At 36.8% G+C, this 72,089-nt stretch overlaps 1 non-coding gene across 1 annotated transcript; it reads right to left on the bottom strand.

The window, feature by feature from the left end:
- Nucleotides 1-37,410: 37,410 nt before the first annotated feature.
- On the bottom strand, nt 37,411-37,517 carry LOC141722529 (small nucleolar RNA R71). Its single transcript, XR_012575545.1, has one exon. It is a non-coding gene; the product is annotated as a small nucleolar RNA R71 (small nucleolar RNA).
- Between the last annotated feature and the right edge of the window lie 34,572 nt (nt 37,518-72,089).

The following is a 72,089-nucleotide window of genomic DNA, read 5'->3' on the forward strand; positions in this document are numbered from 1 at the left end:
ATAATTCCTAAAAAACATTATTTTTTAGGCTTTTAAAAATTATATTTTGGTCTATAAAAATCAATTAATATTATTATTAATTGATTTAAATCTAATTATTTCTTATTTTATTCATAATAATTAAACCGTTCGTCCGTTTAATACGAAACGAACGCGTACAGACTCAGAAAAATATTGCGCTTCCAATAAAAATACTTTTGAGACCTAATTTCTTTTGTATTGTAATGTCATTTGATTTGTGTATCAGTTTGAGTCGGTATTTGATCGATAAATGTTAATATTGAATTGATTTTCATTCTGAACGCACTGAGACGTATTTTGTAATGATCTAACTTATGTGTTATATTAAATATATGATTACGTGTTATACAAATGCTATGATTATGTGTTACATGATATGTATGTTATTTGTTTACAGTTTAAAATGCCATGCTTAGTTATATACGATCGGGTAGATGTCAAGACGTATAGTTACGTCGATTGAGTTTGGTTTTGTCAATTAAGATAGTCCTTTTGTTTATAGAATCAAGTAGCAAGGAGTGCAGTCAAGTGTTAGACGGAGATAGTAGCCAGCCGTTATAAGCAGAGTTATAGTAAGAAGTTGTCGAGCATACCAGGCAAGTAACCCTAACTTCACTTATCGTTAAAGTGATGTTCATTTCGAACTATATTATGCAAGTATTCTTCCATATTCTAAATTCAGAATAGCTTATCGTTTTACATATTCAAATATAAGAACTGTTTATAAATACTTTGATAGCATATTGAATATCAATATTCCTATATTTATTGACATTCTCGTATTCTAGCAATCATTCTGCTAGAACCAACCTTTTGATTCGATAGATAGTGAATAACTATACTATCCAGATATACTCTATACAGTGAAACTTTGAATTGAGATTAGCAAATAATTAATTGTTCTAGTTATTTCGCCATCAGTTGTTGAGATAACTCCGGACCATGTGACATGGGGAGTTGAATAGATAAGGATGTCATTGATCCGACTCCTTTAATCAAAATTGTTTTGTGAATTGATTCTTGGTTAGCACATGAGACCCAGGCACCGGTCCAGCGTGAGTTATTATACGAAAGTGTAATATCTTGTTAGGCGAATATATGCCTTCTTCATGGATATCCAATAGGTACGGTATGGCTGCGGGATATCGATACCTATATTTACGGTATGGCTGCGGGATACCAGTGTTGTTTCATGACTGATCATCAGGAACAATATAGTGCATAATTGTGTTTTATTAAACTGTCGCTTAAACTTTAAAGTTTATATCAGTTTCTGATTTTGCTCAGATATTGTTATTGTTGTTCACTTACAAACTATATATTACTTGCTGAGCATCTTTTCGCTCATACTTTTTATTATTCTAATCTTTCAGCTAAGCAAGAGCAGGCTTGAGTCCCAAGTTTGATCAGAAGTCGAGTGCTTGTAATTAGTTTGGTGTGTTTTCCAGGTAGACAGTTTGGGACGCTTGAATAGTATAAAGGTTTATAATAAAATTTGAATAAGTTGTAAAACTAATTAGACTTATGGTTTGTAATAACAGTTGGTTTGTATTAGTGCCTGTTCCATACTATAACCTGTGATCGATCCAGTTGCATGCAAGGGGTCATATTTATTATATTATTCTGCTGTGATTATTTTATTATAGTTTATTGGCTAGTGACCCCCAAATCTAGACCCCGGGTTTGGAGGGCGTCACAGTAAAACACGACACATTTAGTTCATGTCAAATAGGTTAGTTTCGTATAACTCGGGTACCTACTAGGTCGGGTTTGTGTTATCATTTTTAACCCGTTTCGGGTTGTGTCAAATTTGGACAAAACTTAAAAAAACCACGTACATCCAATCCGACATGAACCCGACCCACAACCCGAAATTGCCACCCCTAGCTAGAAGCACGACAGGTAAAAGCTTATGTGGTTTGGATGTTGAATGAAAATATTCTTTTAAGTTAAAATAAAACATTCACTGAACGTAAAACCACCTCTTATCTATGAAGTATTGTTTCGTGTATAAACTAATTGTGTTTATAAAGTTTTCTTTCCTGGGAAAGTTTAAGCTCAGAAATATGTGAATTTATTTATTTCAGACCATATTTTGGATTTCTGTTACCAGATTTATAAAATGGTTTGTTTAAAGTTAGATGAGGTTATTAAGAGCCGACATTCTTTAATCAGGGGATCTATTAGCGTGTTTGATTTTCGGTGGTATTTAAGTTTTTCAATTATAAGGGTTGTTCTTAAATATTTTTGCATTTTGTTTTGTACCTAACGACGACATGGGCAAAGAGCACCTCAGTCAATCTAGAACATGATCGTATATTGTTACAAAATTATATGTTCTTAGTTAGTGGATATAACTACAAGTTTAGAGTCCGTGTGGGTGTTCCTGGACTCGGTCCCTTTTTTAGCATATCTTTGTGTTCAATTTCCAAAAGTAGCACACATATTTAATCTTTTCCAAAAATGACATAGAACGTTACAGATTTGCTAAAAAGGGGACAGAGCCGGTGTTCCGGATCTCCAGTCAAGGATTTTAAATTTTTAAGCATGATAAATGAGCCTACACGTTATTGTCCTACATTTTATTTTTCTTGATTGGTTTCTATAGTTTAGACCTCTCATATTTTTCTATTTGACTATCGATTCTGCAATTTATCTTGGAAGAAGAAGCAAAATTATGTTGATATATACTTCATAGGATGGATTTTTCAGAAACACAAAATATAATGGAAAAATCTCAAATTGGTCACTGAAATGTAGTTGTAATATCAAAAGTTTGATTAAACTTAACGGGGTCTCAAGCGTACCACTCTAGTAATCGATGATGACACATCTGTTTGTTTTGACCGGTTGACCAGATGGGAAGGTGACATGGCTAACGTTTCTTGGACATAGTGGATTGTAAAGGGTCTTTCAACATCTAAGGTGGATTGTGTTAGGTCCCAATTTGTTTGTAGAAGGGGGGTTGAATGCAAACAATACCGTTTAATCGAATAAAATACGGAATAAAATTGTGAAACAAAATTCAAGTTAAATAAAACTTTTATTAAAATTGAAAGGTGTTACAACTACGGTATCGGTTACAAGGGATTAATCTCAAATCAATTATTACAAATCTAGAATAAATTCGACATGAACTTTTTCTATTTTTGTAATTAAAAGATCAAATGCTAAATGCGATTTGAGATTAAGTTCTAGGGATTTTAATCCGCTAGATTGATACACAAGAACAAGATAAATATTTCTAGTTGATTGGATTTAACTTTACAATCTAGAAATTTAATCTTGAAGAAAAGCAGATGAAAAATAAAATGTTATGCTTTTGTTTTCTGCTCCTTTTTCTCTTGTGTGTTCTATTTTCTGTTTGATTGGATTCTGTAAGTGTTGATCAATAAAAGTCTTCTGCTGCTTTTATCAAACACCGAACTGAAAAATGTACTGGCATGACAATCTCTTTGGCCAGCAAGACTTTCGGTATGACAATATTTACAACTAGCAAGACAATCAAAATGAACTAGCAAGACTTTCGGTATGACTATTGATTGTCATACCGATTGTCATATTAGTTCAAATAAATTGTCTTGCTGAATTAATAACAGATTTTAATCTAAACAGAAATTCTAATAAGACAATTAAATGTATTGGCATGACTTTCGGTATGACTATCAATTGTCATACCGATTGTCATACTAGTTCAAATGAATTGTCTTGTTTTGAATTTAAGCAGATTTTAAACCAATTAAAATCTTGTAAATCCTCAATATTAATTCTAAATTAATTAATCAATTTAATTCAATTAATCAATAAATTAATATTTGCAGATATAATTTATTTTCTTAATTAAATTATATGACTTAATTAATTAATAGAGAATTAATACTAACCCTGAGCAGCATCCATTCTTCTGACAATCTTCTGAAAATCACTGAGACTTATGAATCAATTCCGCCACTTCAATGCTGACACTCGATGTACTGTCTGGTTCATGAGTGACTAACTTCCGTGACGTTTCTTCATGTCTTGACTTTGATACTCTGATTAAATCCTTGTAATAAATGATACCCTGACGAGATCTCTGTCACTTGATTAAATCCACGATCTTGATTTATATCACTGAGGCATGATCAAATTCTTGAACTTCTTCCAGTGAATCTTCAAGTCTGCAGATGAACAATGTTTCTTTATCCTTTGACAGATGTTACTTTGTGAGATCTCTCTGATGATAGATCCACTATTTACTTATTACATTCTTATTTGAGTTGAGTTAAATCCTCGAATAAACGAATAGGCTATGACATATGCCTTTCAATCTCCCCCTATTTGCTTGTTAGACAATAACAACAAATACCTAGAAGATAACTCAACTAACAAATAAGAAAAAGATATAAACAGTAATGCAAAGTAAATAGCAGAAAAGTTCTGGATTATATTTAACATTTTCCAGATTCCAAATGAAATTTACAAGTGAATACAAGATAGATGTTCCTTTAGCCTGAACATATAACTACATTAGACTATCTTGATTCATAAAGCTCTAATCATATTACATTGAGTTTTGAGCTAATTGACTTCAGTTGTCTTCTCTTCTGACTTCACCTTCTTCTAAATCTTGAAGCAATTCCTTGTCAAAGACACGATCCTTTTCTGAAGTGAAGCTTGCTGGTCTGACTGGTTGAACTCCAACTGACTTCAGCTTATTCTTGATCTGATTGTACCTTTTAATATTCTTTTCACAATAAGCTTGAATCAAATCAGTAGCTTGAGTCTTCAACATGGATGAATATCCAGCAGTTCTTAAATGATGTTCCATCCAGACCAGATGCTTAGCTGAGTAGTCTTTAAGAGATTGTACATCTAGCTGGCAGATTTGAAGACAATCAGACTTAAAGAATCTCACCTGATGAGGATTGTTGACCACTTGAGGACTAGCCCTGCTGGCAAACTCTTTAAGCCTTTCTCGAAGAACTTCATTCAATTCTGAGCTTCTTTTAACCTTGTTGAGAAGAACCCAATTCTCTGACAAAGAACGATTCTCGAACAGATGAAGTGACACCTTGAAAGATCCTTCACTCTGACAATATACAAAAATGCTCATCTCATTTAGGGATCTATCAAAAGCAGCTATGATCCTTGAGACTTCAGTCTTGATAGTATTCATGTACATGTCATTGTTAGGATTTGAGATTTCCAGCTTGTCAAGAAGATGTAGGAACTGCCTATCATTGTTAGTGCTCAGCTGAGGCATATCAAGTACTCTCCTAGCTTCATCCCATTTTTCACCAATCTTCAGTCTGACATCTCTTCTCCTTTCTTGAGCCTTAATGTCATGAAGACGTTGCTTTTGAAGAGTTTCTGTTCTTTGAATGTCTTTCCTCATGTCAATGATCTGAGAGACCTTCTTGAGTTCAGCTTCTTTTCTTTTCATCTCTGACTGCTCCTTCTGAAATTCTTTCTCAAACAGAGGATCCACTTGAGCTTCTTCTTCCCATTCTCCAAAATCACTTTCCTCTTCAGCTTCAAATAAACCATCTTTATCTTCCTGAACCGGTTCAGTGGGAATGTCAAAAATATCAAAGTCATCCTGTTCTCCACTGTAGTAGACATCATCAGCCTTTCCTTTGTCTCCAGCAGAGGTATCTTTTTCCTTCCCTTTGGCACTACTCCCTTTCTTCTCCCCCTTAGTTGAGGGATCCTCTTCTGACCTTCCTTTGGAACCTCCATCACCTCCAGAGCCTGATCCTCCACCAGACGGTCCTTCAAAATAAGCTCTTTGTTCTTCATTAGGGCAATGAGAATTCTTGATCATGAAATATAGGTGCTTCCTCCCTTCATTGAGATGTTCCATGCCCGTCTCTATCTTTAGAAATCTTGAGGAGTCCAGTGAATAATTCATCTCAACGAGGTCTTCAAGAGAAGTCATTCTTGTGTGTAGAGAGCAGAAGTTGGATATGTCATCAGCTGATAAAGTTGGAGTGTCCTGAATGGAATTGAGCTTTGGTATTACAGTGGTCTTGAGATCTGAGATGTCATTCCTGATGATTGCCAGCTGATTGTTGACAGAGGTGGAAGAAGAAGACCGTTCAACCACTTGTGCTTTGAATGCTTGAGCTTCAGCTTGGCTTTTAGCAAGTTTTTCTTTTAGAGCAGCAATTTGAGCTAACATGTTTTGAGTATCCGTGTCTGTGTGTGCTCTCACCTGAATTTCACTCGTGTTTGGTTCACTCACCTCACGTGCTTGTGTTTCTCTCAATATAATTGCTCGTGAGGAGTCTTCCTGTTGCTGTTCTTCTGTACCTGTAGTTAAAATCACCCTAGCCTCTTCAAGAGAGGTCAGTGGTGGTGCAATGGGAATTCGCGAGTCCCGATCCTCAGTCAATACCATCAAATCTTTTGAAATAGATGTCTGAATTTCTTCAGGGATAGATTGACTGAGTTGCCCTCCACTTTATCCAGATAAATCTGCGAGTGGAGAATCCCATAAGGGAGCCAGAGGTGTTGGATCTGGGAGGGGAGAAAATGACTCTATTAAAGATGGCGGAGAGTCAGATTTTCCCTCTGAAGCATGTGACTGCTCTTCTGCCGTAACTATGGCAGGCACTGTAACCGACTCTACGTGCACTCCTCGTTCTGTGTCCTGAGTATGATCTGGGGAAGTGTATGGTTCCATTGTGAGTAATGGAATTGTGCTTGACTCAGTACAAGATGCTATGGCCCTATGGCGAATTTCAATAGATGCATCCTGTTGAGAGAATGCCTCTAGTAACTGTTCATTGGCCATTTCAAAGTCCATGTCCTGTTGGGAGGACAAGGATGGGCTTTCAGATGCCTCAGTATATGTTCTTCTTTTCTTAGGAGGAGGCAGAGCTGAGGGTTCACTCATATTTAACAATGCACTACTTCCTAGTAATCTTCTGGGTAACATTTTAGACAGTGGGGGAGAGGTTGAGATAGAATGTGACTCTGTGTTTGGCTCTATGACCTGGGATTGAAGCTGTGGTTCTACAACTTCATGGTCAGCCCTATCAACCACTGGGGGTCTTTCAACAGAAGTAGGAAGGGAGTGAGAGTGAGGAATTACTACCTGTAATGGAAGAGCATCTGATGTTGGAGGAGCCTGGGTGGCTTGAACCACTGGAGGTTGAGGTTGCTGTTCATGACCGGGAAGATTGAAAATAGGTAAAGGAATATAAGTGGCCATGAAAGCAGATACAAGTACTGGAACTTGCATGAATTTGAAGGTTGTGTCTTGGCGAGTGTAAATCTTTTTGCTAACTGGAGGGGGTTCGGTTACTGCAGAGTTAGCAAAAAGGGCTTTGTGTTCAGGTGTGAGAAGATGATCTGCTATAAGCATGAGAAAACGAGCATAGTAACATGATACCCTACGATTTGTAGAATGATCACGTAAAGCAGAAGTTAGACGTCTCAAGAGAATGGGAAAAAGTAGTTTGCCAAAATTGATCCTTTGATTGAAAACAACCGCAAGACCAATATACTGCAGAGTGGAAGTGATGTTATGAAAATTGGATTTTGTGCAGTTGGCAAACACTTTGGAAAGTGTATCGAAGAAAATATCCCATTCAGACACCAAATTGGATTTAGAAAGTTTGGTTAAATTGATCACCCCCTGATAGTGAATAGCATGGAAAAAGTTTGTGATTTCACTTTCAGAGGGTAAATTACAGAAATTGTCCAATGGAAAATTTAACGCCCGATTAATGACTGATTCATCAACTACATACTGTGTGTTTGCCACGGTGAATGAAAAAGATTTTGAATCACCGACCACAGTAGATGTTGTGCAAATCAGTCTAAGAAGATCGACATTTAAAATCACATTTGATTTTATAGCAGAGCTAACAATCGAATGATCATTTAAAAATCTAATCCAAGGCTTAAATTTTTCAACATCACATTTTTCCGGATTAAAATAACCAACCTGATTATGCGCGACAATTTGGAAATTGAGAGCCATTTAAAATAATAATAAGACACACACTTTCAGAATTTTAAGAATAATATTAAGAAAATTCGAATTAATTAAATTAATTCAATAATTCGAATTAAATTAATTATAATCGAAAAAATTAGACAGGAATGTATCTCGTTAAAATCCTTAACTCACAAACCCAGATTAAACAAGCCACAAGACACAAATCAGAAATTAAAATAAAAATAAAAATGTTCAAAATCAACAAACACAAATTGAATTTGAAGGGGCAAACTGATTAAAAAAAATAGATTTTGAAAATTTTGACAGCACTCCTGTATGTATATATATGTAAGTATATATCACAGGAGTGAAGATTCAGTTTGCTGAGTAAAAACTCGAGCAAGGAAAGAAGCAGTTCGTTTGTTTTAGTTCGAAGAGAGAGAAGAGAGAAAATGAAGAAAACTGTTCGACTTATGAAAAGAAATGAACTGTTGAAATGGTTTTTTAAAAAAACAAACACACGCCTTTATATTACAGCTGGTATGACAATCCGGGATTGTCATACCGATTGTCATACCAGGCAAAAGAAAGAAAATAACCGAAAACAATAAGAATAAAACAAGTGATAATATATAACTGGTATGACAATCTGATAGTCATATCGATTGTCATACCAGTATAAAATAAAATAATATATATATATAATGTTTATAACTGGCAAGACAATTGATAGTCATACCGATTGTCTTGCCAGTATAAACTATACTGAAAAACACTAATATGACAAATATATACTGAAATGACTTTCAGCAAGACAATTTCAATTGTCTTGCCGATTGTCATTTCAGTAGAAATACAGTCAAAATGTACAGACTTCTATATATGTAATGAAATTATATTACAAAATAGTAAAACTGAAATACAGACCTATAATATTTACCGAATTAAAATAATTAAAATATTTCAGAGATAATAATATTTTCAGTCCAAAAATAGATTTCTTTTGAATTTTAACAAATTAAATTCATAGAAAAATATTTTTAGAGAAAATAAAATATTCTGAGACATTAAAATTAACAAGTTGAGTAAATAAATAAGATAAGATAATAGAAATTACATAGAAATAAGCAAGAAATATGATAAAATGATAAAATAAATTTGCAAATGAATTTTTCATTTATGAAAAATTCATTTGTAAATTTATTCAAGAACAGATCCCAGATATTAACTAAATTAATCACTAAAACTATTCAACATGCCCAATTTACCAACTAATCTGGTAAATGTGGATTCGTCAAGTGGTTTAGTGAAAATATCTGCTATTTGTTCTTCTGTTGGAACAAAAAATAGTTCAACAGTACCATTCATGACGTGCTCTCTAATAAAATGATACCTGATGTCAATGTGCTTTGTCCTCGAGTGCTGCACAGGGTTGTTGGTGATGGCTATTGCACTTGTATTGTCACATAAAATAGGAATTTTGTTTAATACAGAGCCATAGTCTCGTAGTTGGTTCCTAATCCACAAGATCTGAGCACAGCAGCTTCCAGCAGCAATATATTCAGCCTCGGCCGTTGAGTTGGAAACTGTTTGTTGTTTCTTGCTGTACCATGAGCCTAGTCTGCTACCTAGGAATTGACAACTCCCTGAGGTGCTTTTCCTATCAAAAACACTTCCTGCATAATCTGAATCTGTATATCCGACAAGGTTAAAACCAGATTCTTTACGGTACCAAATACCTAGATTTGGTGTTCCCTTAAGATATCTTAAGATTCGTTTAACAGCAACGAGATGAATATCTCTAGGATCCGCTTGGAACCTTGCACATAAACATGTAGCATACATAATATCTGGTCTACTTGCAGTAAGATAGAGTAACGAGCCAATCATACCTCTGTAGCTTGTGACATCTACCTTAATGGAGTTTTCACATGGTCCAAGCTTGACAGCTGTAGTTGATGGAGTCCTTGCTGATGCAGAATCCTCTAGATTGTACTTTTTGAGGAATTCCTTGAGATACTTGGATTGACAAATAAATGTTCCATCTAACCTTTGATTTACTTGTAATCCAAGAAAGAACTTTAGCTCTCCCATCATGCTCATTTCAAACTTGTTGTGCATTAACTTAGCAAATCTCTTACAGAGATTATCATTAGTAGACCCAAATATTATATCATCCACATAGACTTGGACTAATATAGTATCATTCTTATGTTTTTTAGAAAAGAGAGTTTTGTCTATGACACCTCTAATAAAGCTATTTTCAATAAGAAATTCAGAGAGTGTGTCATACCATTTTCTTGAAGACTGTTTTAGCCCATAAATAGCCTTGAAAAGAAAGAAGACAAAATCCAAATGATCTGGATCTTCAAAACCAGGAGGTTGCTCTACATATACCTCTTCATCCAGCTTTCCATTCAGAAAGGCGCTCTTGACATCCATTTGATAAACTTTAAAGTTTGAGAATGCTGCGAATGCCAGAAATATCCTGATGGCCTCAAGTCTAGCCACTGGAGCATAGGTTTCATCATAATCAATGCCTTCAGCTTGAGAATACCCTTTTGCTACCAGTCTTGCCTTGTTTCTCGTAACCACACCATCTTCATCTAGTTTATTCCTGAATACCCACCTAGTACCAACAGCTTTCTTGTGTGTAGGTCTAGGTACTAGTTTCCAGACTTGTTGACTTTCAAACTGATTGAGCTCATCTTGCATAGCAATCACCTAATCTGGATCAGTTAGTGCTTCTTCAATCTTCTTAGGTTCCATCTCAGAAAGAAATCCTGAGAACATACACTCATTTTGAGTAGCACGTCTAGTTCTGACTCCAACATCTGGATCACCAATAATCAACTCAAAAGGGTGAGCTTTATTTCAGACAGTCTGTCTTGGAAGAATTAAATCTTGATGATTCGCCTTGAAATTCATTGTGATGTTGTGTCCTACTAGATGATCCTACAGTATCTCCCCCTGAGTTGTTGCCATGTTGACTTGAAGATTCTCCGTCAGTAGCAGTGGTATCTTCATTGTTGCCAAAGTTTCCATCACTATTACCTTGAGTATCATCATGATTAACAGGTTCTTCACCAGCAACAACCTCAGGTTCTTGACCATGTTCTGATTCTGAATCTGACGTATCATCAAACTTCAGTTTCTCAGAAGGATCTTCAGTTTGGATACTAGGGAGTTTAGTGTCATCAAATGTAACATTGACACTTTCAGCTACTTTGTGTTGATCAATGATATACACTCTATATGATCTTCTTCCATATCCAACAAAAATACCCTCATATGCCTTTGCCTCGAACTTACCACGACGATCATCTCCATCCTTGAGCACGAAGCATCTGGCACCAAATACATGAAAGTATTTGATAGAAGGTTTCTGTTCATTCAAAATCTCATAAGGAGTTCTCATGAAGTCTTTGTTGATTAGAGTTCGATTCTGAGTATAACATGCAGTATTGACAGCTTCAGCCCAAAAGTACATTGGAAGACCTGATTCACTTAACATCGTTCTTGCAGCTTCAATCAATGTACGATTCTTCCTTTCTACCACTCCATTTTGCTGAGGGGTTCTAGGAGCTGAAAATTGTCTGGTAATCCCTTTGTCTGTACAGAATCCATTGAGAAGTGCATTCTTGAATTCTGTCCCATTATCTGACCTTATTGCTCTAACAGGGACGTTAGAATCTAACTCAATCATCTTGATATGATCAATCACAACTTGTGGTGTTTCATCCTTAGAGTGAAGAAATAAAACCCACGTATACTTGGAATAGTCATCAACTATCACAAGACAGTAACACTTCTTTGACATTGAAAGGATATTAACTAGACCAAATAAATCCATGTGCAATAATTGCAGAACACCAGTTATGGAAGATGTGTCAGTGCCTTTGTGACTTGCTTTCTTTGACTTTCCTTTCTGGCAAGCCTCACATAGTCCTTCTAGAGAGAATTCCAGCTGAGGCAGACCTCTTACCAATTCTCTTTTGACAAGAGAATTCATTGTTTTGAAATTGAGATGAGAAAGTCTCTTGTGCCATAGCCAACTCTCATCTGACGATGCCTTTGCATAGAAACAATTGACTTCAAGATTGCTTCCAGAGTTCATGTCAGCTACGAACAGATTTCTTTTCCGGATTCCCATTAAGGAGGGTTTTTCACTTTTCTTGTGCAGAATCTGACACTTCAGCTTGTCGAATAAAACATTGTAGCCTTTGTCACAGAACTGACTAATGCTAAGCAGATTGTGTTCAAGTCCTTGCACAACATATACATTTTCAATGATAACATTTCCAGCTAGCAAACAGCCATATCCCTCCGTTAAACCTTTGCTGTTATCTCCAAAGGTAACCACTGGGCCAGCTTTCTCAACCACATTTGATAGCAGGGCTCTATCTCCGGTCATATGTCTTGACGATCCGCTGTCAAGAATCCACACTACCGGTTGTACCTGTTTAATGCCCTGCAATACAAATGGATTAGACCTTCTTCGGAACCCAAGCTTGGCTGGGTCCGGCATACTTGTAAAATTGGCCTTTATCAGGTAAAACAACATTCTTAATTTTAATATTCTCAACGTTCTCAATGACTGAACATTTGACCTTGTGAACAGCCTTGACAAATTTCTGTTTAGGCTTAGGCACAAATGTCTCCTTTCTAGCTTTAGGAGGACTAGCAGTCTTAGACCTATCATGCTTTCTATTATTCACATGCTGACGAGGAGTAGTCTTATCATTAGAAACATGCTTACCATTAAAATAAGCAAACATCAGATTAAAAGCACAAGACATACAATCAGGAACACCACATGCTTTATGAGAAGGATTAACAATAGGCAACTTATGCATGGTAGACATGGCATTTGTGTTATCCAACTCATGTGTGTCTGAGTTAGTCTCAGTTGCTTTCACAACCTTGACTGGAACTTTTGACACACTTGACTTGGAGACAGCTTTCCCATTAGCATTATCTTCAGCACAGATTTCTTCTTGAATAATAAAAGAGGTCTCCTCAAATGGTTCAACAATTGATTCTTTATAGAGGGATTCATCAACACCCTTAAGCACATGTGGTACTTCCCTGCCTTTAGCACAGACATGAGGAGGGGAGTTTATGCCTAATTTTCCAATAGCAGCATTGTAATTATAACCTATACCAGATGTTTGATTAACAGCTTGCTTATTGTAAAACTCTTTGGACTTCGAACAAGAATTAAAGTAAGCTTTAACCTTAGCCTCAAGACCAGTGATCTTGTCTTTAAGAATAGTTTCAAGTTTTCTATAACAGTCAACTCTATTCTCTAGAAAAGACACTTGATCTTTTAATTTATCTTGATTAATGTGTACAAGTCTTAATTCATTGACCTCTTTCTCAAGGTCTTTGATTTGTTGATTTAACAATTCATTATCACGACGAGCACAATCTAAGGAACCTCCTAGATGATAAACTAATTCAGCATCAGTAAATTTTACCTCTTTTCTTGACGATGAGGTGCTTGCATCACTAGCCATGAGAGCAAGATTCCCAACTTCTTCATCTTCACTGTCAGTATCATCCCAGCTTCTTCCCTTTGCCAGGTAAGCCCTTTCAGATTTACTCTTCTGATTAGAATCGTAAGAGTTCTTCCTAGCTTGTTTTGGCTTCCTGCATTCTGTGGCAAAGTGTCCCAACTCATTACAGTTGAAGCATCGAATGGTGCTTCGATCAACCATCCCTGTTTTATACCCACCACTGCTGGTGTTAGAGGATGAAGATCCACCTTTCAGGAATCTGTTGTAGTTGGACTTGTACTTGAACTTGGGATTCCTTTTGAATCTGACATTTGAGAATCTCTTGACAATCAGGGCCATTGACTCATCCTCCAATTGCTCCAGTTCTTCCAAGGAATAATAATCATCTCCTGATTGATTTGTAGTAGGAGAATCAAATTCTGCTACTATCACATTATCTTCAACCTTGGAAGACTGTACCATTCTTTCTGACTGTTTAGATTGTTGTTGATATTGTGGTTGTTGTTGTTGTTGTTCATCAGCTACTAGAGCAGTAGACGTGCTGACCACTCTTCCTTTCCCGTAAACTTCCTTCTGCTGAATCTGCTCCAACTCGTAAGTCTTTAACACACCATAGAGCCTTTCCAAAGAAATCTCACTCAGATCTCTTGCTTCTCTTATGGCAGTGATTCTATGTTCGAGATGAGTTGGCAGTGTTAAAAGGAACTTTTTGTTGACCTCCCTGATGGAATAGTATTTACCATTAATGTTCAGGTTGTTGATCAATGCATTGTACCTCTCAAACACTTCAGTGATTCCTTCCCCTGGATTGGATTTAAAGTATTCATACTCAGAGGTTAGGATTTCTAGTTTGTTCTCCCTAACTTCCTCTGTGCCTTCATTAATAATCTCAATAGTTTCCCAAATATGTTTGGAATCTTTACAATTCATCACATGTCTATTCATCAGGGGATTAAGGGAATCTACTAAGATTAATTGAAGGCTAGCATCCAGGGAGGCTTCTTCTATTTTAGCAGGAGAGAAGTCCTCAGGATCCTTCACATAAGTTCTCGCTTTGGTGATCACCACATCATTTTCTATTACCTCTGGTTCAATAACCATAGGAATTTTTGGACCCTTCTTCAACACTTGCAAATATTTGGGATTAGCAACCTGTAAAAACAGTAGCATCTTCTTCTTCCACATAACATAATTTTCTTTATCGAAAAGTGGAATTTTAACGGTTCCAACTTTTTGTGTAGTCATTATGAATTTTTTGAGTGAATAAAAAATTCAAGAAGTGAAAGAAACACAAAAGTCTAGGATCTAGATTTGTACGTTAATCAGAAGGCTCTGATACCAATTGTTAGGTCCCAATTTGTTTGTAGAAGGGGGGTTGAATGCAAACAATACTGTTTAATCGAATAAAATGCGGAATAAAATTGTGAAACAAAATTCAAGTTAAATAAAACTTTTATTAAACTTGAAAGGTGTTACAACTACGGTATCGGTTACAAGGGATTAATCTCAAATCAATTATTACAAATCTAGAATAAATTCGACATGAACTTTTTCTATTTTTGTAATTAAAAGATCAAATGCTAAATGCGATTTGAGATTTGAGATTAAGTTCTAGGGATTTTAATCCGCTAGATTGATACACAAGAACAAGATAAATATTTCTAGTTGATTGGATTTAACTTTACAATCTAGAAATTTAATCTTGAAGAAAAGCAGATGAAAAATAAAATGTATGCTTTTGTTTTCTGCTCCTTTTTCTCTTGTGTGTTCTATTTTCTGTTTGATTGGATTCTGTAAGTGTTGATCAATAAAAGTCTTCTGCTGCTTTTATCAAACACCGAACTGAAAAAAGTACTGGCATGACAATCTCTTTGGCCAGCAAGACTTTCGGTATGACAATATTTACAACTAGCAAGACAATCAAAATGAACTAGCAAGATTTTCGGTATGACTATTGATTGTCATACCGATTGTCATATTAGTTCAAATAAATTGTCTTGCTGAATTAATAACAGATTTTAATCTAAACAGAAATTCTAATAAGACAATTAAATGTATTGGCATGACTTTCGGTATGACTATCAATTGTCATACCGATTGTCATACTAGTTCAAATGAATTGTCTTGTTTTGAATTTAAGCAGATTTTAAACCAATTAAAATCTTGTAAATCCTCAATATTAATTCTAAATTAATTAATCAATTTAATTCAATTAATCAATAAATTAATCTTTGCAGATATAATTTATTTTCTTAATTAAATTATATGACTTAATTAATTAATAGAGAATTAATACTAACCCTGAGCAACATCCATTCTTCTGACAATCTTCTGAAAATCACTGAGACTTATGAATCAATTCCGCCACTTCAATGCTGACACTCGATGTACTGTCTGGTTCATGAGTGACTAACTTCCGTGACGTTTCTTCATATCTTGACTTTGATACTCTGATTAAATCCTTGTAATAAATGATACCCTGACGAGATCTCTGTCACTTGATTAAATCCACGATCTTGATTTATATCACTGAGACATGATCAAATTCTTGAACTTCTTCCAGTGAATCTTCAAGTCTGCAGATGAACAATGTTTCTTTATCCTTTGACAGATGTTACTTTGTGAGATCTCTCTGATGATAGATCCACTATTTACTTATTACATTCTTATTTGAGTTGAGTTAAATCCTCGAATAAACGAATAGGCTATGACATATGCCTTTCAGATTGTAATGTTATAAAGTAATTAAACATACATATCTTCTCTTCTCTAACCCAGTATATATATATAGTTGCTTCTTACTAAAATCACAAGTTTTAGTTTGTAATAATCATGAGTACTTCTACCATGGAATCGAGTCAGAAGAGGGAGCAAAAATGGTGTTAGTGTGGTAAACGAGCTAGGGTGAATACCTCATGGACTCACAATAACCCAGGAAGATGATTTTATACATGTGATACAGTGAAGGTAATTAGAACATTAATTAGAAATTATACATGTGGTACAGTGTTTGTGTGGCTTGATTTTATATATTTTTATACTTGATTAGAAATTTTGATTTTTTGTTGCTTCAAATTTTTTAGGAAGTTGGTGCTGGATGCCATTTTTTTGAATGGTTTAATCAAGATTTCGGTGGAAGGGAATTTAATGTGATTACCCATTTATATCACAAAAGAATTTATTTGGAGGAAAATTTAAAGTTTTTGGAGGAAAATCTTGCAGAAAATGGTGAAAAAAGGAAGGCCTTTAAAGAAGATGTGCGTGATCTGATAGAGGAGAATAATAGCTTGAGGACACAGTTAAAAATTTGTGTATTAATGTTTGCAGTGGTGTTAATGTTCAAGTAAAGTAGATAGTATATAAGATGTGGTTGATGGCTGGTAGGTGGATGGAATGAATGTGGTTGGTATTGGGTAGATGAATGTGATTAATGTAATGAATGATTGCATTTGTCATGTATTTCTTGAATATTTTGATGAATACGAATGAAGTTTAATGAATATATGCCCCATGTATAATTATAAGTGCAAATAAAAAATATAAAAATTGTGTAATATAAAAGCAGTAGCCCCTTTAAATTGCATAAGAAATGTCTTACAAAAGTATTTGGAAATAGCTTACAAATGACCAAATAAAAGTCTACAACATACCATATTCTATAAAATAACAGTACAACCATAATCTCCAAAATACTTAACCAAAAGTGAAAGGGGTTCAAAATATTAGTAAAAGACATTCAAGGATGGAATTAATCTACAATTGTGAGTGGATCATCTTGACTGTTCTTGAACTTGAACTGCTTCTTTGCTCAAAGTCCGGTTGAGGTCCTTTGTGGCACTCCAGCTACAGATTGAGAGGTTCTTGGTGGTTTGAACTGGGACACCCCAGGTGGTGGGAGTAGAAGAGCTTTGTCACCCACAGCTCCCCTCAGATTTTCTTCCAGCTCCTTTGACTTATCCCCAGTTAAGCAAAAAGCTTTACCTACAGGATTGTCATCTTTCACAAAGGGCAATTTTCTTTTAGGAATTTTGATTGGTTCAATTGTGTTTTCTTGTGTGACCACTGGTTCTTGTACTTGAGTTTCCACAGGTGATCCATCATTTATGCCCTTATCTACCATCTTTACATTTCTCCTAACTTGAAACTTCTGACTCTTGACATGTTTTGTTTTCTCAGAAGTCATACCAGCTTTCACAGTCCTTGTGTTTTCTTGTGTGACCACTGGGTCTTGAGCTTCAGTTTGTACTAGATCTTCATCTTGAGATTATTGGCCCTTATCATTTTTTTAAACTTGTTTCCTTACTTGAAGTTGCTTCCTCCTTAGCTCTTTAGTGCTCTTCTTCTTCGTAATATTTACAGAATTCTTCACTGAAGAATGGCCTTGGTCAGACTCTCTTGTGTGTTTCCTCAAGTGGCACTCCATTTTTATTTGGACAATTAGACTTCCTGTGTGTTGCCTAGCCATATGTGCTGTAATGCATGATGCTCTTATTGTTATACCTCTGCTGAATAGGCCCTGATTGTGATGGTTGAGACCTATTACCACCCTCCCAGCTTTCCTTTCTTCTCATTCTTTTTGGTCTTCCTCTTAATTTTTTTGGAAGATCTGGTGAAAGTAGCTCTTCAGATTGTCTTCAAAAAACACCCATCAAAGCCTATGACATGTCTACACCCAGCCTTCCCTCAATGCATGATAAGATATATATATATATATATATCCTCTTAAACTTATTGGGATCACAGTCATTAAGCCTACTAGTCCTGATCTGCACTGTGTTCTTGGGATTACTAAGTAAAATCTCATGCCCCGTATCCCTCATTCTTGAGTACTGCTCCTTCAAAGCTTCATGCACACCTTATAATGAAGATTTTCTAACCCTCAATATTTTAATCCTTGTTACCTCAATCTCTAATTCTTATTTGATTACCTCTGCCATTTCTTTGACTTTCCACTGTGGGTTTCTCCTAACCCTCTCACCATAGATCTCAGATAGATATTTCACACTAGCAAGCCTGTTTGAATAGGGTTTAGTGCAATTATGTTCATTCACCAAGGTTTTAATGGTACAGTTCTCACCATCTTTGTTTTTTCTACATCATATGTAAAACTTGCAATCAGCCTCATAACATACTTGACACATTTTAGAATCACTAGTCACAAATTAAATCACCCTTCTATCCTTAATTCCATACTTTCTCACAGCATCTCTGAACTCTGCCATAGACCAAAACTTCATCCCCACCCGCCACCTTATAATCTAATCTTTTTGTCCATACCTAACAGTGGTCCTGGTTTTCTTCCTCTTTTTGGGGTTTGGAGGCCCAACATAACCAATCCTAGCATTCTCATATTCACTAGAAGATGACTCTGATCTTAGTTCATTAGAAGCAAAGTCAGAGTCATCATCACTCATATTGTTAGGATTGGTTACTCTAACATCAGACTTAGATTTGTTAATGGTTAATGACTCTTTAAATTTTTTGCAATTATCTCTATTAGTTCTGAGTTCATCATCACTCTCTCCAAACTAATTATAAGACTATCTTCATCAAGCTCAGAGCTCTCTGTTTCTACATCATATTCAGGATCCGATGGATCACTATCATCATTATTTTGTTTTTCTCTTCCCCCGTTATCAGTGCCATAAATCACCTCATCTAGCTCATAATGATCCACATACAGATCAATTCGACCTAAAGCGCTATGTATCTCAACCATCTCTCTGACTAAATTATCATCAAACAATAACCTTGTACCAATTTCCCATATTTTCCCATCAGTTTTGAAGTACACTAACTCACTAGGGTGATACCTAAATTTACCAGCAAACTCATCCAAAGCTCTAAAAGACATTAAATCAGTGTCAAAATCCTCTAGGACATCAACTTCACCACCCACATACTTGACATCAGGAATAGGCGTAAAATCACCATAGTGGTGTATGTATAAAGACACCTTCGAAATTGAACTGTAACATGCAAATAAATACAACTAAGCACGAAACACACGATTTCAGATTCATCAAAATGATACTACACATAACTTACAACATACATAATCAGATTAAATACAACAACATAACTTACATATACGAACATGGTAAATTAAATATCAAAATGATACTACACATACATACCCAGAAAACACTACAATCGAAGTTCAATATGCATGCATAAGTGTTGTTAAGATTCGATTGGACATACCTATTCAATTTTAGACGATTTGAACCAACTCCGAACAAGTTTCCGCACTCGATTTGATATTTAGGGTTTCTCTCACACCCTGATTGAACATATTAATTCCTAATTTGGAACGTGTCGGATTTGTTTAGTTCTATTTCTAATTTTGATTTTGTTATTCATTTTTCTTTTTTCTTTATTTCTAATTATCGGGTCTGACTCACAATCCACGTAACACCACCGAGCCACTCTGTCCAAGAAATGTTGGCCACGTCACCTTCCCGTCTAGTTAACCGGTCAAACTAACGGACATGTCATTATCGGTTACTAGAGTGGTACGCTTGAGACCTCGTTAAGTTTAATCAAACTTTTGATACTACAGCTTCACTTCAGTGACCAATTTGAGATTTCCCCCCAAAATATAATAAGCAAATTCATCAAAATATTTAGCGCATATGCCTTTTCGGTTATGCTGTTTCACAAGTTATAGGAAACAAAGAACAAAAGTAACAATGAGAAATGAACAGGAAAAAATGAACATATATAAGTAAATATTAAGTCATTTCATCGATGTTGGGACGATAATACCTTGTACATTAACACTGAAATTCACGTTGATATACAAGACAATTATTTTCTCAATAAGGTATGCTCATCAAACTTATAATAGAGTTATTTGCAAAATGCATTCTCGTGATATAATCCAAATGCACTTCTTTATTTATATTTTATACAACCGTAATTTGCATCCCTTTACTATTTCGGCGTGACAAGTTACATATTTTCCGTTAAATTTGATCGCTAACATTAAAATTCTCGGGGGTATTTTAGTAAATTAAAATATTTGATTTTAGTTAGACCTTTATTTAAGCTTTTTGACCCCGTAAACGATACTTTTCGAAAAATTTCAAAAACTAAAAGTTGTAGAAAATGAAAAGATCTTTTCAAAATAATAACATTCAAAATTATCAAAAATTTAACAAAGCTAAAATTGAATAAAATCTATATTATTTGAAATTATTAAAAAAATAACATTTTTTAGAGGCCTTCCAGGAATTGACCAAGCGAAAACCGGGTTCAAAGAAAGGGTGGGAAAGTAAGGAAGAAGTACATGTGTCAGCGGTTCGAGTCCGCTTATCTCCAGATGAGCTTTTGGGGAGCTATAATAATTTAAAATTGAACTATTTTATTTCGAGAAGATCTTTTTGTTGTCTACAACTTTTGTTCTTTAAATTTTTTCAAAAAGTATCATTTAAAGAGTCAAAAAACTTAAATAAAGGTCTAATTATAATTAAATATTTTAATTTCCTAGAATACTCATGAGCATTTTAATGTTAACGGTCAAATTTAATGAAAATGGTGCTATTTGTCGCATTGGAAATACTAATTAGATGTAAAATGCAGTTTGTCGTGAATGAATATTAGTATAAGTCGTAAGGGTTTGGGGTTTTAGGATTTACGTTTTCATCTTTAGATTTTGGTTAAGTTTAAGATTTCAGGGTTTAAGGTCTTAAGGTTCAAGATATTAGGTTAGAATTTGGGTTTTAGGATTTAAGATTTTGAGATTTAGAGTTTGAATTTAGGTTTTGGTTAAAGGTTTGAGGTTTGAAGTTTAGGATTTTAGGTTTAACTAGCATAATAACCTGTGTGAGGCACGGCCTAACAATATATCGGAATTTGAAGTATAAAGTTATGGATTTTTTTTTAAGATTAATAAATAAAATATAGTCTCTAATAATTTAATTAAAATGCACCGTTCGAGAATGGACTAACTGAAGTTTCTCTTTGAATGGATTTGGGAATGAACCGTTTGTAGTTGGTCAGGAGGCTACAAAAATAGCCGAGGCAAAGGTGCGTAAACCTGATTAGGCATGCAAAGATAATTAGCACATGTTCATGCCTTTTGCTTTTGACTCATCTGATGTTGTTGAGTTTCTTAGGAGTGTGTAGAAGATCATGAATTAAAATGTTATGACTGCAGGGTCGGCTGAATACATTTTTTGTAGAATATGATTTGTTATTCAACAAAGTATTGCGGCGCATTTTGTTACTCGCTTACTTCGTACACTTGTATAGATTTTTTTATCCCATTAATTTGTTTCATTAAAAAAATGCAAAAAAAATAGCATTGTAGATAGTTTATGTTCAAAGAATATTTAGACTCTAAATTGATGATTTATTGTGTTAAAATTTTTATTTTCTTTTGTAGGCTCGATGATTCCGGTGATAACAAATATTTTGATGGTACATGAACTCTAAGTCAAATAAGCTGTTGTTTTATTATAATTTGCGTAGTTTGTATAAATGAGTGTAGAGTGATTTTGCATATGATATAGAAGATGTCTCAGCCTAATCACAATTTTTTCGTGTTGAAGTGTCAGTATAATATTGTTAAATTATTTGCGACGGTGTTTAATTGACAGATACATGCATATCTACTACTATTTATACATGAACTATGTAATTTAGAATATGTTATTGTGTGTGATAGGGTAGATGTTATACTACATATTATTTCTATTATAGAGACTAATGTATCATTATTTTAATCATTGTCATTTTTTGTATGATTTCAATCTTTTTTCATATACATATTCAGTAATCATATATATTGGCTTGATGTGCCAAACTATTATAATTTCAACAAAATATTCATAAATATTAGTACTTAAATTTATAATGCTTTAAGTTATTATGAAAGAGAGAATACGATAATTTATGTAATCAATATAATTACTTTTCATTTTTAGCATAAAATAGATCAAATCAAATCATATATTTTAGTATGTATATAAGTTTCATTCATATATTATAAATTCAAATATGAAAATAATTTTATAATAATATAAAATAGTTTCATACAAATAATGGCAAGAAATTCAGTGCTTCATTCAAAAACTTTTAATTTTATATATAATTTTAATTATGTAAAAAAATTACTTTTTACATTTTTTTATAATTCGTGTACTATCTAAAATCGGTAAAGTCAATACGTTTTCAAAATTACATAATTTTTAAATTATTTTAATTGTAAAAAAATTAGAATTTTCTTTTGAATCAGTATGCAATATAAATTAGAATATGAAATTTGCTTTTTAAAAATTTGCCTGTATTAAAAAAATTACAGACATATAGTTTAAATTTTGATATTACTATATATTTTGTTTAACAAAGTAAAAAATAGAAGAAAAATGATTGAGTACAACGCATATAGTTTTTCCCGATCGTGCGATAATCGGGTCAAGTCCATGACAATTCACAATAAATTAATTTTGTAATTTTAATATGAATGTAAATTGATACACACACCTTATTTCATTGATGGTGAAATAATATCAAGATTAACGTGGATGTAAACATATTACATGATTTACTAAATACATGTTATATCTTAATTTATTTATATTTTTCATACAATGACTATCTTTATATGTTAAATATTGATTTAAATTATTATCTTAATTACAACTTTAATTATTTAGAAATATATAGCTAACTAAATCAATATATATAGGCACTTGCTCAATGAGAATTCTCACTAGTGTGAGAACTGAGATCTAATCCCAACCACACATTTTTATAACTAAATTTAATCATAACCACACATTTCATTTTTTATTTTACACTTCATCTTTTTCATCCCTACCACCTACCAACCACCACCACCACAACTCATCACTATGCATCAGTCACCACTGCTCCGCCGTCTTTACTCCGGCGGCCTCTATTCCTCCCCCACATCTCAGATCTGCTCTCTCCCCCTCTCTCCCTTTCTCTCTCTTCTCTACCAACCTCACCGCCACCAGCCACCATATCCGACGCATATCGGCATCCTCTTCTGTCGCCCTCCGCCACCACTCCCTCAACCTCGATCTGATTCTCCCTCTCTCCTTATATTTGTTCTCCCCCTCTACTTTTCAACCACGATTTAGAATAAAATTCCGGCCAATCTTCAGTCCTTTCGATTACACATAAATTTTAGATTTTATACTAGTACTTCGATATGATTTTTATCAAAAAATTTGTTTCGGTTTTGGTGATTTCTAGTAATGGTGATGAAAATGAAGTGATTGTTTAATTTGACTGTGGTGTTTTATAATCAAATATGGTGATTTCTGTGTTGACGTTGGTGGTCGGAGCTAATAAGAAGAGCTAGTGCCCGGATCTGGTGGAAAAAATAGTAGCTGAATCTGATGATTTTTGGTTGTCGACGGTGATTTTTCATTTTCTGGTGGTGATTTTTGATTTTTCGGTGGTGATTTTTGGTTTGCCGATGGTGATTTTATGTTTGCCGGTGGTGATTTTCGGTGATCGCCGGAGGTAGTGGTGGCCACCCGTGGTGATGGTAGCCGGCAAAGGTGGTTGTCGGCGGTTGGAGGTAATGGTGGGTGGTAAGTAGAAAGAAGAAGATGGAAGAGATTATGGTTGAAGAAGATGATGAGATTTAAAATGAATGGTCTAGATTAAAAAAAATATTTAATTTTTTATGTTTAGATTAGATCTCATATCTCACCAAAAAAAGGTTCTCAATGGAGTAAGACCCTATATATCTGTGTGTGTGAAAAATATGACTAAAAGAGTTATTTAATGAATTACAATCAGAAACTAAAATTTAATATTTTAGTGACACACATATTTAAGTGCTTAATTGAAAACATAAAAGACATAATAGAATAGTGGTATTGTAGTGTGAGAACTAATGGGTAGATTGGGGGTCGATTCTCGCTAATAATATTTTTTTTATTATAATAGATACATGGACAAATCCGGCATTTCAGAATAAAAAATCTCATTAATTTTCTCCCCAAGAGATATAAGAGTATTAATATCTAGTAAGAAAAAAGGTACTAAAATGTAATATATTTTGAAATATCATTTGCACCAAATCCTCTCTCTTTTAAAAGTTTGTTATTTCTTTCCCTCTCTAGACTACTCTCTTTCTCTCGAAGTCTATTCTCTTACTAAAACTATCAATCTATTGCTTGTTTATGTGCTTATTTACCTTCATTTCTCTGTTTTTATCCTTAATTTACTGTTTTATGTACTTATAAACCTAGAAAATAACAAAAACATTCAAAAAATAGAAAATTACATAGTATAGATAAAGAATTGTATTTGTGCTAAACCAGAGAATACATTTTACAAATAACTCAACTTAGAGCATCTCCAACCATTATCATCTGTTAGCTAAAAAGTCTATGTGGCACAGTTATATACATATTAGCTAAAAAATATACTGCTCCAACCATGTCACGTGTTAGCAAAAAATTTAGATATCCTCTATCCCATCTTCTATATTTGTTGATCGTGTAGCTATTAGTCAGTTTTCTGTCAACTTTCTACTTTATTTTAACTTAACTTTGCACATCAATACACATATATTCATATTATATTTATATTATATATATGTTGAAATTTTTATTTCATATTTAATATTTTAATTTTATGTTATATTAAGTGTCAAAATATGATTTTTTTATTGACCAATTTTATTAATTATTTTGATAAACATTACATAATTATAAAAATATTAATAAATCTAATATAATCTGATATAATAAAATGTAATATAAATTTAAATATAAAATTTTATTATACATAGAAGTATATAGTTTTTAACACATATAAGTGTCTTTTATAATTATATAAATATGTATTCAAAATTTTTGCATTAAATGAATTTTTTATTTTTACTTTTATTTAATTAAATATTTAAATTTATTTCAACATGTGAAATTTTTATATATATAAAATAATTTGAAAATACATATAACATATTATTGTTGAATTTAGCTAATCAATATAGCTAATACCACTAGAGCAAATAACCTTACAAATTTAACAAAATTTTAGATGATGATGATTTATCTAACCATTATAACTATTATGATTGGAGATGCTCTTAATACCATCCTATGTTTGGAAAATTAAGACTAGTTATATCTTCTTTCAGGATACCGTGAATTTATTGATGGTACAATGGAATGTTATTAGGCAGGTCAGATATGTGGCTTTGTGACTGCACCCCTAGTTACATATAATCGGTAACTTTTGACTTAAAAAATTAGATCAATATCATTGTGATCAATATCTTTGGTCTTCTGTTATGAGCATTCCCCTCCAGTTTGCTGAGGTCTCCCCAATTCTGCAGAGTACCTTTCTTAGCAAGTTCCGCTTGTCTCTCTAGAAACTCAGAATTCTCTTTTCAAACATGCATCCCCAATTTTCCTCAAATAAGCATACGTCTTAAACACCAAATCAGAAACTCGAGGCTAGGAATCAGAAACTCTATACGAATAAACCAACGCATCAAACAACTCTGAACTAAAACTAACCAAACTTGAGTCAGCAATCCCCTCAAAACACCTTCTGCAGATTTAAACTTAGGATGCTTAGTCAAAATATGCAAAACCATCCAATGAGTTTCAAGATTACGAAAAGACAGGTTCTTTAGCCCAAACCACTTAAAGAACTTAAACGAAATAAAATGGTCATTACTGAGCTTTAAAAGAATGGGTTTTTACTTGAAAAAGAGACAACCCAGATGTTAATTTATCAAGTTGAAGCCAATGAGAGTGAATAAGATGACTATAAGCTATATTTACGGAATCAAGATCATGAGCTTTAGGGTCAGGAATGGTTCCATTGGGTAACGGGATCGGATTAAAGTTCTTGTTTCGGAAAGAACTTATTGTCTTATTGTCTTATCATAATAGGTATCCTATTCTGTTTTGTATTCTGGAACATCCGTAATATGTATCTTATTCTGTATCAGAATTATACAATATGTCAAGGTGCTTGATTTGCTTGGCATGGGATTTAAATGATGGTCAGGATCATAAATTGCAAATTCAATTGCTGTATTTGTGTTTTAGATGGATATGAGGCCAAAAAAAGTCACTCTTAAGAAGAGAAAGAAGGGTCTGTCATTCGACATCATCTTCAAGTTAGATATTGATGAGCTTATTCAGTAGTTTGTCAAAGATGAATTAACAACATTAGCAAATATGAAGAATGCATGGACTTACTGTTACAAGAAGTTCTCATACATTAATGAGGCCAGACCTATGACTAGATTTGGTTGCTTCATGTAGTCTCTCTATTCTCGTTGCATTGGATTTGTGGTGGTGTCTAATGTATCTCTATTGCCTTCTATTAGGAGCCTTAAAACACTTGTTATTGAATTAAAAAAGGGGAAGGTGAATGTTGCCTCAGCTTTAGTCAACCGAATCTTGAAAAGCAACATGTTTCATTTAGGTGTTGTAGATTTAAAGGAAGGTTCATAACTGAGAAGATGAAAGAACTCCGACCGGAAGAGAATGCAACTATTCTGATTGCACACGAGAAGTGTTATGCCAAAAATTTGGTATAAAGTAATATTCGGGTCAAAAGTGGGTCAAATAGATGAAGTTAAGACATTTACGCCTATAATCAAGGAAGATTGGGGCGAGCCTTCTAGTCTTAGAAATGTAGAGGCGCCCCCTTGGCATAGTACGAATCAGGGATACCTTGAAGGATGAAGGCGCGCCCTGGAGGATGAAGGCGCGCCCTGAAGCTCACAGGAATAAAGGATATATTGAATCAAAGAATGCACCTTTTATTTGCATGAGACGCGCCCTCTAGTTACCTGGAAGAGAGATTTAACTGGAAGAGAGATTTAACTGATTTCTGAAGGTGGCACATATCAACAAGTATTAGGGCGCGCCCTAAGTAAAGAAAGTAGCTTGGATGGGGCTTCAACATAGTTACTTGGACGGATTCTTCGGATGATTCAAGGAGGAAGAAGATTATTATTACTAACCTATTTTCTGCAGGTACTCTATTGAAGAAATCCTTCCTGTAATGCAACCACAAGAAGGTGGTGTCCGTGGTCAGAGATCTCCAGGGGTATGCCTGGATGGAAGGCCTCCTCCTGTAGTCAATGAGTGTTCTCATTGGGGATGTGGGGTAAATTCTGGTGTGTACTTTGGGAGCTCTGTCTCTGTAGTCAATAGGTGTCCTCGTTGGGAGACTTCGAAGTATCCTGCACTTTGCACCCAAAAGCTTGGGATCACTTGTCCTGCAATCTGGTAGGGGCTCTTTATCCGGGGGACAAGGATGCGTCCAATATTTTTGGTGAATCACGGCTATACCTGCGTCCACGGATTAAAGAAACAGCTGGTAGCAGAAGGTTATCCTTGGCCAGGGAGATGCCTTATCCGTGAAGTCTTGAACCTGTGGACGAGCCTTGGGCCTTTGTGGTTGGGCCCCATCGGCGGACATTCCTAAAGCTAGTAGAAGACGGTTTCTAATAGGTTTCCTGCTGGGCCTCGGGATGAGAAATCTAAGCCCATTAGGTTTCTTATTCCCCAAGAACTATGTTGGATTGAATCCCTATAGATAGAAATACGTAGGCAAATTGCAAGGGGTCAGAGGTTGAGAGCGCAAAGGAGTCACCACTAACCCTAAGCATTCTCAGCCACTAATAATCACAACCACCAAACACTGTTCATATTTTCCGATGAATAACCACCGTCACAGATCTTATTTACGTCTACAAATCTCAAACTTTGTTGCTACCAAATTCCTTCGTCAATAAATTGGCGCTAGAAGGAGGGGCTAATCAAGATCTACATCTAGGAGGGAAAATGTCTCAGTATCGTGATGGAAGTTCTTATGATGGAGAAAGTTCTGATGAAGGTTCAGATCATGGCTACGACCGTCATGAACCTTATATTCTGACTATGATTAATTGGCCCACTCCAGACTTCGGGGATCAACCACCAGTTCTGATCAGTAACGTTAATTTATTGGAACAGCTATACCGCATGGGTGATGCCTTGAACGGTTTTGATTCAAGAATGAGCACGGTAGAGCGACGCAAGACCAGAAGAGGCCTTCGTCATAATCATCCTATTCATGCACCTGGCAAAGCTCCCATGGTTGAAAGAGATGCTCCGGCCGGCCATGGCCAAATCGAAGATAAATATGAGCCAATTACCCCGTGATGTATGAATTACTCCAACGATACAACTCCGATCGTTGAACTTGTTGATGAAGATACTGATGGACGGGAGGTGCCGTGGGTTGATAATCGAGTTTTAACTCACCCACATCGATCTGGACGGACTCTAGAGGAGCGACGACAAGTGAAATCTATACCGACCAATGGACAACAAGGTTTTTCTGCCCTGAAAGATCATTTGGGGATCCATTTGGGAGATGATGATCTAAGGATTCTACTTTTAGAATGGCAGAGAGATGTTGATCGAGGATATGTGACGCCCCGTGGTTCAACGTGTGTGCCCCTGAATCCTATTGAGAATCAGTAGTGGCACGGCGACCATGAGAGAGCTCATCTCCATGGATCGATGGATAGGTATGATCGGGACTATGGAAGTGATCATTGGAGAAGGCCTTAATGGAGAGGAAGGGGTGGAGGCTGCGGTAGATACCTGGATGGCAACCGTCGCACCAACTATTGTGATTATAAGGATGCTCGTATGGATGATCGAGATGAAAGAGATAATCAGATGAGAGGTAACGGCCAAAGGGATATTCAGACTTATGATCATGAGATTCTTTAAGGTCGTGGCCGAGGACAGGAATAAATTCTGGAAGGAAATTAAGGGCAAAATCAAGAGTACTAATACCACCGGAAGGAGGGCAGACATATGTCTGATCAGCAACCAACACCTCCTAGTGGGGATCAAGTAGCGCCACCCCCGCCTCAACCTCAAGATCCACAACCCAACGTACAAACCATCCCTAGAGTGGGGACTTTTAATGTATATGATCTAAAAAGGATACCTAGTCATCTGGAAGGAGGAAGGGTAACGACAATAGATGCGATTCCCTCACCATTCTCTATGGTAGTAAGAGAGGCTCATCTGCCGGCCGGATATCGTAACACGACTAGCGGCTTGCGGTTCCATGGAAGTTCAGATCCTGTGGAGTTTCTCGGATATTTTAATATAGAGATGGATGTGTAACAAGTTTTGGACTTGACCAGATGTAGACTTTTTGCTGTAACTTTTAGAGAAAGCACTCAGCAGTGGTTCCAAAAGCTTGGACCGGGAGTAATCAATTCCTAGGATCAAATGAAAACTCTGTTCTTGACAAAGTTCCAAGCAGCTGTGAGGTATGCCCCATCGGTTACAACTTTGGCCAATGTCAAATAGAGGGAGAATGAGAGCCTGACATCTTACTTCAAAAGGTTCAACGTCGAATCTACCGGTGTGAGAGGGGCTTCGGACGAAGCTTTGAAAAGTTTCTTGATAGGAGGATTGAGGGTTGGTTCAGATTTATGGAAATACTTGAAAGGGAAGGATCCAGCTACTTTGGCAGATGTCTTGGCCTTAGCAGAATCGTTTAAATCTTTGGAACAATCTTTGGAAGAGCAAGAAAGAGGGACATATCCCTGAGCCCTAGATATCAAAGAGATAGCCGAAGCCCAAATCGGGTGAACGCCGTAACCATGCGAAGGGAATGGAGCCCCCTCAAGTTATGATAGCAGAACTAGTGGATATACCCCTTTGGCTGCTTCGATTGAGCATATTTTTGAAGTGAATATGAATAAGGGACTTTTTAGGAAGCCAGAGGCTCTATCCTCCTGGCAAAGCAAGGATAAAAAGAAGTATTGCGAGTTCCATGAATCGTCCGGGAATAATACTCATGAGTGCCGACAACTTAAAGATGAAATCGAGGCTCTGATAAAAGAGGTTTATCTTGGTGAATAAGTGGTTAAGAAAGTAAGGATGCACAAGAATGGTTCTGACAAAGCAAAAGAGGAAGGTGGTCGCGCTCCCCCGGATCCAACAATGAGACTTTGGAGGAGAATAAATTTGTCAGGGATAGTAGCATCCAAACAATATTTGGATGAGATCCCGAAATGAAATGCAGTAATCGAACCTTGGAAAGATATGCAAGGGAAGCCCGGTATAGGCCATTGAATGATATCCATAAGGTGGAGACTCGACCACCGAAAGTATTCAAGGGAGAATCAATGGATTTCACCTTCAAAGAAGTAGATGCCAGATGGGTGCATCATCCTGACAATGATGCTCTGGTCATTTCTCTCCAAATCGGACTAAGAACACCTACAGAGCCTTCGTGGATAATAGAATCTCGGCAAACATCTTTTACTACATCACTTATAAAAAAATGGGTTTGCCTGATCGAGACATATCAGGAGAGGATTCTTGGGTCTATGGTTTTTCTAGCGAAGGAGTTAGAGTCATGGGATCAATTCGATTGCCATATAATCTGGGTGAAAACCCTCTTTCCGTAATAAAAATGCTCGAGTTTAAGGTTTTAAATCAGGAATCATTCCACAATGTGTTGTTGGGACAACCTTTTCTCAGAAAAATGAGGGTCATCACTTCAATTCATCACCTAAAAATTAAGTTCCCTATCCCAAATGGGGTTGGCAGAATAAAAGGTTCTCAATATGACTCCCGGGAATGTTACCAACAAGCTATGAGGGGTTTTCGGAAAAAAGATGTCCATGTCGGAGATGCCTCCAACGACGAACCAGAGGGAACAATCGAGCAACCAATCGAGGAGATTCGTGTCCACTACTATGTTGAACAAGAGGATGAATATTCTGCCAAGCTACCTTCAGCAACATTATTCTTGGAAGATGCTCTTAGGGTCAAAATTTTGGAAGAAGAAAAGCTCCCATACAACAACATAATCCAAGGAAGTTTCAATGAAGAATGGCTCGAAGGAAGATCTGATATTTTGTAAAATTTAAAGCAAGTTATGTACAAGATGGATGCCCCTCCTCCTGAGGGCACGCCCTTAACACCAAAGAACTCAAGAGAAGTTCATGCCCCTGTGAGAAAGGGGGCGCCTTCTTTCAGAAAAATCTATGAAGAAGTTGATGCTCCTCTAGAGGACGCGCATTCCAAATAAAGTAACGAAGGTCACAATCAGCTTGATTTGGATCCACGAATTCCATTGCCCACGGAAAAAATGGGGCCGGTTGGGGATACGATTAAGATCCAAATTGATGAGAAGTATCCAAGCAAAGTCTTGAAGATTGGCTCTCAATTAAACCTGAGGCTGAAAGAAGGATTTTCGAGATTTCTCTTAGCAAATCTTGATGTATTTGCATGAAGCCACTCAGATATGGTTGGAATTGATTCGAAAATCATGTGTCATCGATTGAATATTAACTCCCAATATAAAGGGGTTCGGCAAAAGCGCAGGGCGATAAGTGGAGAAAAGGTCGTAGCTTTGGCAGATAAAGTTGATATGCTTTTGGAAGTCGAACTGATCATGGAAACTTTTTACCCAGAATGGTTGGAAAATCCGGTATTAGTGAAAAACCCTAATGGGAGGTAGAGATAGAGCCGGCCAAATGAGCGGTTTGGCTCGGCCCGTTCACAATTTGGCTCGTCAAAATCCGCCTTAAATCGGCTCGTCAACGAACGATTAATTATTCGGCACAAACCGTCAAGTGTAACGAACCGAATACGAATAATATTTTCTGAAACTGGAACCGTCCCGGAATCGGACCGGCTCGAACCGATTAATTCGTCAATGAATTGTCAGGGTGAAGGCACGTGAATTCGCGGTTAACCAGCCTGCGAATTATTCGCCAGACGATTGCAGTAAAGGGAAGTGGACTGTTGTTCCTCCTTAATTTCTCATTGATATACTTATGTATGATATTTAATAATATAAATTATTATTTTACTTTTTTTAAAGAATATATTATTATGTGCAATATAAAATATATCATAAAATTTAAAAAAATATCAACCTAAACCATATGCCTTCATAGATTTATTGGTGATCAATAATGAATTTCAGATTACACATTTTACTTGATGTCTGCTAATTTACTACCGTAGAGAACTTGCATGGATTTTACTAATCTAAACAAAGCCTGCCCAAATGATAGTTTCCCTTTGTCGAGAATTGATCAGTTGGTTGATGCCACGACAGGGCATGATTTGCTGAGTTTCATGGATGCAGACTCCGGTTACAATCAAATATCCATGTGTGAACCTGACCAAGAGCACACTTCATTCATCAAAGACAGAGGTCTCTATTGCTATATCAGGATGTCGTTTGGTCTTACAAGGCTAAGGCTACCTACCAAAGGTTGGTAAACAAGATTTTTAAAACTCAAATAGGGAAAACAATAGAAGTATATGTGGATGATATGCTGGTAAAGTTAAAAGAAGCTGAAAATCATGTAGCACACCTGGATGAAATGTTCCACATTTTGATGAAATATTGGATGAAATTGAATCCTAAAAAATGTGTGTTTGGTGAACCACCTAGGAATCGAGGCAAATCCCGCAAAAATCAAAGCTCTGCTAGACATGAAATCTCTCACCAGTGTTAATCAAGTGCAGAGCCTAACAGGAAGGATTGCAGCATTAAATCGATTTATTTCAAAATCTTTAGACAGATGCAAGGAATTCATTAAGGCTATTAAAGGTATGGGAAATGATTTCGTTTAGACCTTGGAATGTGAGGAGACTTTTCAGAAGTTCAAAGAACAATTGGGATATCCTCATATGTTGGCAAAGCTAGAGGATGAGGAAACGTTAATTCTCTACTTGGAAGTATCGAAATATTCCATGTCGCTAGTCACCGGTATACTACGTAAGAGATTGTTAGATGCAGAGACCATATACACCAGCATGGAGAAATTAGTGCTCTTGTCCTTGCGACACGAAAGTTGAGACCATACTTCCAAGCTCATCGAATAGAGGTTCGCACTTCCTACCCTCTGAGGCACATCTTGCATAAGCCAGAATTATTAGGTAGAATGTTGAAGTGGGCAGTTGAGTTGGGGCAATTTAATTTGGAATATTTCCCCCATACCGTAATTAAAGGACAGGCTTTGGCTGATTTTTTACTTGAGTTTGATTCATAGGTGGATGAGAAGGCTATAGTGTTGGCAGAACCTTTCTCACGGGGAATAACCCCGACAAAGTGAGAGAAGAGTTCCCACACCCTTGGTGGTTTCTACATGTCGATGGGGCTGTGAATAATAATGGGGCAGGTACCGGGATTATTCTATTATCCCAGAAGGGCACCATTTGATGAGTGCCATTCAATTCAAGTTTTATATCACAAATAATGACGTTGAATACGAAGCCCTAATTTAATGGTTTAAAAATAGCCTTGGAGGTAGGGTTATGAATTTGATAGCTCGACGTGATTCAGAGTTGGTAGTGAATCAAGTTAATCGAGGATTTCAGGCTCGAAGCCCTCAAACTGAGTTGTACATGAGATGTGTGCAGCGCTTGCTCCAAAGATTTGGAAATGCTAAGTTGGAGGGTATGCTAAGAGAAGAGAATATATGTGGATGCTTTGGCAAAAATGGTCTCACAAATGGACAGCGCGTTGCTAGGACAGATTCCCTTGGGAATTCAGGAAATTTCAAATATTCCGGAGATAGGTGTGTTCCAAATACAAGTGGTCCTACAAGGGACTTGGATGACCCCAATCCATAACTATATTCGCATGGGAACTCTACCGAAAGACAAGCTATAGGCTCGATGCCTTCACTATTAAGCTGTGAAGTATGTTGAGTATGACGGAGTTTTATATAAAAGAGGTTTTAATTCACCATTTTTGCGATGTCTAGACTTTGAGGAAGGACATTATATTCTCAGGGAGGGGTATTCGTGTCAATCACTCGGGGGTGGTTCATTGGCACTGCAAGTCCTTAGACAGGGATATTATTGGCCGTCAATGAAAGATGATGCTTTCAAGTTTTCCAGGGCATGTGATCACTGTCAACGGTTTGCCAATTATTCCAACACCCCAGCAACAACCATAACTTCGTTTGCAAGTCCTTGGCCTTTCGCCATATGGGGAATCGATCTTATAGGTGAGCTCCCTAAGGCCAAGGGGGTGTGAAGTATGTTGTTGTGGTTGTTGATTACTTTATAAAGTGGGTAGAAGCTATGCCATTGGCCACGATCATGGCTAAGAAAATCAGAGATTTTGTCTTCAATTCCATAGTCTGCAGATTTGGTAATCCGTACAAGCTCATGTATGATAATAGGAATCAATTTGACAATAAAGAATTAAAGAAACTTTGTGAAAATTTGCACATCAAAAGGACTTTGCTGCAGATATCATCCATAAAGTAATGGTCGGATTGAAGCCATAAATAAGATCATTAAGCATACTTTGAAGGCCAAGTTGGAGAAAAGGAAAGGAGATTGGTCAGAGCAGTTACCGATGGTTCTTTGGTCTTATAACACAACTCCAAGGTCAACTACTAGGAATCCCCTTTCATGTTAACTTACGGGTATGAAGCTATGATTCTCGTGGAAGTGGGAGCTGGATCATTACAAAGAAACTTGTTCGTTGAGGAAGATGCAGAGGTTAATCAGAGGCTCCACTTGGATTTATTGGACGAAGCCAGAATAAACTCCTAGTTGAAGCTTGCTGCTTATCAGCAGAGGATTTCCAGACACTTCAATAAAAAGGTAAAATCCATACCTCCAAGGTGGGAGATCTTGTTTTGAGAAAGGTCATGCAAAATACAAAGATAACGCGGCATGGAGTGCTTGGAGCTAATTGGCAAGGACCATATAAAGTTAAAGCTATACTTTGGAAAGGGACTTATCGCTTGGAAGATTTTGATGGTAAGCTCATTCCTCGGGCCTGATGTTAAGTGGCATTTATGACACTTATTTATGCTCTAATAAGCTTTGAGTTGGTGTATTTGTACTCAAGTTACTTGTGTTTTGATGTGTTTTCAAGTATTTTTGCATTTCAGGCATTACTTTGTAAATCAGGTGAATTAGCATTTTTTTGATGCTAATATGGTGTTTAGAATGTGTTGGAATAAAAGCTTGAAAGATCGGCTCGAAGCTGCAAGGAATAAATAAAAGAAAGAAAAAAAAATTTGGCAGAAGACAGGCGCGCCCGCGCTGGTATTGCACGTGACCGCGCCGGGGGAAACGAAAGTCAGCGTGCCCGCGCTGGTGAAGCACGCGGCCGCGCTGGGTCGGGTGTTAAAAATCCTTATTCTTGTATAATTCGAATTCTGGACTCCTGGGAATGCATGGACTGCTATATAAACATAACTTAGGTCATTTATATATATATATATATTCAGAGATTCAGAGTTTTCAAGACATCAAAGAAGGATAAGATGGCAAGAGACCTTTTTGGCATAATTCAACGAAGGCGAAGACGATCTAGTTTATTCTTGTGAATCTTTTTTTTGAGTTGTAATTTGAATGCTTGTTTCTTGTTTTGCTGAACCTATATTCTTGTGTGTACTTGGTTTTATTTATTCGTATAAAGACTAAGTTTGATATATCATGTTTTCATTGGAACCCACATTGGCGATGAGTTCGATTATGGGTTAATCGTTATCATGGGGTTCTAGCGGATTTATGTATGGATTTCTTTAGTTAAATTGTTTGATGCCTAAGTATGTGGTGATTGTATGATATCCTAGTTATGGTTGTGCTTATTCGTCTTGTGAGCGTCGTGAACTTATAAGATAGCGTGTTAATTCTTAATGAAGTGAAAGTGAATTTAAGGATTTAGAACTTGCCATGCTAGATAGGTTCATGTATTGTTATGCATGATTCGTAGGTAATTTTACCCATCTTACTTGCCCTATGTAATCACGATAGATAACTTGTGCTTAAACCATTATGTTGTCAAATTCTATAGACATATAGGGTCTCAATATAATTGGTGCATATTCAGCTTTTATCTCTTTTGTGGATGTCTGGTAGAATGGTACTCGTGCAACGAAAGTTGGCGTTTTTCAGTTTCGTGTTGTCTGATTAGTGTCATCACCATTGCAAGCTAAGGTTGAAAATAATAAGGCTATTGAATGAAGTATTTAATGAAGTTAGAATCCTATGTTTGTCATATATATTAATCTATTCTACTTTATTCTCTTAGTTATAATTGTTAGCGTAATTCTTAGTGATAAACATCTTCACTTGTTATCGTCTTTACATTAAATAATAACCATACGTTATTGCTTAGGTGCGTAATTAGATATTAACAATACAGTCTCTGTGGGATCAAATCTGATTTATATCTTATACTACTTGCAAACTCGTATACTTGCGTTTAATATTAGCGTGTGTTTAGGGACTAACAAGTTTTTAGCGCCACTGTCGGGGACTGCAGTGTAAATTACTAGTTTATGTGATTTCCATCAGTGGTCGTTAAAGTTCATTGACTCGGACATTGTTACTTATTTATTTCCTTGCTTTATTTCAGGTGAACTAGCGAGGGTGTATGCATACGCGTTCGCGTACTCGTAAGAGAACACTGGATAAAGTCGGGGAAGAACTTGTGGTGGTTCGTAGGGAAGTTTTTGAGGAAGAAAAGAAGGTAGAAGAAGAAGAGAAAGTTGAAGAGCCAATTGTAGTAGCTATGGGTGATCAAGCAGAAAATCTGAAGGCTTTGATGGACTATTCTAAGCCTAAGATTAATGACATTCAGTCTAGCATCATTAGACTAGCCATAGCGGCTAACACTTTTGAGATCAAGTCAAGCACGATCCAGATGATATAGAACTCAGTTCAGTTTGGGGGTTCTCCTACCGAAGACCCCAACATGCACATTAGGGATTTCATCGAGATCTGCGACACTTTCAAGTTTAATGGTGTGACTGAAGATGCTATCAAGCTGTGACTCTTCGCATTCTCTTTGAGGGACAAAGCTAAGTGCTGGTTACACTCTCTATCAGCGGGGTCTATCACAACTTGGGAAGATCTTGCCCAAAAGTTTCTCACTAAATTTTTTCCCATGGCGAAGACTGCAGCAATCCGGAATGCTCTTACCCAGTTCATGTAGTAAACTGGAGAATCTCTATGTGAGGCGTGGGATCGATATAAGGAGATGCTAAGGAAGTATCCACACCATGGCATGCATGATTGGATGATTATCAACTGTTTCTACAATGGATTGGGTCCTACTTCTAGGCCCATGCTTGATGCAGCATCAGGAGGAGCCTTGTAGGCTAAGAGCTACGATGAAGCTTATGAACTTATTGAACTAATGGCTGCTAATGAGTACCAGAATCCTTCCCAGAGACTGACTCAAGAAAAAGTTACAGGAATTCTGGAGTTGGACGCAACAACTGCTATAGCTGCCCAACTTAAGGCTTTGACAATGAAGGTGGACACTTTGGCTAATTATGGAGTTAATCAAATCACCAGTGTCTGTGAGTTTTGTGCTGGTGCTCATGAGACTGATCAGTGTGCAATTCCTAATGAATCAGCTCAGTTCGTGAGCAACTTTCAGCGATCACAGTAACCTGTGCCAGCCACCTATCATCCAAACAACCGCAATCATCCTAGTTTCAATTGGAGCAATGCTTAGAATGTGGTTCAATAACCATATCATCAGTATTCAACTAAGCAGTACAACCCCCTGGTTTTCAGCAACCGCAGTATGCACCAAAACAACAACTCCAGCTGCAATCAGCTAATGAAAAATCTGAATTAGAAGAGTTGAAGCTTATGTGCAAGAGCCAAGCGGTTTCTATCAAGACCTTGGAAAATCAAATTGGGCAAATTGCCAATGCCTTGATAAATTGTCAGCCTGGTATACTACCTAGTGACATTGAAGTGCCAGGAAAGAAGGAAGCTAAGGAGCAGGTAAAGGCAATCACTTTGAGGTCTGGAAAGGTTGCTGATCCCGAACAAACTCAAGAGTTGACTGAAAAAGCTGGAGCTGAGAAAGAAGTAGAGCAACAGGATGAAGAAATGGAACCAAGGAAGACTACTGTTGAGCATACCCCTCCTGAGGGTAATACAGGGGAGAAACAAATCTATCCTTCACCGCCTTTTCCTAAGAGGCTGCAGAAGAAAAGGCTGGACAAGCAATTCGAGAAGTTTCTGGAGGTGTTCAAGAAAGTTCATATCAACATTCCTTTCGCCGAGGCTCTCGAGCAGATGCCTAGTTATGCAAAGTTTATGAAAGGTATTCTCTCTCGGAAAGTGAAGCTAGATTATTTAGAGATTGTCGCTCTCACGGAGGAATGCAGTGCGGTGCTACAGCAGAAGTTACTTCCGAAGCTTAAGGATCTGGAAAGCTTTACTATTCCATGTACTATGGGGAAAGTGTCTTTTGACAGATGCTTATGTGACTTGGGAGCTAGCATCAATCTGATGCCTTTGTCAATCTTCAAGCAATTGGACTTACCTGATCCCAAACCAACTTACATGACCTTACAGTTGGCTGACCATTCTATTACATATCCGAGAGGTATTGTGGAGGATGTCTTGGTCAAGGTGGATAAACTCATCTTCCCTGCTGATTTCGTCATTCTTGATTTTGATGAGGATAAGAAGATTCCCATAATCTTGGGAAGGCCTTTCTTGGCAACTGGTCGAACCTTGATTGATGTGCAGAAGGGTGAGCTTAAAATGCGAGTGTTGGATCATAATGTAACTTTCAATCTATTTAATGCTATGAAATTTCCTATTGATAACGAGGAGTGCTTAAAAGTGGAGTTGGTTGATTCGGTGGTCACATCAGAACTTGATCAATTGCTAAGGTCTGATGCCTTAGAAAAAGCCTTGTTGGGAAATGCGGATAGCGAGGATGACGAAGGTGATGAGCAATTGCAATATTTGAATGCTTCTCCCTGGAAAAGAAGATCGATATGCCTTTTGAATCTCTTGGAATGGAGGAATTGAACAAAACTCCTAATAGACTGCCCTGTGGGTGATGAATGTTGTCTTCTGGATGTCTTTTGGATTCATCTTGATCTGGTTGTACCCCGAGAAGGCGTCCATGAAGCTTAGCATTACATGTCCGGATGTGGCGTCTATCAATTGATCAATATTTGGAAGAGGGTAGGGATTCTTTGGGCATGCACTATTCAAGTCGGTGTAGTCAACAAATATTCTCCATTTTCCATTTGCCTTCTTCACCATTACCACATTAGCCAGCCATTTCGGGTACTTAACTTCACAAATGATCCCAGCTTTGAGTAGTTTCTCAACCTCTTCGTCTATTGCTTTCTGCCTCTCTGGGGCAAAACTTCTTCTCTTCTGCTTAACAGGCTTTCAGTTTGGGTTTACATCCAAGCTATGCATTTCTATGGATTCATGCAGCCCAGTCATGTCTCTTGGGCTCCAAGCAAATATATCAGCATAGCTTCGGAGCAATGAAACCAGATCTTCTCTAAAAATAGTTCCAAGTCTGGATCCTATCTTTACCTTCTTAGAAGGATTGGTTTCATCGATCAGAATTGTTTCTGTTTCCACTGCGGCCTCTACTTTTGCTTGATCTTGGTTTGATACCAATTGCTGGATTCGGGCTTTTACATTCTTCGTCATGTAGATTTGACCCTGGGCTGCCATCTTTTCTTGGTTGCTTTCCCTCTTTTCGTTTGTTTCAGGGCTGGTTGCTTGCATAGTAGGATTGCCCTGGCTGAGACCTGGGTTCAATTCAACCTCTACTAAGCCTTGGTTGCTTTCTAGCTCTTCCAAGCCTGGCTTGGTTACTTTTGGATCCAGGTTGAATTCTATAACTTGGACTTCTCTTCTTGCAATATCCCTTGATTGGGGGTGATGTTTCTTAATGTTTTGCTGCTTTCGAAGGACTGTGGCCTTCCTTTTGTTGTCTTGGTGAGTTTTGGCCATGACCAGGGCCTGGCTATAACATCTTTCAGTGACCTCGTAGTCTCCCTTAACTTCTCCTATCCCTTTTGGAGTTGGGAATTTGATTTTTAGGTATGATATAGAGGTGATTGCTTGTATACTGGTTAGAGCTGAGTGGCCAATTATTGATCACATAGAATTTTATCACATGGGTGATGTAATAACCCCAATTTTTGGAATTTTTTTTTAACACGGCTGAATAGTAACTTTTGCTGATGATGCTGATTAAAGAAAATTATCAGAACACGCTATATAGGAGTACTGTTATGAAAATTCTAAGATCGTATTAGTACTCCATAAAGTAAATAAGTGTATGTAAAGATTGTCAGAATCCAAATTCGAACACTTTGATTTTTCCCAAAAATCAACCAGATATCGAAAGAATTGGGTATAAGGTAACATGATTAAAATGATTTAAATTCAAGGATTATAAAAGAGGATCATAAAAGGAGTATAAATTATTAAGAAGGGTTTAGGGGAACCCAAATAATAAGATCCCGGGTATGATCTCTCAAACGATAAACGAGAACGAAAGTTAAGCGAACCGTAAAACAAATAAGCGACCAAGAGACAAGCTTGTACAAGAAGCCAAGGATTGTGACATCATCAAACCACAAGGAAGAGACATGTGGCAAATGGATGACATAGATATGGTGACATAAGCATGACAAATGGAGGGATTGTTGGTTGATTACAAGCCACACAAATTTTACCATGGTTAAAAGTTAATTAAGCAAAACAAAAGGAAACAACCAAGCAAAACAAATCAAAAACACAAAACACAAATTAAAAGTTGACTTTTGCTTTCCAAGAACAAAAGCTCTCGGATAAAACCAGAGCAGCAACTTCAAACTACCATATCTCCTTCAATACTCACTCAAATAGTATGTTCTATAGCTCTTTGGAAAGGTATTGAGATGGCCTACAACTCTTGTTCACAAGTCTCGTCCAAATAAGAATGGTAAGACCCTCGTTTTGAAAGTTCTTTCAATCTGACTTTTAGAAACTTCAAAACCTAACTTTGTGTTCTTGATTTCTTTGGAAAGATCAAGCTTGTAGGAGGCTCCCTAAGACTTCCTAGATACTCTAATCACTCCAAGGAAGGTATAACACCTCCAAACCCTAGCTTTACTTTGAGTATTACGATGGTTTTGATGGTTATAGTAAATGAGAAGCATGATGCTTGTGTGTTTAGAGTTTGGATTGGATTTGTAGTGATTTGGATGTTGAAATCTTGTTTATAGTTAATGAAACTTAAGTATAGCTAGTAGTTTATGTGTGGGATTGTATAATTTGGAAAATCTTGAGGTTTGGGGACTGATGTAGTAAGGTTTGGATGAGGGTTGGTTGTGAGTTGAATGGTGGTTGTTTGGAGTGGTTTAAAACTTGGTAATCACGTAAACATAGCCGTCGTAATGCCCAATTTCATACAACTGCTTGTTCTTAGCGTTCGGGACAGAGACCTAATTATTGAATCTGTGACTTTGCCATGTTTAGTTAAATTATGTCGTAAGCTTCATTTTGATATGTGGTTCGCTTGAATCCGATGTACGGTTTAAGAGAAACGACCGTTTTAAGTAACGGCGTTTCGCGAACGAATCATTACCCCTCGCCTTACTTTGAAACCTTGGTTAAGGCCCTTAAATGACTAATTGGAGTATGAAACAATTATGTAAAGTGGACTAGGCAGTTGGTAGGGTATTCACGAAAGCGTCGCCTTAAAATTCGTAACGGTTAACATATTAAAAATGGTGGATCCGAGGGTACTCGAACGACTCATGTGATTTGTTAAGCGTAGAAATGACCATAAGCAAACGTTAGGGTTCAATTGGTTAAAGTCTAGTTTCTTAAGCGACCGTGGTTTAATTCCGGCTTATGTTGTTGTTCATAGGTTACCGGAGCACTCTAAGCTTAAGTCTACCCCGGAGCACTCAGGCAAGTTTTCTACCCGTTATACTGTTGTTGTGATGTAAATAAATGTATATGCATTATCTTGTGATAAGTGCATGATTGTTATTAGAAAATCTTACGATATATTGGAGCATGTGATATGGTATATATGCATGTCGGTTTCGTAATCTTGATATCTAATTGTTGATTCAATTGTTTATAAGTTGCATAATACCTATGCTAGAGATAAGCAGTAGTTGCCTATACCCTTAGTATAGGGGACCCAAAGGTGAACATTTTCTAAACCGGGAGTCGATGTTACCGAGTATAATATATATATATATATATATATATATATATATATATATTTTGATATAGTTTTCAAAACTATTAATCGAATAAGGTTTATTCGATAACTTTATTTTATTTAATGAATATTATTCTAAATATTCATTCGAGAACTTATGACTCCGCTTACTTTATTTAATGAATATTATTTTGAATATTCATTCGAGGACTTATGACTCCGCTTACTTTATTTAATGAATATTATTTTGAATATTCATTCGAGAACTTAAGACTCCGTTTATTTTATTTAATGAATATTATTTTGAATATTTATTTGAGGACTTATAACTCCGCTTATTTATTAAATAATATTCTTTATTTTATTAAAGAATAATGTTTCGATAATCAAACTTATTTTCGATTATTCAAATAAAGATCGTACTTTCGTATAAGTATATCTTTGGTTATTTAATATTCATTTCAAGTATAAGTCTTAAAACTTTTACTTCAATTATTTTTATAAGGATTATCGTTATGGGAATATTATTTAAATAATAGTATTCAGATATTTTCTAATATATCGGGACTGATTTATTTCATTAAATCAGCATTACTCCAAATATTCTTAAAAAATTTTCGAGTCTTCAAAATAATTTTAAAAGTTAGAGCGGATCCCAAAACTCGTTTTCAGATTTAAGATCTTCCTTTCGAAGGAGACTTGAATATTCGCTCAAAAATCCTAGGGATCCGGCTCTGTGGTATATTTTATATTCACAACGAGGTTGCTGTTTTGAGAAAACAATTTGATTACTTGCCCAACGTTCGGGAAGTAAGTCCATCTAATTGAGTCGGCATAAGCGTCAGGCCGGGGTACGGTCTATGAAGGTGTAAGAGGCTGGGTGACAGTCCATCCATGCGTGAGTGGCCAGGTAAAGGTTTAGCGCGAGGTCCTAATGCGGCCAGGGTGATGATCGGCGAGGAATTCATCCATCTACAGTAGAAAAGGTTACTTATTGGTATCTTTGCCTGATCAGCAAGATATCGGGTATATGCCAAAATTCTTTTCCTTTCCAAAATTCATTGGATGTTACAAACTCTGTTCATACTTTACATGACAGAGGTTTTCAGGAAATGTATGAGAGATATATATGGATATATATATCGTGACTTAATGAAGTATCTCGTAACTTCATTTCTTTTGAATGATATTATAAAGATTGAATCTATTCAAATCTTGTCTTGTAGTCTCATCTATGTGATGAACTTTTGAAAATAATTATAACTTGAACGGTGGTAGTTCAAGTAGTATTCGAAAAAGATATACGTATATTGGAGTATCTTTTAACTTCATCTTTTAAATTTATATCTAGTAAATGATTATCTTATGCATGTCAAAGATTTTCAGAAAAACGTTGAGACAAGGTTAGATATATGAGATCACCTTGCAACGATATTTTTATACAGTTATAAACTGGAACTCTGTGTTTATTATGCATGGAAGAGGACTTCCAAGATTTTGAAAAGTATATGTACATATATACTGAATATTTTGCGACTTGGTCGCGTTAAGAGATCAAACTTGGTTCATTTCTTCTTGACCAAGACTTTCATGAGTACTATGAGAATGCTCATATATTGTTAATTATTATACATATTATTTCGGTGGGCGTGTTGCTCACCCTTGCTTTCTTCTTTCATCACACAACAACAGATAGACAAGATGAACAGGATCAAGCTCCCAATTCGCGAGCGAATAGGAAACGTTCCGCAGTTTCCTGTAGGCATTGATGCCGTTGTAGCTGAGGTAGGATCTACTAATAGGCTAGGCTTTCAACTTTTGATGTACCGGACTTATGTATATTTATGAATTATAATAATGGCAAGGAAAATATAAATTTATTCAGAAACCCTTTTAAGGTATAATGGCAAATAATTGGGGAATAAAATGACTCGTGTTATTTTTGGATATTCATCTCTGAGACTATAACTTATGGTGTGTGTGTTTATTGTGGGGTCACAGTACAGAGTAGTTGATTGTTTATTAAGATTGGGTGTTATTAAGGGAAATGGAACTCGTGACAACCCGGATCCCCGACCCCGGATTTGGGGGTGTTACAGAAATGGTATCAGAGCTAAGCGTTATAAACCTCAGAGATGAAGTTACGTTAAAATAATAAGTTCACTAAGATAAATAAGAACTCTTGCCAAGTTCATAGTCGGACTACCTAACGTAGTACTGACAGTTAAAACCCTTATGGGAACCCTTATAAATATCGGGATAGAAGCGTAGTTCGTTATCGTATATGGTAGCGGGACTCCGAACCCTGAGGTTGAGGAGCAACAATGCGATGATGTTTTATTACTTATTGGAGATCAGATTGTGGATCCGATAGAGCGTCCTAACAAGGGACCGGATGATGTTCATATTGAGGATGTAGGGGTTGAGGATGTTGTCCTAGAAAGGATTGTTGCTAAGGAGGATCTCGTGAAGGATCCTAACAAGACTGAAGAGGTGATCGCTAAGGAATTAATGACCGTAGTCAGAGTGACCGCTAGAGATAGGATTGGCGGTTACTACCGTGGGTTCGTTCAAGTTTGCAAAGATAGTAGCCCTATTAACGCGGCTACTCGTAAGATTGAGAAGTTCAAATGGACAGAGAAATGCGAGAACATCTTTTAAGAACTCAAGCAAAGATAGGTGACGGCCCCTATGTTGGCGTTGCCGGATGGAAAAGGAGATTTTGTGATTTGTAGTGACGCTTCGCATAAGGAATTAGGGTGCTTCTTATACAGCACAACAAGATAATCGCGTACGCGTCAAGACAATTAAGGGAATATAAAATTCGATATCCCCACCCATGAGCTTGGGCTCGTGGCAATAGTTTTGCCCTAAATATTGGAGGCACTACTTGTATGGAGAGAAGTGCAATATTTACACAAGCCATAAGTGCTCTAGTGCATTTTCACGCAGAAAGAGCTCAACATGCGCCAGAGGAGGTGGTTAGAGCTAATCAAGGATTACGATTATGAGATTCTTTATCATCCAGGGAAAGCCAAAATGGTGGCTAATGCCCTTAGTATAAAGGAGAGACTCAAGATGAAAATGTCTTGGGGAGAGTTAATAAGAGATTTTGAGAAAATGGAAATAGAAGTGAAGGTAACCGGAGCCGGTACCAAAAAGCTGTTTGAGATTGCAATACAGCCCGAATTATTGGAAAAGAACATATTGTGCCAGAAAAAGTGATGAATGAAGGTAGAGAGCCAACAAATAGATAAGAGATTAATACCGAGAAAGATGATAAGGGAATAATGAGGTATTCCTACAGAATTTGGGTTCCAAATGTTCAAGAGCTTAAAGATGAGATCTTAGATGAAAGCTAGTTTGAGGAATAAGATTTAGAGAAAACCTTGAACGTGATAGTCAGGGAGGTCGCCATCAAGATAGAAGGAACCCATAACATAATGAAGTGGAAAATAAGGATTTAAAACATGTAGGATGACCCCGATTATAGGGAGGAGGAGGAAACATTTCATACTAAGAAAACAGAAGTCGAGCAAGATAGGGAGAACCGGGACGGTACTCCTATGGGGCAATTCATGGACCTGCCTAAACAAAACTTATACTTTTATTCCCAACCACCACCTTGAGGAAACAATGCGGTAGGAAATTCTTTCATGACCTTTAAGTCGCTAAGCTCTCAGAGTTCCAAGGAAAAGGTTGACCCAGTCGAGGAAAGAGCCTGGCTAAAGGAAATATAGGAATCATTTGAGATTCTAAATGATTGATGAAGCGTAAAAGACTGTTTTTGTCACTTGTCTTCCTAAGAGAGAGGCCACCCGCTGGTGAAAGACCAAGAAAGGAACGGAGTCAGAGGTTATAATAAACTGATTAAAGTTCAGTCAATTGTTTTTGGGAAAGTACTTCCCAAGGTTATGGAGATAGTGTAAAAGCTTTAGAGCCGAAACAAAGGCGGATAAGTATGATAAATTATGAATCTAAGATTGTAAAAGTTGTCAAGATTTGTTCTGAGGACTAGAATCCCAGAACGACGTGATGTTTGAAGTCAATGATTAGTGGGTTCATGAAATGATTGTAAGAGAGAGGTAAATAAAAAGAAACTGAAGTGGAAAGGAATATAAAGGCAATAGAGTTTGAGGAATGATAAGGGAGTTGGGCATGAGGAAACCCTAAAGACTCGTAGCAATAGAAATAGAAAAGTATGTAATCGTCAGGATGAGGGTGATTCACCATGAGTTAAAATTGATGGTTGAAGGCATAAGAGATACATATATTGTACCCCCTTTAAGTCGGGAGAATTCGAGGAAACCTTGAGATAGTTCGAAGGATAAACAATGAGACGCGGATATCTGAGGAGACAAGAAAGTAAGAAATTAGGAAAATTGGATGAAGGAAGTGACCTTCAAGAATGTGAAGTGTAAGACCGGGGGCATGATACCCAGAAAGGGAGACACCAGGTATGAAAGACATCCCAACATTGAGATGACTGTTGAGATAAATAATAAAACTAAATAAGGATTTATTAAGAAGAAGTTCACGTTGAACACGACCAATATCTTCCTGGACATCCCTGTTGTCATTACCAAATTAGGAAAGAAAAGTGGGTAACCATTGTTATCTTTTGAAGGCCGTATGGGTTGACCTCAGTTTGAATAAGGATGCTATTGTGAAATTGGTATAGACTATCTGAGTGGGAATGATTGAATAAGATAATCTATCAAGGATATATGACTTGATTTATCCATGCAAGGATGCAAGTACCTTTTTAAAGGTGGAATTAAGGATATAACTTCGATAACTTAAAAATGAATCCTAGGGGAATGCATAAAGGTTGGCATTTCACCCTTAATAGGGATTATATGAGTTTTGACAGTGTTAATTGGAAAGGATTAAGGTAACAACAACCTTTAAGGATCAGTGGAGAAATTTTTCAGAAATATATAGACAATGATTCTGGTATTAGTAAATGGTATCTTGATATGCCCTGTGCCTAGGGTGTACCAGATGAAGGATTTAAGGATAACCTTAGAGGTTTTACAAGGAGAAAGGTAATATTCAAAGTTCTCAAGAATAGAAATTTTGATGAAGGAAATATGATGTAATTATAATAATGCCAGGTGGGGCACGTGTTGAACCATAAGAAAGTATAGATTGATCCAATGAGGGTCGAGATTGGTGAAAACAAGAATGACCCAAGATAAGAGACATCCTAAGTATGATCGAGAGTCAGTCATGGCAATGTTCACATCTAAAGACTAAGGCAATGACTTATGGAAAAATGGTGATTTTTTTATCTCTCACCAGGACTTAAGAGAAGCATTTTCACATAAGCAGTGATTGAAATGAGGTAGAAAATTTAGTTGGAGGTGGTTAAAATGACATTGATTGTAAGGAAATTTTACTATCAGGAAAGGCCAAAGAGGTGGCCAACACTTTAAGTGTAAGAGGACAATTATCGGCGCTCGTGCCAGAGGAATACAGTGATAATGGTTAATTCCGTGAAGGTTGAATTATGGTGTGAAAGATTGACATTCCTTCTGATGACTGTGCGGTACTCAACCGTAATAGTAGTTTGGTAAAGATTTAATTCATATAATCGCCGTGAGCGGGCTTTCTATCTTAGAAGGTCTTATCTTGAGATAAGCCAGGAGCATGTTACGAAAGGACTAAATGAACCTTTGAGCTTCATGTCTCCCAGTAAAGAAATATGGTTAATAATGGTATTAGCCTGCTATCGTTGCTTTGATTGAAACTCTTCTGCAATTTTATCTGCTTCATGTCATGTATGTACGTCAGGATCAGGAATGTTCTTCACGAATCATGAATGGTGATTATGTTACCTCCTTAGAAGGATTCGATATGATATAAATGGACTCCGTATGGTTAGCTATTAAAACTTCATGGAAAACGAATGACTACAGTAGGTCAACGGTGGGCCATAGTAATGCAGGAATGATTCCGCGAGTAATGAGCCGATTACTTACAACCGTGAGAGTTGTATTGGAATGGATGTTGAGAGTGAGTACCACTAATCGGGTCGTGGTGGTGTATAAGTTATCATTGATAGGCTAATTAAGTCGATTATCTACCTATTGAATACTTATTCCTTCTTACCAATAGAGAGTCGTATTTCTATACGAGGAAGGTTGCGGTGCAAGCATAGAATTCTAGTAACAATGATGTCTAGAATGAGATCCCAGATTCGCTTTTCGATGTCGAGGGAGTTTCAAAGGTGATTGTGTATAAGCTCGAGGAAGAGCATGGGTCCATAGGATGATGGACGGAATAGCAAAAATATTTAAGCACGTAAAATGCGATGCTATAATACTTGATGTTGATATATATACATATATGTTTTGTTCTCCTATGATAAACCTCTATAGTTCAGAGGTAGATTCCAAGCCAGATATTTTGTGGCAGTATATTTTTTTTTATATATATACAATTCTCTTCAATTCGTTCTTTTCTCTCCTTTTCATCTCATGTAAGCTGAGAAGAACAACCCTTCCAGAAGGGGAGGTATTGCCGAATGACTATCTATCTATGTGATAGAAGCCTAGTAGGATACCACATGTTGTTTAATTGCTTGTCAAGTACTAAAGGCTGGCCACCTTATGTACTAACTATGCGATATAACAAGTGTTCATGGTCATAGTGATCTCTCAATAAACTCTTTTACTTCTATATGAAGGACCAAGCTTTCGAAGATAGAAGCAGCTAGAAAGGAGTAGTATCAATGCAGTGGTATTCCGAATCTAACGCGTTCGTGATGCTAAGGTTGACGGGGTTATTAAAAGGTTATAGAACACTAACAAGCAAAAGTGTAACCGGTATAGTATTATGTACGGAAGATAGTAATGACTACGAACAAGAAAAGAAGGAGTATTGAGGAGCAAAAGCTATAATGCTAGAAGCTATGATGAGAGTCTGTGCAATAGAATTGAAAGAATTTGGAATGATCACTTAACGTGGATTGAGTTTTCTTACGATAATAGATCGTATGTCAGTATCGAGATATCGCCTTATGAGATCCTTGAGAGAACACAATGTCAATCTCCCTTATGGTAGGATGATGTTGCAGAGCGCAAGATGCTCGGACCAGCAGTGGTCCAAAGGACCAAGGATATAATAGATCTAATTAGAGGTCGGCTGGTAATAACCCAAGATGGACATAAGAAGTATGCTAATTTGACAACGAAAGGACAAAGAATAGGAAGTAGGGGACCTAGTGCTGTTATAGGTATTCCCTTGGAAAGGATGGATGAGGTTCGGAAAGAAAGGAAAGCTAAGCCCACGAATTGTTGGACCCTTGGATGTATTAAGACATTTTGGGAAGTTAGCATATGAGCTAGCCCTACCCCCGAACATGTAGCAAGTTCATAACGTGTTCCACGTATCAATGTTAAGGAAGGGTAATTCGGATGCCAGACAAATAGGGGCGTATGAGCGCATAGACATGCAACCAGACGTAACCTATATGGAGCAACCAGGAAGGGTTATAGATCGAAACGGGAAAAGTGCTTAGGAGAAGGGTTATCAAACTAGTCAGAGTTGGTGGTAGAACCATAATGTGGGAAAATTGACTTGAGAGTTAGAAATTGCAATGCTAAGAAAGTATCCCTATTCATTTTCTATCTGATTCCGGGACGGAATCCTTTTAAGGAGGGGAGACTATAATAACCCCAATTTTTGGAATTTTTTTTTTGAACACGGATGAATAGTAACTTTTGCTGATGATGCTGATTAAGGAAAATTATCAGAACACGCTATATAGGAGTACTGTTATAGAAATTCTAAGATCGTATTAGTACTCCATAAAGTAAATAAGTGTATGTAAAGATCAACAGAATCCAAATTCGAACACTTTGATTTTTCCCAAAAATCCACCAGATACCGAAAGAATTGGGTATAAGGTAACATGATTAAAAGGATTTAAATTCAAGGATTATAAGAGAGGATCATAAAAGGAGTATAAATTATTAAGAAGGGTTTTGGGGAACCCAAGTAATAAGATCCCGGGTATGATCTCTCAAACGATAAACGAGAACGAAAGTTAAGCGAACCGTAAAACAAATAGGTGACCAAGAGACAAGCTTGTACAAGAAGCCAATGATTGTGACATCATCAAACCACAAGGAAGAGACATGTGGCAAATGGATGACATAGACATGGTGACATAAGCATGACAAATGGAGGGATTGTTGGTTGATTACAAGCCACACAAATTTTACCATGGTTAAAAGTTAATTAAGCAAAACAAAAGGAAACAACCAAGCAAAACAAATCAAAAACACAAAACACAAATTAGAAGTTGACTTTTGTTTTCCAAGAACAAAAGCTCTCGGCCAAAACCAGAGCAGCAACTTTAAACTACCATATCTCCTTCAATACTCACTCAAATAGTATGTTCTATATCTCTTTGGAAAGGTATTGAGATGGCCTACAACACTTGTTCACAAGTCGCGTCCAAATAAGCATGGTAAGACCCTCGTTTGGAAAGGTATTGAGATGGCCTACAACTCTTATTCACAAGTCGCGTCCAAATAAGCATGGTAAGACCCTCGTTTGGACAGTTCTTGCAATCTGACTTTTAGAAACTTCAAAACCTAACTTTGTGTTCTTGATTTCTTTGGAAAGATCAAGCTTGTAGGAGGCTCCCTAAGACTTCCTAGCTACTCTAATCACTCCAAGGAAGGTATAACACCTCCAAACCCTAGCTTTACTTTGAGTATTACGGTGGTTTTGATGGTTATATTAAATGAGAAGCATGATGTTTGTGTGTTTAGAGTTTGGATTGGATTTGTAGTGATTTGGATGTTGAAATCTTGTTTATAGTTAAAGAAACTTAAGTATAGCTAGTAGTTCATGTGTGGGGTTGTATAAATTGGAAAATCTTGAGGTTTGGGGACTGATGTAGTAAGGTTTGGATGAGGGTTGGTTGTATTGTTGGTTGTGAGTTGAATGGTGGTTGTTTGGAGTGGTTTAAAACTTGGTAATCGCGTAAACATAGCCGTCGTAATGCCCAATTTCATACAACTGCTTGTTCTTAGTGTTTGGGACAGAGAGCTAACTATTGAATCTGTGACTTTACCATGTTTAGTTAAATTATGTCGTAAGCTTCATTTTGATATGTGGTTCGCTTGAATTCGATGTACGGTTTAAGAGAAACTACCGTTTTAAGTAACGGCGTTTCGCGAACGAACCATTACCCCTCGCCTTACTTTGAAACCTTGGTTAAGGCCCTTAAATGACTAATTGGAGTATGAAACAATTATATAAAGTGGACTAGGAAGTTGGTAGGGTATTCGTGAAAGCGTCGTCTTAAAATTCGTAACGGTTAATTTATTAAAAATGGTGGAGCCGAGGGTACTCGAATGACTTATGTGATTTGTTAAGCGTAGAAATGACCATAAGCAAACGTTAGGGTTCAATTGGTTAAAGTCTAGTTTCTTAAGCGACCGTGGTTTAATTCCATCTTATGTTGTTGTTCATAGGTTACCGGACCCACTCTAAGCTTAAGTCTACCCCGGAGCACTCAGGCAAGTTTTCTACCCGTTATATTGTTGTTGTGATGTAAATATATGTATATGCATTATCTTGTGATAAGTGCATGATTGTTATTAGCAAATCTTACGATATATTGGAGCATGTGATATGGTATATATGCATGTCGGTTTCGTAATCTTGATATCTAATTGTTGATTCAATTGTTTATAAGTTGCATAATACATATGCTAGAGATAAGCAGTAGTTGCGTTTACCCTTAGTATAGGGGACCCAAAGGTGAACATTTTCTAAACCGGGAGTCGATGTTCCCGAGTATAATATATATATATATATATTGATATAGTTTTCAAAACTATTAATCGAATAAGGTTTATTCGATAACTTTATTTTATTTAATGAATATTATTTTGAATATTCATTCGAGGACTTATGACTCCGCTTACTTTATTTAATGAATATTATTTTGAATATTAATTCGAGGACTTATGACTCCGCTTACTTTATTTAATGAATATTATTTTGAATATTCATTCGAGGACTTAAGACTCCGTTTATTTTATTTAATGAATATTATTTTGAATATTCATTTGAGGACTTATGACTCCGCTTATTTATTAAATAATATTCTTTATTTTATTAAAGAATAATGTTTCGATAATCAAACTTATTTTCGATTATTCAAATAAAGATCGTACTTTCGTATAAGTATATCTTTGGTTATTTATTATTCATTTCAAGTATACGTTTTAAAACTTTTACTCCAATTATTTTTATAAGGATTATCCTTATAGGAATATTATTTAAATAATAATATTCAGATATTTTCTAATATATCGGGACTGATTTATTTCATTAAATCAGCATTACTCCAAACATTCTTAAAAATGTTTTCGAGTCTTCAAAATGATTTTAAAAGTTAGAGCGGATCCCAAAACTCGTTTTCAGATTTAAGATCTTCCTTTCGAAGGAGACTTGAATATTCGCTCAAAAATCTTAGGGATCCGGCTCTGTGGTGTATTTTATATTCACAACGAGGTTGCTGTTTTGAGAAAACAATTGTTGTTTTGAGAAAACAATTTGATTACTTGCCCAACGTTCGGGAAGTAAGTCCATCTAATTGAGTCGGCATAAGCGACAGGCCGGGGTACGGTCTATGAAGGTGTAAGAGGCTGGGTGACAGTCCATCCACGTGTGAGTGGCCGGGTAACGGTCTAGCGCGAGGTCCTAATGCGGCCAGGGTGATGACCGGCGAGGAATTCATCCATCTACAGTAGAAAAGGTTACTTATTGGTATCTTTGCCTGATCAGCAAGATATCGGGTTTATGCCAAAATTCTTTTCCTTTCCAAAATTCATTGGATGTTACAAACTCTGTTCATATTTTACATGACAGAGGTTTTCAGGAAATGTATGAGAGATATATATGGATATATATATCGTGACTTAATGAAGTATCTCATAACTTCATTTCTTTTGAATGATATTATAAAGATTAAATCTATTCAAATCTTGTCTTGTAGTCTCATCTATGTGATGAACTTTTGAAACTAATTATAACTTGAACGGTGGTACTTCAAGTAGTATTCTGAAAAGATATAAGTATATTGGAGTATCTTTTAATTTCATCTTTTAAACTTATATCTAGTAAATGATTATCGTATGCATGTCAAAGATTTTCAGAAAAACGTTGAGACAAGGTTAGATATATGAGATCACCTTGCAACGATATTTTTATACAGTTATAAACTGGAACTCTGTGTTTATTATGCATGGAAGAGGACTTCCAAGATTTTCAAAAGTATATATACATATATACTGAATATTTTGCGACTTGGTCGCGTTAAGAGATCAAACTTGGTTCATTTCTTCTTGACCAAGACTTTCATGAGTACTATGAGAATGCTCATATATTGTTAATTATTATACATATTATTTCGGTGGGCGTCTTGCTCACCCTTGCTTTCTTCTTTCATCACACAACAATAGATAGACAAGATGAACAGGATCAAGCTCCCAATTCGCGAGCGAATAGTAGACATTCTGCAGTTTCCTGTAGGCGTTGATGCCGTTGTAGCTGAGGTAGGATCTACTAATAGGCTAGGCTTTCAACTTTTAATGTACCAGACTTATGTATATTTATGAATTGTAATAATGGCAAGGAAAATGTAAATTTATTCAGAAACCCTTTTAAGGTGTAATGGCAAATAATTATGGAATAAAATGACTCGTGTTATTTTTGGATATTCATCTCTGAGACTATAACTTATGGTGTGTGTGTTTATTGTGGGGTCACAGTACAGAATAGTTGATTGTTTATTAAGATTGGGTGTTATTAAGGGAAATGGAACTCGTGACAACCCGGATCCCCGACCCCGGATTTGGGGGTGTTACAGGTGACTTGGTTTGGAGCTGATCCGAATATCACTGGCAGGTACAAGGTTACCTGGATCAGGACCAAGTTATTCCTGAATCCGTCAAAAGGGGATCCTCTCGGCATTCATTTGAGCGCACACTTCCTAGTTTCATCTGATCCACAGTATACTTGAAGAGAATGTTTACCAAAGAGCCATTTTCCATCAGCATCCTCCCAACCTTATTGTCGAAAATATCAAGTGTTACTACCAGGGCTTCATTGTGATTGGGATTAACTCCTTCGTAATCCTTACTGCTGAAAGAAATTATCATCTCTGGGAAGGATTGGATAGAGAATACCTCATCGCCTAAGTCCGCGCTGTGGGGAGGTGAGTGGGAACCTCCTAGGACTATATTTACTATATTCTTCCCTTTTCTTGATGTTTCTTCTTTCTGATGGTATCCTAGGAGACATATTGGTTTAGGTTACTCTTTTTAACTTGTTCTTCGATAAAGTATTGGGGAGATAGACAATTCTCTGTTTTGTGGCCATGCATTTCGTGATATTCACATTTCCTATTGTAAGGTCGGCTCTCTGGGGGAGTTTGCATAAGCTTTGGGGGGGTAGTAGAATGGTTTTCCTCTGATCTCTTTTAGTATTTCCTCCCTAGTCCTGTTCAGTGGGGTCCAATCTGGCTCCTGCCTAGGCTCCCTAGCTTGCCTAGTTGGTCCTGGGTCACTTTTAGATTCTGTCTTGGGACCAAATCTCTGAAAAATTGGAGTATTCTACACCACATTGGTCTGCTGGCTTTGTTGGCTTTACTTGAACTTTTTGTCCTGATGGTAACCCCCTTTCGCTCGGTCATCAGATTTCTTGCTCCTGGATCCCCCGTTCCAGGTCATCCTCATATCCTGGAGCACATCTGTTTCTTTGATGAATCTTGCTGCCATTGAATAGGCAGTGGCTAGGCTCTACGGTTCCTTATTGATCAACTCTACAACATACCTTTTATTGTGTTTCAGATCCAGGTTCCTCTGGAATATGCTTAGAGCCTCCCGCTCATCTAAGTTTGAGATCTTGTTGATTGCTTCCTGGAAACGCCTCATATAAGCAGAGAGAGTTTTGTTGTCATATTGGCGTATGGTTTCCAGATGGCACATGTGCAGCTCATGTGTCTTGTTTTCTCGGAACCTCCTGAGGAAGGCCCCTCAATAATCATTCCAGCTGTGGATGTTTCGGGAGGGGATCCTGCTAAACCACCTATAAGCCCCCTTGAGAGTCGAGGCGAAGAATATGGACTTTGTTAAGTCGTTGTAGTAGTATATCTGCGCAATTTGCTCGAAGTAATTCAAGTGTTCTTCTGGATCCCTCAATCTATCAGAAGAATGAAAGTTGGAATGCTTGAGGTTTCTCTGTCGTGGAATGACCTCTAAAGAATCGTTGAATGGTGTTAGAGTTTCTCCAATCTCCATTCCACAGTCTTCTTCCATCTTTCTTTGAAGTTCATATATCATGTATTATTGGTCCCTCTACCCCTCCTCATCATCATCAAAAATGACCTCGGGGGTGGGGTCCCTCCAGGTCCTCTTGCCTTTGGCCTTTTCGAGTAGCCTCTCCTCTTCTAGCTGCGTTCTTTTCTGAATCTTTAGCTCTAGCTTTGCTTCTTCTTCTCTCCTATTCTGTTCCCTCATTTCTTCCAACCTCTTCCTCCTGGGTTGCTTCTGTCTCTTTCTTACTTTGCTCTTTTTTATTCTTTTTTGCCTTAGCTCCGATTCGGTCAAAGACAGATCTCCTAAATTGCTAAGAGTCCCTGGACTCTTCTTGGTCATCCTCATGTTCATATTCTAGCTGAGCCCGAGCTTGCTCCTCTCTGTAGAGCCTGATTGCTTCAGCCAATTCGTTGCTTGTTAGGTTGGCCATATGCTCCTCTGCCACTAGAACATTGGTGTACTTATATTGATTCTGCTCAATGAGGTTTCTGGAATGCCGGGTTGTTAATACCCTTTCCAAGACCGGGGTATGTTGTGTCAATGGTTGCTCCTGGAGGGTCTCTCGATCGCCCCCCGGTTCTTGTGCCTGAGAATGGTCCTGGTCCTGGACCTGGGTACTTGCGGAGGGTCTCCCAATCGTACTCTTTCCTTCTCTTGCTGTTATCTCAAGTGTACAAACAAAAACTGACCAAAATTTAAAGCTAAAAATGTAGATCTAGGGTTGTTTTTTGAACCTAGCAAAAATTTTCCAGAATAACACCAAATAAACTTTCTGGGTTTCGCTATCAATATTGTCGAACAAATATAGAAGGGTCTAAAACACAAAGACAATATGCAAGGTAAAGCAGATCGGGGTTTGAAAATAACCAAAACTATCTATAGCACACACAAACGTGGTTTAAAAACAAGCAAAACCGGGCTCACACAAACGTGGCTTAAAATAACGAGCACACATAAACGTGACTTAGATAAACAACATTCATGATTATGAGAGAGTATGGTTGCTTGGTTTCTTACAGGTTATAGAAATGGACTCTTTTAAGAGTTTCCTGATGAAGGTGAATCCAGGGGCACCGACACCCAAGGATGGAGAGCCCCTCCTTCTAGCGCCAAATGATAACTCCGGTGAGTGGGGCGGCTCCTTCCGACGCCGTGCCTGGATGAGGTGTAGCTGTTGTGGGGTGTCTGCAAAACAACACCGGAGGGGGGTTTGAGCCTCGCGGCGCCTCCGGTGTGAGAGTAAGAGCTTGCTTGGGGGAGATGAAGATAGATAGGAAATGATGGTGGCTGTGTGTGTATACTTGTATGTGTGTAAAATGTGTCTAACCCCTAAAACCTTTCCCTTTGGGGTATTTATAGCCCAATGGTAGGGTTTAGAGGTTGGTACCTTTAGATCAGGGTCGTTCGTTGTTGGAGGCGGAGGATGTCTGGCTTGGGTAGATTACATACAAGGACCACATTTAGGATGCCCCAACGGTACACTGACATGTGTCATGCTTGTTTGAGATGTTATTTGTTGATAGATGTCTCCGTCACAAGCCCATGTACCCCTCATTGGCAGGTTATGAGGTATGCATATGCTTGTTGGGACCCCTCTCGGTTCTGCCCTAGTTGGGTTGGATTCTAGCTAGGAGATGATCTTGGTTGGGGGGTGATCCTGGTCCTGGGTTGAATCCTGGCTTGGAGATGATCCTGGTCCTGGGTTGGCCCTGAGCCCGGATAACTCCACTTGACTACTTTGGGTGGGGGGGTCTTGGTCCATTCACTGAGCCTGTATTATCCTAGACCTGGGTTGGGCTCTAGTCAGGTTTCTTATACCCTATCCTATAATGATAACTCCGGTGAGCGGGGCGGCTCCTTCCGACTCCGTGTCTGGACCTTCTTGCGGTGAGTGAGGTGTAGCTGTTGTGAGGTGTCTATAAAACAACACCGGACGGGGGTTTGAGCCCCGCGGCACCTCCGGTTTGAGAGTAAGAGCTTGCTTGGGGGATATGAAGATATATAGGAAATGATGGTGGTTGTGTGTGTATACTTGTGTGTGTGTAAAATATGTCTAACCCCTAAACCCTTTCCCTTTGGGGTATTTATAGCCCAAAGGTAGGGTTTAGGGTTGATACCTTTAGATCAGGGTCGTTCGTTGTTGGAGGCAGAGGATGCCTGGCTTGGGTAGATTGTATACATGTATCTAGACAAGGACTACCTTTAGGATGCCATAACGGTACACTGACACACATTATGCTTATCTGATATGTTAGTTGTTGATAGCTGTCACCGTTACGTGCCCACGTACCCCTCCTTACAGGGTTTTGGGGTATGCATGTGCTTGTTGGTACCCCTCTCGGGTCTGTCCTAATTGGGTTGAATTCTGGCTGGGAGGTGATCCTGGTTGGGGGATGATCCTGGTCCTAGGTTGGATCCTGGATGGGAGATGATCCTGATCCTGGGTTGGCCCTGCGCCATGGTATCGCCACTTGACTGCTTTGGGTGGGGGGTCTTGGTCCATCCACTAAGCCTGTATTATCCTAGACCTAGGTTGGGCTCAAACCAGGTTGCTTATACCCTATCATTTAATGATAACTCCGGTGAGTGGGGTGGCTCCTTCCGACGTCGTGCCTGGACCTTCTTGCGGTGAGTGAGGTGTGGCTATTGTGGGGTGTCTGCAAAACAAAAGGAGGGGGGTTTGAGCCCTGCGGCGCGCCTCTGGTGTGAGAGTAAGAGCTTGCTTGGGGGAGATGAAGATAGATAAGAAATGATGGTGGCTGTGTGTGTATACTTGTGTGTGTGTGTGTGTGTAAAATGTCTCTCACCCCTAAACCCTTTACCTTTGGGGTATTTGTAGCCCAAAGATAGGGTTTAGGGGTTGGTACCTTTAGATCAGAGTCATTCTTTGTTGGAGGCGGAGGATGTCTGGCTTGGGTAGATTACATACACGTGTCTAGGCAAGGACCACCTTTAGGATGACCCAACGGTACGCTGACTTGTGTCATGCTTGTCTGAGATGCTAGTTGTTGATAGCTGTCACCATCACGTGCCCACGTACCCCTCCTTGGCGGGTTGTGGGGTATGCATGTGCTTGTTGGGACCCCTCTCAGCTCTGCCCTAGTTGGGTTGGATTCTAGATGGGAGGTGATCCTGGTTGGGGCTGATCCTGGTCCTGGGTTGGATCCTGGATGGGAGATGATCCTGGTCCTGGGTTGGCCCTGAGCCCATGTATCTCCACTTGACTGCTTTGGGTGTGGGGGTCTTGGTCCATCCACTGAGCATGTATTATCCTAGACCTGGGTTGGGCTCTAGCCAGGTTGCTTATACCCTATCTCTACATTTTATTCTGGTTGATTCTTTAAAATAGTTTAAATTTCAGTAGTGAACAGATTGAGAGGTTTTGTTCTGTGTAGCGTAGAGATTATAAATTCCAATTCAGCTTCCAGGAGTTTCTAATCTTATGTTGTCTCTGGTTGCTTTGAAGACCATGCTCTTTCTGTGTCTAGATATATGCAGCATGCCTCTGCTAAGTTTTAAATTTATAATTTTAAAAGTGTAGTATAAGATTTTATTTAAGTCTATGCCATTGTTGGTCATTGGGGGTCTGCAATTATGCAAAGAGAATGATAAAATATTCGCAAGGCTATCTTGCATTAACATAAATACAGTTTTTGGCACTTCCTTGTAAGTTGGTCTTGTCATATATGACTATTATTCTATGTAAAGACAAACATATTTGGGGGTGTTTGGTTGATGGTTAATGTGCACGGTTAACGGGAATCGGAACCTTAAACCTATTAATAGCGTTTGGATTACCAATTTAGTGGTGTGAAATGGGAACCCCATTCCTTCTTGATGGGTAAATTAATCCCACCATACCCCTTGGGTTTCCATTTCATTCCCATTTACATTAACCCCCATTCCCATACCCTCCATTCCCATTCCCGATTCCCATTCCCCCGGTGCATCCAAACTCCCCCTTGGTATATTGTTTTGCAAATTCCAGAAAGGCAGGAAGAAAGTGTTTATAACCCATTCCATATAATATTGATACTAGAACAGTTAGTATGTTATAGGCTATAGTATGCTCACTACTTAGCATTCGGTTCTTTTTTCAAAATATCAACTGCAACATATGGACTATGAGGCTAAGAACCACACGCCTCATTTTGGAACCTTACCATATGCTTAAAAAATAAATTTTGGTAAATATATTATAGCAATTATTAGTATAATCATTACATGTTCTAGGTTTTCTTGTTACTTATTTTTCTTTTAGAATGGTTTAGCATGTGATAAGGGATCAGTGTAGATCATCTGCCATTTCAAATGTTTACTTGGTTCTTTATTCATTTTTACCATGCTTATTTTAATAATCATTTTCATAGCTACAACTTGTAATCTACATTTGATATTGCATTATGTTTTAAATATGTTTTGCAGCTACACACAGTAAGTCAAATTTTGCTTATTTCAGTTAGTAGTAATTGGCAAATGGCAGGGAGAGATTTTTAACTAGTCTGCTCAAAATTAGAGTTTACTGCTGATTTTTATTTTTATTAGTTTGCACTTTGCTATTTGAAATTCGAAGTATTGTATTTTGTTACAATCTATTTTTTTTGTTAATTTGGAAAACATTTTATTCTTGTAATGTTGCAAATTAAAATCTGTTAATTTAATTTTTATTGGTTTATTCGAGTCATTCTGGGTCATTTCGGGTTATTTCGAATCGGGTAAGACACGACCTATTTAGTTCATGTCAAATAGATTAGTTTCGTATAACTCGGGTACCTACTAGGTCGGGTTTGTGTTATCATTTTTAACCCGTTTCGGGTTGTGTCGAGTTCGGACAAAACTTAAAAAAACCACGTACATCCAATCTGACACGAACCCGACCCACAACCCGAAATTGCCACCCCTAGCTAGAAGCACGATAGGTAAAAGCTTATGTGGTTTGGATGTTGAATGAAAATATTCTTTTAAAATAAAATATTCACTGAACGTAAAACCACCTCTTATCTATGAAGTATTATTTGGTGTATAAACCAATGGTGTTTATAAAGTTTTCTTTCCCGGGAAAGTTTAAGCTCAGAAATATGTGAATTTATTTATTTCATACCATATTTTGGATTGCTATTACCAGATTTATAAAATGGTTTGTTTAAAGTTAGATGAGGTTATTAAGAGCCGACATTCTTTAATCAGGGGATCTATTAGCGTGTTTGATTTTCTGTGGTATTTAAGTTTTTCAATTATAAGGGTTGTTCTTAATTGTTTTTGCGTTTTGTTTTGTACCTAACGATGACCTGGGCAAGGGGCACCTCAGTCAATCTAGAACATGATCGTCTATTGTTATAAAATTATATGTTCTTAGTTAGTGGATACAATTACAAGTTTAGAGTCCGTGTGGGTGTTCCTGGACTCGGTCCCTTTTTTAGCATATCTTTGTGTTCAATTTCCAAAAGTAGCACACATGTTTAATCTTTTCCAAAAATGACACAGAACGTTACAGATTTGCTAAAAAGGGGACAGAGCCGATGTTCCTGATCTCCAGTCAAGGAGTTTAAATTTTAAGCATGATAAATGAGCCTACACGTTATTGTCCTACATTTTATTTGTCTTGATTAGTTTCTATAGTTTAGACCTCTCATATTTTGCTATTTGACTATCGATTCTGTAATTTATCTTGGAAGAAGAAGCAAAATTATGTTGATATATACTTCATAGGATGGATTTTTCAGAAACACAAAATATAATGGAAAAATCTCAAATTAGTCACTGAAGTGAAGTTGTAATATCAAAAGTTTAATTAAACTTAATGGGGTCTCAAGCGTACCACTCTAGTAACCGATGATGACACGTCTGTTTGTTTTGACCGGTTGACCAGACGGGAAGGTGACATGGCTAACGTTTCTTGAACATAGTGGATTGTAACGGCTCTTTAAACATCTGAGGTGGATTGTAATGTTATAAAGTAATTAAACATACCTATCTTCTCTTCTCTAACCCAGTATATATATATAGTTGCTTCTTACTAAAATCACAAGTTTTAGTTTGTAATAATCATGAGTACTTCTACCATGGAATCGAGTCAGAAGAGACAGCAAAAATGGTGTTAGCGTGGTAAATGAGCTAGGGTGAATACCTCATGGACTCACAATAACCCAGGAAGATGATTTTATACATGTGATACAGTGAAGGTAATTAGAACATTAATTAGAAATTATACATGTGGTACAGTGTTTGTGTGGCTTGATTTTATATATTTTTATACTTGATTAGAAATTTTGAATTTTTGTTGCTTCAAATTTTTTACGAAGTTGGTGCTGGATTCCATTTTTTCGAATGGTTTAATCAAGATTTCGGTGGAAGGGAATTTAATGTGATTACCCATTTAAATCACAAAAGAATTTATTTGGAGGAAAAATTAAAGCTTTTGGAGGAAAATCTTGAAAGAGATATGTCCTAAGTCCAATCATGTATGAGGATTTAGGAATAACTTTTATGTAATCTGTTTTGATTTCATTGATATTAATAAAAGACTTATTTTGTTTTTATTACGGGCTCTATCTATTTAAATGTTTAAATAATATATACCACAGTTTAGAGTAAAGCTTTTTATGGATTGTGATGAGATCATAATAATGAGACCTAAAAGATGATAACTCTAAACTTAAATAGTTCTTGGTCGTAGGAATACTAACTGGTAATTAATAATCCGCAAAGATCAGTACATATTATGCTTGCTTCATTATGAAGGATGTCTGTTCATATAGACATTTGTGTGGTGACACTATAGCTAGTATGTAGGTGCTTATTATAGAATAAGTTCACTGAACATGACTCACACAGCTGAACAACGGATGGAGTTCACTCACGTGTCAGCAGTTGTTCACATAGTGATAGTTGTACAAGTATCCTTAGACTTGAGGTCATCATAGTCATCTTGTGTACACTGAACTATGCTTTGGTTTAGTTCTTAGTCTCAACGGACAATTATAAGGGCTCTACCGGGTATATGAATTTGTACACGAAGATAATGTATGATAAATAAAGGATCTACCCCTTCCAGTGAAGGAAGAGAATGTTCAATGCTGATCCACTTATGCTAGTTCAGGAATCTTTGGCCAGAGTGAATGAAATTAAAAAGGAGTTTCTAATTTACATTAAATAGAACTAATCATAGTGAATGGGAAAGCAAGTGATTAAATAAGATAGGCTTGACACAAGTTCCATGCCTTGTATTTAATCGTGACATTACAGGGTAGAAGGAATTAATTGTACGGTAACTATTCACTGAATAGGTTCTTGGTATTCTAAGCAGTGAATTCGTATTATCCGGATAGTCGCGATATGCTGAGAAGTATCCCTCACGATGTAGAATAAATATGATTAATTAATTAATCATATTTAATGAATTAGAAAATTTATATAAATAATGATAAAATAGTTTTATTATTATTTATTTCTACTATCGGCTTAATATTGAACCTACAGGGTCACACCATAAAAGAGAATGATTTAATGGTGGAGGAATTAATTAATAATGGCTGATAATTATTTATTTATGAAATAAATAATTAATTGGCAAATTTAATAATTGATTAAATGAGATTTAATTGATTATAAATTAATTAAGAAAAGTTCTTAATATTATTAATTAAGAATTTAATTTTTGGAAATTAAATCAAGTGAGAGAATTATTTCTAAAGAGTTTAGAAAAAGGATTAATAATTAAAAGGTGTTTTAATTATTAATGAGTATAATAAAGGGTTAATAATAATAATATTTTATGGCAAAATTTTCAGCTGAAAATTTTGCCTATAAATATACTATTATAAACCCTATTTTTGCCTCAACCAAAATGATTTACAAAACCCTAATTCTCTCCATCTCCTCCTCCTTCATTACAACGTTTTCTTGGTGGATATCGGTGGAGTGCTTCACACTTGAGGATCAGCTGCTAAGGATCTCCGTTCATCATTCTTGGATCGCTATTAAAGACCTCCATCTTTCCATTAACGTAAATCTTCTTAAGGTAAACATACTGAACTACTAATTAAATATTATTTTTCGCATGGATCCTACGGAGGGTTTCGGTTTTTTTTTTAAGATTTAAATTTACGTTTTGGCTGCGTTTATGTGCTAAAAACCCTTCAATGGTATCAGAGCTACTTGCGAAAAGTTTTTAATTCGTTTATGTGTTTAACTGTTTTTGATATATGAGCATGTACGTGATTCGCCATGATTTGATGTTGATATAATATGTTTATATATGTATGGTTTTGAATATATGATATTCATGTGAGTTGTATAATAATAAGATGATTATGTAATCTGTATATATACTGATATATACTTGATTTATGTTTTTTCTAATTATGAGAATCATATTAGATACGGATTCTGAATTGGCTGCTGCAGATTTGCTGAAATCTGGGTCTGGTGTCCGATTTACGCAAACGAATACCCTATTCCATAGGTAAACGAGCGTCTGAACAAAACTGATAGATAAAGCTATCAACGACTCGTGTGTATGGCGTTTGACATCGTTTACTGCCCGTAAACAGTGATTCTTGTTTTTCTGATTTGATTCTGATTTTTCTGATTTTTGTCATATTTTCTTTTTATGATTAGATCATGGATAATATGATATGTTAAGATCAGATTATGTGTTTTAACATGCTTTTATGTGTTTTATGAGCATGGTGGATGGTTATGGCCTTTCGACCTTAGTGTAATGGTTTTGGTTTTGGTTTTAAATACGACTTGCATGTCGTCAATCTTTGTAATCATAAATCTCGAATGTAACTCGAGTTATTCTTGTAAGTTCATTAGATTAGTTTTACTTTCAATCATGTAATGTAATTGAAGACTCAAGAAGGCTATCCAATGGAGGTGATACAAAGAAGAAGACGAGGCATACAAGAAGTCTAAATAAAGAAGAAGACTTATGTAATAAGTAGTTGTATTTATTTCCATCACCATATTAGATTGACCTTGATCTTTATCATGAGCTTGATAAAGATCACATAGGATGGGGCCATAACCAAACACATTTACTTTATTGCACTTTAAATTTACTTGTTTATTTAATTTTATATATGAGATATATGCCTATGTTTACCATGCGATGATAGATTTAGGTGAACTTAAATCAATATAAGGCGTGCTCTAGAAAATCTAGAATATGAATCGTTTCTTGCCTTAACAATAAATATTATGAATACGATCATGAGATTCTTGTGTTTATGAAACACATAATTGAATATGAATTTTCAATATTGAGAGAAAGGATGATTCTGTCAACAACAGATTTCTATCTGTAAGAAAGGATTATTAAGTGACGCCTCTTGACAATGCTCCACCCGATCTGGGAATCATCTGATTATCGATTATTGATTTGAAATATTTAATTTAAAAGGAAGAATCTCTTTATAATATGATTATGATTGTAACGTAATATAATCCCTCTAAAATTAAATAATATCAAGTAGTAATTGGCCAATGACACAACGGGCTTGTGTCGGTCATAGCCTTCCAACATTATAGAAAGTGGTTCTTATTTTTAAATCATTGTCGTTTCATGCTACAGCCGAGGGCTTTGATTTCGAAATAAGAAATACTTGTCTATTACATAGAGATGTGTATATTGAATTAGAATCTAAAGGTCGGTACGTGCTACAGTCGGGGCCGTTGGTGACTGATTCAATTATACGAAATGTTGGGTTAGACTTGACTTAGAATATTGAGTTTGTCGTGCCATAGCCGTGACTCAATTATTCAAGAGGCTAAACTTATATTAGGGAATAACATAAGATGTAATTGACAAGAGTTGCCTGCCTATTGAACATCACATGACGTTTCGTGCCACAGTCGAGGTTGTGTGATGGAATGTAGGATCCCTATTCCCACTAGCATTATGAATGCTTAATTTTCACTTAGGGGGTTGAATAAATTAGATAAATTAGTGGGAGACACTTATGAATAAAGACCCAATTCATATAGTGTTTTGAAATGAAATTGAATATTTGCTAAGTGTTGTTATGTGTTTATCATTTACAGATTTACTATATTCGTCATGTCTTCTGCACTATCACTCCAGAGCATACTAGATGCTCACAAGTTGACTGGTCCTAATTTAGCTGTTTGTTTTCACTGTAACAAGTTGGGGCACTGGAAGAGGAACTGCAAGGTTTACCTTGCAGAATTGAAGAAGAAGAAGGGTAGTAAGACTACCGATTCTGATTCAGGCATGTTCATGATCGAAGTTAATATGTCACTGGGTCATATTTCTACTTTGGTATTAGATACCGCCTGTGGTTCTCATATTTGCAATTCGTTGCAAGGACTAAAGGGAAGTTGGACTCTTGAAAAAGATGAGGTGATTCTACATATGGGCAATGGAGCAAGGGTTGCGGTCATATCTGTAGGATCATTTAGTTTACATATGCCTACGGGCAAGACTATTATTTTGAATAATTGTTATTACGTTCCCTCTATTGTGAGGAATATTGTTTCTATTCCTATGTTGGATTTGGATGGTTTTTCATTTATTATTAAGAATAATGAATGTTCTATCCTTAGAGATAATGTTCTTTTTGGACATGGCATTTTAAATAATGGTCTGTATGTATGTGACGTAGAGCATGATTTACTCCAGATTGAACAAACTAATAAAAGAAAATGAGATGATGAAAATCTGACCTATTTATGGCAATGTACGCTAGGTCATATTAGTGAAAATAGACTGCAGACATTGCATAAGGAAGGGTTACTTGACCCCTTTGATTTTGAATCATATCCTACATGTGAGTCTTGTCTATTGGGTAAAATGACCAAATCTCCATTTAGTGGACATGGAGAGAGGGCTGCAGATTTGCTAGGATTGGTACACACAGATATATGTGGACCAATGTCTACGCAAGCCATGGGTGGATTTTCGTACTTCATTACTTTCATAAATGATAGATCTAGATTCGGATATGTGTATTTGATGAAACACAAGTCTGAAGCCTTTGAAAAGTTCAAAGAATATAAACATGAAGTGGAGAAACAAACCAAACACAGTATTATAACTCTTCGATCAGATCGAGGTGGTGAATACTTGAATAGAGAGTTTCTAGATTATCTCAAAGAAAATGGTATAGTCTCTCAGTGGACTCCTCCATATACTCCACAGTTGAATGGGGTATCTGAAAGGGGAAATCGAACTTTATTAGACATGGTTCGGTCCATGATGAGCTATGCGAATCTTCCAGTATTCCTATGGGGTTATACATTGGAAACCTCTGCATATTTACTGAATAAGGTGCCTTCCAAATCTGTTCCTCAAACACCATATGAGATATGGAAAGAAAGGAAATCGAGTCTTAAACACGTTAAGATTTGGGGATGTCCAGCTTATGTCAAGAAAGTTGACCCAGATAAGCTGGAATCTCGATCCGTAAAATGTAATTTTGTGGGATATTCTAAAGAGACTTTGGGGTATTACTTTTACACCGATCATCGGGTGTTTGTCTCCAGACATGCTACCTTCTTGGAAAAGGATTTTATCCTTGAAGGAAACAGTGGGAGCAAAATTGAACTTGATGAAGTTCAAGAAGCACAAACTACTACGGATCAAGTGGAAACACCTGTTCAGACTGAACAACCTTCTGTGGAACAGCCCATTCATAGGACAAGAAGAGTGTCTCGCCAACCTGAGAGGTATTATGGTCTTGTCATTGAGAATGACAATGAGTTGTCAATCATTGATGATGAAAACCCTGTGACCTATAATGAGGCTATGAGTAGTGTTGACTCAGAGAAATGGCATAGTGCCATGAAATCCGAAATGGAATCTATGTATACCAACCAAGTATGGACTCTGGTTATACAAAAGAAAGATTGGAGCAGATGACCAGGTGGAGACCTATAAGGCCAGGCTCGTGGCAAAAGGATTCAAGTAAAGGCAAGGGATTGACTTTGATGAAACTTTTCCGCCTGTAGCCCTGTTAAAATCAATTCGAATTTTGCTTGCGATTGCTGCTTACTATGACTATGAGATCTGGCAAATGGACGTGAAAACGGCCTTCCTCAATGGGGAACTTGAGGAGGAAGTGTATATGATACAGCCAGAGGGTTTTCTTTCTAAGGGAAATGAACACCTAGTGTGTAAGCTGCTGCGAACCATATATGGTTTAAGGCAAGCTTCTCGTAGATGGAACATCCGTTTTGATGAGACAATCAAAGAGTTTGGTTTTATCAAAAACATAGATGAACCATGTGTCTACAAGAAGGTTAGTGGGAGCGCGGTAACATTTCTTGTAATGTACGTGGATGACATACTTCTTATAGGAAATGATATACCGATGTTACAATCAGTCAAAGTATGGCTATCAAAGAACTTCACTATGAAGGACTTGGGAGAAGCATCCTACATTCTCGGTATGAAGATCTATAGAGATAGATCTAGAAGAATGATAGGTCTTACCCAGGGTACATACATCCAGAAAGTGCTTAAAAGGTTTAGCATGGAAAACTTCAAAAGAGGTCTCATACCGATGAGCCATGGAGTGTCCCTTTCCGAAAAAATGTCTCCTAAGACACCTGAGGAAAGAGAGCGTATGAGTAAGATTCCTTATGCTTCAGCAATAAGATCTATCATGTACGCGATGTTGTGTACAAGGCCTGATGTTGCTTATTCAATTAGTATGACGAGCAGATATCAGTCCAATCCAGGTGAAGACCACTGGAAAGCAGTGAAAAACATCCTTAAGTACTTGCAAAGGACTCAGGACATTTTTCTTATTTTTGGTGGTGAATCTGAGTTGAAAATAGAGGGTTATACTGACTCTAGTTTTCAATCAGAAAGTTATAGCAAATCCATGTCAGGGTACGTGTTTACTCTAAATGGTGGTGCAATTAGTTGGAAGAGTTCCAAACAGTCTATAACGGCTGACTCCACAGTGGAAGCAAAATATATAGTTGCAAGTGAGGCTGCAAAAGAAGCCGTTTGGATGAGGAAATTTGTTTCTGAGTTGGGAGTTATTCCTAGCGTTGAAGAGCCTATTGTGTTGTATTGTGATAACAACGTAGCAATAGCATAAGCCAAGGAACCTAGGTCTCATAAAAATTCCAAACATGTCCTGCAGCGCTTTCATCTGATTAGGGAGATTGTTGAAAGAGGAGATGTCAATGTCAAGAGAGTTGACACACATAACAACGTAGCAGACCCACTCACAAAGCCATTTTCTCAAAGTCACTTTGATCGTCATAAAGACAAGATGGGTATTAGATACCAGAGTGATATTAATAAAAGACTTCTTTTATTTTTATTGCGGGCTCTATCTATTTAAATGTTTAAATAAGATATACCACAGTTTAGAGTAAAGCTTTTTATGGATTGTGATGAGATCATAATAATGAGACCTAAAAGATGATAACTCTAAACTTAAATAGTTCCTGGTCGTAGGATTACTAACTGGTAATTAATAATCCGCAAAGATCGGTACATACTATGTTTGCTTCATTATGAAGGATGTCTGTTCTCATAGACATTTGTGTGGTGACACTATAGCTAGTATGTAGGTGCTTATTATAGAATAAATTCACTGAACATGACTCACACAGCTGAACAACTGATGGAGTTCACTCACGTGTCAGCAGTTGTTCACATAGTGATAGTTGTACAAGTATCCTTAGACTTGAGGTCATCATAGTCATCTTGTGTATACTGAACTATGCTTTGGTTTAGTTCTTAGTCTCAATGGACAATTATAAAGGCTCTACTGGGTATAGGAATTTGTACACGAAGATAGTGTATGATCAATAAAGGATCTACCCCTTCCAGTGAAGGAAGAGAATGTTCAATGCTGATCCACTTATGCTAGTTCAGGAATCTCTGGTCAAAGTGAATGAAATTAGAAAGGAGTTTCTAATTTACATTAAATAGAATTAAGCATAGTGAATGGGAAAGCAAGTGATTAAATAAGATAGGCTTGACACAAGTTCCATGCCTTGTATTTAATCGTGACATTGCAGGGTAGAAGGAATTAATTGTACGGTAACTATTCACTGAATAGGTTCTTGGTATTCTAAGCAGTGAATTCGTATTATCCGGATAGTCGCGATATGCTGAGAAGTATCCCTCACGATGTAGAATAAATATGATTAATTAATTAATCATATTTAATAAATTAGAGAATTTATATAAATAATGATAAAATAGTTTTTTTATTATTTATTTCTACTACCGGCTTAATATTGAACCTACAGGGTCACACCATAAAAGAGAATGATTTAATGGTGGAGGAATTAATTAATAATGGCTGATAATTATTTATTTATGAAATAAATAATTAATTGGAAAATTTAATAATTGATTATATGAGATTTAATTGATTATAAATTAATTAAGAAAAGTTCTTAATATTATTAATTAAGAATTTAATTTTTGGAAATTAAATCAAGTGAGAGAATTATTTCTAAAGAGTTTAGAAAAAGGATTAATAATTAAAAGGTGTTTTAATTATTAATGAGAATAATAAAGGGTTAATAATAATAATATTTTATGGCAAAATTTTCAGCTAAAAATTTTGGCTTTAAATATACTATTGTTCTTGGATCGCTATTAAAGACCTCCATCTTTCCATTAATGTAAAGCTTCTTAAGGTAAACATACTGAACTACGAATTAAATATTATTTTTCGCATGGATCCTGCGGAGGGTTTCGGTTTTTTTTTTAAGATTTAAATTAAGTTTTCGCTGCGATTATGTGCTAAAAACCCTTCAAATCTTGCAGAAAATGGTGAAAAAAGGAAGGCCTTTAAAGAAGATGTGCGTGATCTGATGGTGGAGAATAATAGCTTGAGGACAAAGTTGAAAATTTGTGTATTAATGTTTGCAGTGGTGTTAATGTTCAAGTAGAGTATATAGTATAGAAGATGTGGTTGATGGCTGGTAGGTGGATGGAATGAATGTGGTTGGTGTCGGGTAGATGAATGTGATGAATGTAATGAATGACTACACTTGTCATGTATGTCTTGAATATTTTGATGAATACGAATGAAGTTTAATGAATATATGCCCCATGTATAATCACAAGTGCAAATAAAAAATATAAAACATGTGTAATATAAAAGCAGTAGCCCCTTTAAATTGCATAAGAAATGTCTTACAAAAGTATTTAGAAATAGCTTATAAATGACCAAATAAAAGTCTGCAACATACCATATTCTACAAAATAACAGTACAACCATAATCTCCAAAATACTTAACCAAAAGTGAAAGGGGTTCAAAATACTAGTAAAAGACATTCAAGGATGGAATTAATCTGCAATTGTGAGTGGAACATCTTGACTTTTCTTGAACTTGAACTGCTTCTTTGCTCGAAGTCCGGTTGAGGTCCTTTGTGGCACTCCAGCTGCAGATTTAGAGGTTCTTGGTGGTTTGAACTGGAACACCCCAGGTGGTGGGAGTAGAAGAGCCTTGTCACCCACAGCTCCCCTCAGATTTTCTTCCAGCTCCTTTGACTTATCCCCGGTTAAGCAAAAAGCTTTACCTACATGATTGTCATCTTTCACAAAGAGCAATTTTCTGTTAAGAATTTTGATTGGTTCAATTGTGTTTTCTTTTGTGACTGCTGGTTCTTCTACTTGAGTTTCCACAGGTGATCCCTCATTTATGCCCTTATCTACCATCTTTACATTTCTCCTAACTTGAAACTTCTGCCTCTCGACATGTTTTGTTTTCTCAGAAGTCATACCAGCTTTCACAAACCTTGTGTTTTCTTGTGTGACCACTGGGTCTTGAGCTTCAGTTTGTACTAGATCTTCATCTTGAGATTATTGGCCCTTATCATTTTTTTAAACTTGTTTCCTTACTTGAAGTTGCTTCCTCCTTAGCTCTTTAGTGCTCTTCTTCTTCACAATATTTACAGAATTCCACTGAAGAATGACCTTGGTCAGACTCTCTTGTGTGTTTCCTCAAGTGGCACTCCATTTTTATTTGGACAATTAGACTTCCTGTGTGTTGCCTAGCCATATGTGCTGTAATGCATGATCCTCTTATTGTTATACCTCTGCAGAATAGGCCCTGATTGTGATGGTTGAGACCAATTACCACCCTCCCAGCTTTCCTTTCTTCTCATTCTTTTTGGTCTTCCCCTTAATTTTTTTGTAAGATCTGGTGGAAGTAGCTCTTCAGATTGTCTTCAAAAAACACCCATCAAAGCCTATGACAGGTCTACACCCAGCCTTCCCTCAATGCATGATAAGATATATATATATATATATATATCCTCTTAAACTTATTGGG

Source organism: Apium graveolens, chromosome 4 (assembly GCF_009905375.1).
Source record: "Apium graveolens cultivar Ventura chromosome 4, ASM990537v1, whole genome shotgun sequence".
Classification (NCBI taxonomy): domain Eukaryota; kingdom Viridiplantae; phylum Streptophyta; class Magnoliopsida; order Apiales; family Apiaceae; genus Apium; species Apium graveolens.